The 72,089-nt window shown below is 37.6% G+C and overlaps 1 long non-coding RNA gene and 1 pseudogene across 2 annotated transcripts; one reads left to right on the top strand and one right to left on the bottom strand.

Moving 5' to 3' along the window:
* Positions 1-22,219: 22,219 nt before the first annotated feature.
* Positions 22,220-24,218, top strand: LOC149793933 (microfibril-associated glycoprotein 4 pseudogene; annotated as a pseudogene).
* A 21,305-nt stretch (positions 24,219-45,523) lies between these two features.
* LOC149793932 (uncharacterized) lies at positions 45,524-58,451 on the bottom strand. Of its 2 annotated transcripts, XR_016422907.1 has the most exons (5): positions 48,098-58,451; positions 47,048-47,244; positions 46,390-46,547; positions 46,087-46,193; positions 45,524-45,634 (listed from the first exon to the last, which is right to left on the bottom strand). It is a non-coding gene; the product is annotated as an uncharacterized LOC149793932 (long non-coding RNA). The 2 variants fall into 2 exon arrangements; XR_016422906.1 differs by having other exon boundaries at positions 47,048-58,451.
* Positions 58,452-72,089: the final 13,638 nt, after the last annotated feature.

The following is a 72,089-nucleotide window of genomic DNA, read 5'->3' as shown; positions in this document are numbered from 1 at the left end:
AAAAATACCGAGCTGAGTGTCTCCCACAATATAATATACTGTTGGTTACCTAGCCACATTGGTATTAAAGGTAACGAAAAAGCAGATCGCGCTGCTAAAATGGCCCTTTCTCAAGAACCATCTGATTTTAAAATACCATATACAGATTTTAAACCTTGTATCAGAAAGTTCTTACGTCAGAAGTGGCAGGCATCATGGAATGATGCTGTAAATAACAAACTTCATGCAATCAAACCAACTCTAGGAGAATGGACTCCTTCCTACAGAACCATTCGTAGGGAGGAGGTAGTCATTGCAAGAATCCGAATTGGTCATACTTTTATCACCCACACCCACATACTAAAAGGTGAAGACCCACCAGAGTGCGTTTCTTGCAATGAACCATTCACTGTCAAGCACTTTATGATAGAGTGCTTTGACCTACAACCTACGCGCGATCGTTATTACGTTGTGCATGATATGAAAGAACTTTTTGATAATATAAACATCACTCGTATTATCGAGTTCTTGAAAGCCGTAAATATTTACTCTAAACTCTGACTTTTATGCTATCACCTTGTGCAGTTTTATGCAATATACATTCCGTCCCATTTTAATACCTATTCATCTTTTTTACATCTCCCGTTGATCGGGAAGCTTTATTTTGCACCGTTACCATCTTACCGTTTTTAATTTCAACCATTTGTTCTTTTATATCGCTGGTCGATGTAGAACCTTTTATAAGTTTTAAAAGATTATACAAGTAACACTTTGTTTGGCGCTAAATAGCCTAAGAGTGCTGATGCGCCGTTAAAAAAAAAACAATCAATCAATCAATCAGGAGGAGTCTCTTTATTTTAAACAACAGAGCCCCTCATAGCATCATACCTTTAAACACAAATTTACAAGCCATTGCTGTAAGTGTCACTCTACATCGAGTGATTACATGTTGCTCTATTTACTTACCACCAAACACTAACCTAGTACCAAACGAATTAGACGACCTTGTTCAACAGCTTCCCGCGCCATTTGTTTTACTCGGGGATTTTAATGCCCATAACATTTTATGGGGATCGAATCATATAAGTGACAGAGGTCACAAAGTTGAAGACCTTATTTTGTGGAAACGATCTGTGTCTATATAATACCAAAACACCTATATATTTACACCCAGGCACGGGTACATACACAAGCATCGATTTGACAATTTGTTCTCCTTCGCTGCTTTTGGACTATGAATGGAAGGTCGCTGATGACCTTCACAGCAGCGATCACTTCCCAATCTCCCTTGTAAATCATAGCTCTACAATTGATGAAGTAATTCCACAATGGAATTTAAAGAAGGCCGACTGGGCCAAGTTCGAAAAACTTTGTAAAACTAGGCTGAATGAGGATACAGTTTTCAATGTTAACGATCCCATTCAGCATTTTACATCTATTTTAATAGAGATTGCAGAAGAATCTATCCCCAAGTCCTCAACAAACTGTAAAAGAACCCTAAAACCTTGGCTCACTAAGGAATGTAAGGAGGCCATACGGCAACGCCGAGAAGCATTAAAAAAATTTAATAATCACCCGACGCCCGAAAACTTAAATATATATCGCATTGTCCGGGCCAAAGCTCGCCGAACAATCAAAGAAAGTAAAAGAGCATCACGGAAGAAATATGTTTCTTATTTAAACTCTCGTTCCTCTGTTAAGAAAGTTTGGGACACTACACGCAAAATAAACGGAAAGAGAAAACAAAACCCTCTCCGACATCTGACACTGAACAATAACAACTTTAGTTCAAAACGTGACATTGCAAATATTCTTGCTGACAGTTTCTCAAAAAATTCCTCATCATCTAATTATTCAGAAGCCTTCCGAAAACTTAAAACTCAAAAAGAAAAGTCACGTTTAAAATTCGCATCCAACAACTCGGAAAGTTATAATCAATTGTTCTCACTATCGGAGCTTAGGGAGGCTCTAGATAAGGCCCATGATACATCCGCTGGGCCTGACGAAATACATTACCAATTTTTGAAACACCTTCCAGAATCATCATTAACATCTCTTTTGAAACTCTTCAATGATTTATGGATTACTGGTAATGTACCAGAAATCGGAAAGAAGCAACTTTAATACCAGTCCCCAAACCCGGTCAAAATAGCGAAGACCCCACCAGCTATCGACGAATTGCACTGACAAGCTGTGTGTGCAAAACAATGGAACGAATGATCAATTCTCGGCTTGTCTGGTATTTGGAAACTAACAATTTAATATCTCCTTTCCAAAGTGGCTTTCGATATGACCGGAGCACCAATGATCATCTGGTTAGACTGGAAACATTTATTCGCGATGCATTTATTAAGAAAGAACATTTAGGTAGCGGATTTCTTTGATTTAGAAAAGGCCTATGACACGACATGGAAGTACCGGATACTAAATGACCTGAACGATCTAGGTCTAACAGGCCGTCTGCCCTCTTTCATATCCAACTTTCTCTCCGACAGAGAATAAAAAGTACGAGTGGGCTCTACCCTCTCAGATCTGCACGAACAAGGGATGGGTGTGCCCCAGGGCAGTATTTTATCTGTGACGCTCTTTAACATCAAAATTAATAGCATCACCAAGTGTTTGACTCCTGGTGTGGATTGCTCGTTATACGTTGATGATTTTCTAATATGTTATCGGTCAAAGCACATGCATACAATTGAAAGACAACTGCAGCAAAATATAAACAAAATTCAAAATTGGGCCAATGCAAACGGTTTCAAATTCTCGAAATCAAAAACGGTATGCATGCATTTATGTAAGTTACGAAAACATCACGATGACCCTCGCCTCACGCTGGATGGAACACCTATTCCAGTTGTTGAGGAAAGAAAATTTTTAGGTATAATCTTTGACAGAAAACTGACCTTTATTCGACACCTAAAGAACTTAAAACCTAAATGCTTAAAAGCACTGAACCTACTTAAAGTAGTAGCGCACACTGACTGGGGTGTTGATAGAAAAGTCGTCCTAAATTTATACAGAACGCTTATTCGCTCCAAAGTGGACTATGGTTGCGTTGTGTATGGTGCAGCCAGAAAATCGTATCTTAAAATGCTTGATCCAATTCATCATCAGGGAATAAGACTGGCTCTGGGAGCATTTAAAACATCCCCGTGTGAAAGCCTGCTAGTTGAGGCGAATGAACCACCGTTATCGCATCGTAGAGAAATGCTTTCCGCACAGTATGCTCTCAAATTAAAATCAAACCCTCTCAAACCCAAATACAAAACCTTATATGAAAATAAACCAAATGCCATACCTTCCTTTGGCATTAGAATATCATCCAGCCTTGACAGTACAAAAATTGATCTTTCTAAAATTCAGGAAACGTCCATCTCCGAAACACCACCCTGGCTACTGAAACAACCAAAAGTTCTTTTTACGCTACACGGTGGAAAAAAATCGGAGACAAACCCTTCCGTGTTCCACAACTGTTATCAAGAACTTCTCACCGAATATAAAACCTACAAGAATTTATACCGACGGCTCACATGATGAGGAAAAGGCTGCTGCAGCCTTTGTTTGTGGAAATCACACAACGCAAGTACGCTTACCAAGTGGGACATCAATTTTTGCAGCCGAAATCAGAGCAATAGATTTTGCTCTGCATCATATAGCAAGCAAAAGTATTTTGAACAGTATCATCTTCTCCGACTCTATATCAGTACTCCAGTCACTACACAATAGAAAACTGGAGAATCCATTATTGAAAAACATACTCGTCAAAAATACCGAGATGAGTGTCTCCCACGATATAATATACTGTTGGCCACCTAGCCACATTGGTATTAAAGGTAACGAAAAAGCAGATAGCGCTGCTAAAATGGCCCTTACTCAAGAACATCTGATTTTAAAATACCATATACTGATTTTAAACCTAGTATCAGAAAGTTCTTTCCTCAGAAGTGGCATTCATCATGGAATGATGCTGTAAATAACAAAATTCATGCAATCAAGCCAACCCTAAGAGAATGGACTCCTTCCTACAGAACCATGCGTAGGGAGGAGGTAGTCATTACAAGAATCCGAATTGGTCATACTTATATCACCCACACCCACATACTAAAACGTGAAGACCCACCAGAGTGCGTTTCTTGCAAAGAACCATTCACTGTCAAGCACTTTATGATAGAGTGTTTTGACCTGCAACCTACGCGCGAACGTTATTACGTTGTGCATGATATGAAAGAACATTTTGATACTATAAACATCCCTCGTATTATAGAGTTCCTGTAAGCAGTTAATATTTACTCAAAACTCTGTCCCCCTGCGGGTCCGGGGTTGTAGAATTGGCCCGACGTGCCTCGCTACGTGTCGTAAAAGGCGACTAAGTAGAGGCAACCTGTTTGCCGTGGGTTGCGTCCCGTGTCGGGGGAGGAAAGGATCCTGGTAGTTGAGCAGTGGCTTTCCCTGCAATACACTACTTTGGCCTCTACTTCTCTTAGACGGGTGGTCGGGATGGGCCCGGTTCTGACAAATCGACTGGTCACGCCGAGCCCTAGGAGGTCTTTATTAACTTTCTCACCTTCTTTCTCTCTCTCCTTGTATCTCTCTTGATACCACCGTTGCCCCTATATTCTTTTCCTTTATATTTCCCTTTTCCAAGTCTTAGACGGCTTCCTAGAAGGCGGTGGCTTAACGGGTCAATCGGGGGGTAATTTTACCGACCTTAGAAATTGGCGACTTCAGGGTCATTCAAAGGTAATTTTATCAACTGAGTATGGCATCTGTGTATCCCTGACACTTGAAAAGTGTCCCCTTGTTGGGCTCCTTGGTGGGTGGGGAGCACGGGTGCTGAATTTTTAATCTAGCCATCATGGATAATTCCAAAAAAAATCAAAATAAAAGATTGAAACCCTTATCAGAGTCTGACGATGAACCATTTAGTGTGGAGTCATTTCCACGCTTCATGGTCATACAGTCAAAAGATGCCACGAAACCGCTTGCCGCACTATCTCCATTTGTCATCGAAAAGACTATCACAGGATCGATTGGCACACCTAAAAGTGTTAAAAAGTTGAAATCGGGTTGTCTTCTTATTGAGTGTGAGCGACGAGGTCAATCAGACAATATCAGGAAAATGAAAACGTTCTTTGATATCCCAGTAACCTCATTCGCTCACACCACACTGAATACGTCCAAAGGCGTGATTCGCTGCCGTGACTTGGCTGGAGTCACCGACGCTGACATCATCGAAGGAATGAAAGATGAAGGTGTCACTGCAGTCCGACGAATACGTATTAAACGTAATAACAATCTGCAGGACACCAACACCATTGTACTCACCTTCAACAGGCCAACTGTACCCAAAGTGGTGAAAGTTGGCTTTTTGCAAGTAAAGGTAGAGATTTACATTCCCAACCCCCTTCGGTGTTATAAGTGTCAAAAATACGGCCATCACGAAGACCGCTGCTCCAAGAGCCAAATATGTGGCCGATGCGGAGACAATGCTCATCAGGAATCTGATTGTAGAGCAACTCCGCATTGTGTCAACTGCGGAAAAGAGCACCACGCAAATTCCAAGGATTGCGATACCTGGAAACAGGAGAAGGAAATTCAGAGGGTAAAATACACAAATAATATTCCCTATCCAGAAGCCAGGAAAATTGTACAGGCAAAAACAGCTCATCCTGGCCCATCCTTCTCCACTGTAGTGAAGAGCAATCCTAAAACAACGAAGGACGCTCAAACACAAACAGAAGCACCCGATTCAACACCAAATTCAAACACCCCCCATTACCAAGCACAGAAAAACACGGCATCTACTCAGACTACATTTAATAATACCCAACAACCTAAATCACCAAAGAATAAAAAATCTCACGGAAACAGGCAACAAAAGGGGTCACATGACCCCATCAAACTTTATAACAGGTTTGGAGACATCGAGAGCATGGATGCAGAAGAATCTGCTCCATGCGCCCAAGGGAACTCCAGACCTACAAACAAAAAATTCACCCCCGTACTTCCTCCAGAGAAATAACAAAACAAATTCCCTCTGCGAAAGGTCTAACCTAGCTCCACAATCTTTAATTTAAATTTATAATGAAAAACACTATCATACAATGGAATTGTCGAGGACTTAAAGCAAATTACAATGATCTTCTCCTGCTTTTAAACGAACATGATCCTGCGGTACTATGCCTTCAAGAAACATTCTTGAAAGATACAGACAATATCACATTTAAAAACTACTCCCTGTTTAACACCTGCTCTCCAAATGTTGATAGGGCATCAGGAGGAGTTTCTGTTATTGTAAACAACAGAGCTCCTCATAGCTTCATTCATTTAAACACCAATTTACAAGCCATTGCTGTAAGCGTCACTCTACATCGAGTGATTACATTTTGCTCTATTTATTTACCACCAAACACTAACCTAGTACCACACGAACTCGACAATCTTGTTCAACAGCTTCCCGCACCCTTTGTTTTACTCGGGGATTTTAATGCCCATAACATTTTATGGGGATCAAATCATATAAGTGACAGAGGTCACAAAGTTGAAGACTTTATTTCTAGACACGATCTGTGTCTATATAATACCAAAACACCTACATATTTACACCCAGGCACGGGTACATACACATGCATCGATTTGACAATTTGTTCTCCTTCTCTGCTTTTGGACTATGAATGGAAGGTCGCTGATGACCTTCACAGCAGCGATCACTTCCCAATCTTTCTTGTAAATCTTAACTCTACAGGCGATGAAGTAATTCCACAATGGAATTTAAAGAAGGCCGACTGGGCCAAGTTTGAAACACTGTGTAAAACTAGGCTGAATGAGGATACAGTTTTCAATGTTGACACCATTCAGCATTTTACATCTATTTTAATAGAGATTGCAGAAGAATCCGTTCCCAAGTCCTCGCCATATTGTAAAAGAACCCAAAAACCTTGGGTCACTAAGGAATGTAAGGAAGCCATTAAACTACGCCGAGAAGCATTAAGGAAATTTAATAATCAACCGACGCCCGAAAACTTAAATATATATCGCATTGCCCGGGCCAAAGCTCGCCGCATAATGAAAGAAAGTAAAAGAGCATCATGGAAGAAATATGTTTCTTCTTTAAACTCTCGTTCCTCTGTTAAAAAAGTTTGGGACACTATACGCAAAATAAACGGAAAGAGAAAGCAAAACCATCTCCGACATCTGACACTGAACAATAACAACTTTAGTTCAAAACGTGACATTGCAAATATTCTTGCTGACAGTTTCTCGAAAAATTCCTCATCATCTAATTATTCAGAAGCCTTCCAAAAACTTAAAACTCAAAAAGAAAAGTCACGTTTAAAATTCACATCCAACAACTCGGAAAGTTATAATCAATTGTTCTCACTATCGGAGCTTAGGGAGGCTTTAGATAAGGCCCATGATACATCCGCTGGGCTGACGAGATACATTACCAGTTTCTGAAACACCTTCCAGAATCATCATTAACATCTCTTTTGAAACTCTTCAATGATTTATGGATTACTGGTAATGTGCCAAAAATCTGGAAAGAAGCAACTGTAATACCTGTCCCCAAACCCGGTAAAGATAGCGAAGACCCCAACAGCTATCGACCAATTGCACTCACAAGCTGTGTGTGCAAAACAATGAAACGAATGATCAATTCTCGGCTTGTCTGGTATTTGGAAACTAACAATTTAATATCTCCTTTCCAAAGTGGCTTTCGATATGGCCGGAGTACCAATGATCATCTGGTTAGACTAGAAACATTCATTCGCGATGCATTTATTAAGAAAGAACATTTAGTAGCGGTTTTCTTTGATTTAGAAAAGGCCTATGACACGACATGGAAGTACGGGATACTAAATGACCTGAACGATCTAGGTCTAACAGGCCGTCTGCCCTCTTTCATATCCAACTTTCTCTCCGACAGAGAATTCAAAGTACGAGTGGGCTCTACCCTCTCAGATCTGCACGAGCAAGAGATGGGTGTGCCCCAGGGCAGTATTTTATCTGTGACGCTCTTTAACATCAAAATTAATAGCATCAGCAAGTGTTTGACTCCTGGTGTGGATTGTTCGTTATACGTTGATGATTTTCTAATATGTTATCGGTCAAAGCACATGCATACAATTGAAAGACAACTACAGCAAAATATCAACAAGATTCAAAATTGGGCTATTACGAACGGTTTCAAATTCTCGAAATCAAAAACGGTATGTATGCATTTCTGTCAATTACGACGACACCACAATGAACCTAAACTCACGCTGGACGGAACACCTATTCCAGTTGTTGAGGAAACAAAATTTTTGGGTATTATCTTTGACAGAAAACTGACCTTTATTCCACACCTAAAAAACTTGAAAGCCAAATGCTTAAAAGCACTTGACCTACTTAAAGTAGTAGCACACACTGACTGGGGTGCTGATAGAAAAGTCATCCTGAATTTATATAGAACGTTTATTCGCTCCAAACTAGACTATGGTTGCGTTGTGTATGGTTCTGCCAGAAAATCGTATCTTAAAATGCTTGATCCAATTCATCATCAGGGAATAAGACTGGCTCTGGGAGCATTTAAAACATCCCCGTGTGAAAGCCTTCTAGCTGAGGCGAATGAACCACCGTTATCGCATCGTAGAGAAATGCTTTCCGCACAGTATGCTCTCAAATTAAAATCAAACCCTCTGAATCCTGCTTTTTCGGCTGTTTTTCAACCCAAATACAAAACTTTATACGAAAATAAACCAAACGCCATACCTTCCTTTGGCATTAGAATATCATCCAGCCTTGACACTGCAAATATAGATCTTTCAAAAATTCAGAAAACATCCATCTCCGAAACACCACCCTGGCTAATTAAACAACCAAAAGTACATTTTACGCTACACGATGGAAAAAAATCCGAAACAAACCCTTCTATCTTCCACAACTCTTACCATGAACTCCTCACCGAATTTAAAAACTACACCAGAATTTACACTGATGGATCAAAGGATGAGGAAAAGGCTGCTGCAGCCTTTGTTTGTGGAAATCACACAACGCAAGTTCGCTTACCAAATGGAGCATCAATTTTTACAGCCGAAATCAGAGCAATAGACCTTGCTCTGCAACATATAGAAAAGAATCGTATTTCAAACTGTATCATCTTCTCCGACTCGCTATCAGTACTTCAGTCACTACACAATAGAAAACTGGAGAACCCATTATTGAAAAACATACTCGTAAAAAATACCGAGCTGAGTGTCTCCCACAATATAATATACTGTTGGTTACCTAGCCACATTGGTATTAAAGGTAACGAAAAAGCAGATCGCGCTGCTAAAATGGCCCTTTCTCAAGAACCATCTGATTTTAAAATACCATATACTGATTTTAAACCTTGTATCAGAAAGTTCTTACGTCAGAAGTGGCAGGCATCATGGAATGATGCTGTAAATAACAAACTTCATGCAATCAAACCAACTCTAGGAGAATGGACTCCTTCCTACAGAACCATTCGTAGGGAGGAGGTAGTCATTGCAAGAATCCGAATTGGTCATACTTATATCACCCACACCCACATACTAAAAGGTGAAGACCCACCAGAGTGCGTTTCTTGCAATGAACCATTCACTGTCAAGCACTTTATGATAGAGTGCTTTGACCTACAACCTACGCGCGATCGTTGTTACGTTGTGCATGATATGAAAGAACTTTTTGATAATATAAACATCACTCGTATTATCGAGTTCTTGAAAGCCGTAAATATTTACTCTAAACTCTGATTTTTATGCTATCACCTTGTGCAGTTTTATGCAATATATATACCGTCCCATTTTAATACCTATTGATCAATTTTACATCTCCCGTTGAGCGGGAACCTTTATTTTGCACCGTTATCATCTTACCGTTTTTTAATTTCAACCATTTGTTCTTTTATATCGCTGGTCGATATAGGACCTTTTATAAGTTTTAAAAGATTATAGAAATAACACTTTGTTTGGCGCTAAATAGCCTAAAAGTGCTGATGCGCCGTTAAAAATAAATCAATCAATCAATCAATCAATCCTTTGGCATTAGATTATCATGCAGCCTTGACACTACAAATATAGATCTTTCAAAAATTCAGAAAACATCTATCTCCGAAACACCACCCTGGCTAATTAAACAACCAAAAGTACGTTTTACGCTACACGATGGAAAAAAATCCGAAACAAACCCTTCTATCTTCCACAACTCTTACCATGAACTCCTCACCGAATTTAAAAACTACACCAGAATTTACACTGATGGATCAAAGGATGAGGAAAAGGCTGCTGCAGCCTTTGTTTGTGGAAATCACACAACGCAAGCTCGCTTACCAAATGGAGCATCAATTTTTACAGCCGAAATCAGAGCAATAGACCTTGCTCTGCAACATATAGAAAAGAATCGTATTTCAAACTGTATCATCTTCTCCGACTCGCTATCAGTACTCCAGTCACTACACAATAGAAAACTGGAGAACCCATTATTGAAAAACATACTCGTCAAAAATACCGAGCTGAGTGTCTCCCACAATATAATATACTGTTGGTTACCTAGCCACATTGGTATTAAAGGTAACGAAAAAGCAGATCGCGCTGCTAAAATGGCCCTTTCTCAAGAACCATCTGATTTTAAAATACCATATATAGATTTTAAACCTTGTATCAGAAAGTTCTTACGTCAGAAGTGGCAGGCATCATGGAATGATGCTGTAAATAACAAACTTCATGCAATCAAACCAACTCTAGGAGAATGGACTCCTTCCTACAGAACCATTCGTAGGGAGGAGGTAGTCATTGCAAGAATCCGAATTGGTCATACTTATATCACCCACACCCACATACTAAAAGGTGAAGACCCACCAGAGTGCGTTTCTTGCAATGAACCATTCACTGTCAAGCACTTTATGATAGAGTGCTTTGACCTACAACCTACGCGCATGATATGAAAGAACTTTTTGATAATATAAACATCACTCGTATTATCGAGTTCTTGAAAGCCGTAAATATTTACTCTAAACTCTGACTTTTATGCTATCACCTTGTGCAGTTTTATGCAATATACATTCCGTCCCATTTTAATACCTATTCATCTTTTTTACATCTCCCGTTGATCGGGAAGCTTTATTTTGCACCGTTACCATCTTACCGTTTTTAATTTCAACCATTTGTTCTTTTATATCGCTGGTCGATGTAGAACCTTTTATAAGTTTTAAAAGATTATACAAGTAACACTTTGTTTGGCGCTAAATAGCCTAAGAGTGCTGATGCGCCGTTAAAAAAAAACAATCAATCAATCAATTAATCTTGCAATGAACCATTCACTGTCAAGCACTTTATGATAGAGTGCTTTGACCTACAACCTACGCGCGATCGTTATTACGTTGTGCATGACATGAAAGAACTTTTTGATAATATAAACATCACTCGTATTATCGAGTTCTTGAAAGCCGTAAATATTTACTCTAAACTCTGACTTTTATGCTATCACCTTGTGCAGTTTTATGCAATATATATACCGTCCCATTTTAATACCTATTCATCTTTTTTACATCTCCCGTTGATCGGGAAGCTTTATTTTGCACCATTACCATCTTACCGTTTTTAATTTCAACCATTTGTTCTTTTATATCGCTGGTCGATATAGAACCTTTTATAAGTTTTAAAAGATTATACAAGTAACACTTTGTTTGGCGCTAAATAGCCTAAAAGTGCTGATGCGCCGTTAAAAATCAATCAATCAATCAATCAATCAATCAACACTTTGTTTGGCGGTAAATAGCCTAACAGTGCTGATGCGCCGTGAAAAATCAATCAATCAATCAATTAATCTTTGTGTCATCTGTGGAAAAGAGCACCATGCCAGTTCCAAGGATTTCAATACCTGTAAAATGGCGAAGCAGATACACATGGTAAAATATACATCCAACATACCCTATCCAGAAGCCAGAAAAAATCGTTCAGGCCAAAATAGCCCATCCTGGCCCATCCTTCTCCACCGTAGTGAAGAACAGTCCTAACACAACGAAGGACGCTCAAACACAAACAGAAACACCCGATTCAACACCTAGCTCAAGCATCCCTCATTACCAAGCACAGAAAAACACGGCATCTACACAAACTACATTCAATACCCAACCATCGAAATCACCGAAAAGTCAAAAAAAGTCTCACGGAAACAGACAACAAAAGGGGTCAGATGATCCCATCAAAGTCTATAACAGGTTTGCAGACTTAGAGGACATGGATGCAGAAGAATCTGTTCCATGTCCTCAAGGTAGCTCCAGACATAACAACAAAAAATACATCCCCGTACTTCCTCCAGATAAATAACCAAACTGATTGCCTTCGCGAAAGGTCTAACATAGCTCCAAAATCTTCAATATAAAGTTGTAATGAAGAACACCATTTTCCAATGGAACTGTCGAGGACTTAAAGCCAACTACCATGATATTCTTCTGCTTTTAAATAAACATGATCCTGCAGTACTATGTCTTCAGGAAACATTTTTGAAACATACAGATAACATCACACTTAAAAACTTCTCCCTGTTTAACACCTACTCACAGAATGTTTACAGGGCCTCAGGAGGAGTCTATGTTATTGTGAATAACAGAGCCCCTCATAGCATCATACCTTTAAACACAAATTTACAAGCCATTGCTGTAAGCGTCACTCTACATCGAGTGATTACATGTTGCTCTATTTACTTACCACCAAACACTAACCTAGTACCAAACGAATTAGACGACCTTGTTCAACAGCTTCCCGCGCCATTTGTTTTACTCGGGGATTTTAATGCCCATAACATTTTATGGGGATCGAATCATATAAGTGACAGAGGTCACAAAGTTGAAGACCTTATTTGTAGACACGATCTGTGTCTATATAATACCAAAACACCTACATATTTACACCCAGGCACGGGTACATACACATGCATCGATTTGACAATTTGTTCTCCTTCGCTGCTTTTGGACTATGAATGGAAGGTCCCTGATGACCTTCACAGCAGCGATCACTTCCCAATCTCCCTTGTAAATCATAGCTCTACAATTGATGAAGTAATTCCACAATGGAATTTATAGAAAGCCGACTGGGCCAAGTTCGAAACACTCTGTAAACTAGGCTGAATGAGGATACAGTTTTCAATGTTAACGATCCCATTCAGCATTTTACATCTATTTTAATAGAGATTGCAGAAGAATCTATCCCCAAGTCCTCAACAAACTGTAAAAGAACCCTAAAACCTTGGCTCACTAAGGAATGTAAGGAAGCCATACGGCAACGCCGAGAAGCATTAAAAAAATGTAATAATCACCCGACGCCCGAAAACTTAAATATATATCGCATTGTCCGGGCCAAAGCTCGCCGCACAATCAAAGAAAGTAAAAGAGCATCACGGAAGAAATATGTTTCTTCTTTAAACTCTCGTACCTCTGTTAAGAAAGTTTGGGACACTACACGCAAAATAAATGGAAAGAGAAAACAAAACCCTCTCCGACATCTGACACTGAACAATAACAACTTTAGTTCAAAACGTGACATTGCAAATATTCTTGCTGACAGTTTCTCAAAAAATTCCTCATCATCTAATTATTCAGAAGCCTTCCGAAAACTTAAAACTCAGAAAGAAAAGTCACGTTTAAAATTCGCATCCAACAACTCGGAAAGTTATAATCAATTGTTCTCACTATCGGAGCTTAGGGAGGCTTTAGATAAGGCCCATGATACATCCGCTGGGCCTGACGAAATACATTACCAGTTTTTGAAACACCTTCCAGAATCATCTTTAACATCTCTTTTGAAACTCTTCAATGACTTATGGATTACTGGTAATGTACCAAAATTCTGGAAAGAAGCAACTGTAATACCAGTCCCCAAACCCGGTAAAGATAGCCAAGACCCCAACAGCTATCGACCAATTGCACTGACAAGCTGTGTGTGCAAAACAATGGAACAAATGATCAATTCTCGGCTTGTCTGGTATTTGGAAACTAACAATTTAATATCTCCTTTCCAAAGTGGCTTTCGATATGGCCGGAGCACCAATGATCATCTGGTTAGACTGGAAACATTTATTCGCGATGCATTTATTAAGAAAGAACATTTAATAGCGGTTTTCTTTCATTTACGGTGCAACAGCGAAAACAACGACAATGATACATAGACAGCAACATTCAAGAATGTTTTAATTTGTAGTGACTAGCGCAAACGTGAACAAATAAGTTATTATGACAACCTAAATATTTTAATAAATATTAATCAATGTAAATACCTTGCCTGCGCTTAAATCTTATCTCTAGTTTCAAGATGGTGAAATGTAGCATTTTCTCTTAAATTAACCATAGAAAACGTGTTTAGGCATGAAAAAGAAATTCATGTGCATATTTAATGCAGAAGAGGGTGCTTTATACATCGAATAATACAACGAGACACAGAGTTGTGATATTTACAAGATTGTTCCCCATAAAAAACGGCAGAAAATGGCCCTTATTGAATATAGTCCTTATATAACTTGATAAGGTTTTACTATATGTAACTCATGATACATTATCTTTTCATAACTATATGTAACCCATGATATATTATCTTTCCGTGTTTATGTAACCCATGAACTTCATTATTTTCCAGAATTATATGTAACCCATGACACATTATTATCTTTTCAGCACTATTACATAAACCATGACACAGTATTTATTTCTGAACGTATATGTTGATCTACACATAATGTATATTTTCTATATTAAAACAAAGTCTAATCTATTAACGTAGATTTGTATGAATTGTATGCCCTTGTAGGGATTTTATCATCAGATTATCCTTTGTTCGGTATAGGGATTTATATGTACAAAATGTTTTCTTCCTCTCTTTCTTCTTTGTCTTATTTTCCCTTTATTGAGTGGTGATTGTATTGGTACACTCTTGATATTTTCTTCTTGAGTTATCTGTCAGCAGATATATTAGCCACCAGTCCCCCTGCGGGTCCGGGGTTGTAGAATTGGGCCGACGTGCCTCGCTACGTGTCGTAAAAGGCGACTAAGTAGAGGCAACCTGTTTGCCGTGGGTTGCGTCCCGTGTCGGAGGAGGAAAGGATCCTGGTAGTTGAGCAGAGGCTTTCCCTGCAACACACTACTTTGGCCTCTACTTCTCTTAGACGGGTGGTCGGGATGGGCCCGGTTCCGACAAATCGGCTGGTCATGCCGAGCCCTAGGAGGTCTTTATTTACTCTCTCACCTTCTTTATCTGTCTCCTTGTATCTCTCTTGATACCACCGTTGCCCCTATATTCTATTCCTTTATCTTTCCCTTTTCCAAGTCTTAGAAGACTTCCTAGAAGGCGGTGGCTTAACAGGTCAATCGGGGGGTAATTTTACCGACCTTAGAAATTGGCGACTTCAGGGTCATTCAAAGGTAATTTTATCAACTGAGTATGGCATCTGTGTATCCCTGACACTTGAAAAGTGTCCCCTTGTTGGGCTCCTTGGTGGGTGGGGAGCACGGGTGCTGAATTTTTAATCTAGCCAAAATGGATATTTCCCAAAAAAATCAAAATAAACGTACCAAAACTTTATCTGACTCGGACGACGAACCATGTAGTGTGGACACATTTCCACGCTTCATGGTAATACAATCTAAAGATGCCGCAAAATCCCTTGCTTCACTCTCTCCGTTTGTGATTGAGAAAACAATTACAGGTTTGATTGGTACGCCAAAGAGCGTCAAAAAAATGAAATCGGGTTGCCTTCTTGTGGAATGTGAGCGACGAGGTCAGTCAGACAATATCGGGAAAATAAAAACTTTCTTCGATATTCCAGTGACCTCATTCGCTCACACCACACTGAATACGTCCAAAGGCGTGATTCGCTGTCGTGACTTGGCTGGAGTCACCGACGCAGATATCATCGAAGGAATGAAAAGTGAAGGTGTCACTGCAGTCCGTCGAATACGTATCAAACGTAATAATAACCTGCAGGACACCAACACCATTGTACTCACCTTCAACAAGCCAACTGTACCCAAAGTGGTCAAAGTTGGCTTCTTGCAAGTGAAGGTTGACATCTACATTCCAAACCCCCTTCGATGTTACAAATGTCAAAAATACGGCCATCACGAAGACCGCTGCTCTAAAACCCAAATATGTGGCCGATGCGGAGAAAATTCTCATCAGGAAGCTGACTGTAGAGCAACTCCGCATTGTGTCAACTGTGGAAAAGAGCACCACGCAAATTCCAAGGATTGCGATACCTGGAAACAGGAGAAGGAAATTCAGAGGGTAAAATACACAAATAATATTCCCTATCCAGAAGCCAGAAAACTTGTACAGGCGAAAACAGCCCATCCTGGCCCATCCTTCTCCACTGTAGTGAAGAGCATACCTAAAACAACGAAGGACGCTCAAACACAAACAGAAGCACCCGATTCAACACCAAGCTCAAACACCCCTCATTACCAATCACAGAGAAACACGGCATCTACACAAACTACATTCAGCAATACCCAACAAACTAAATCACCAAAAAACAAAAATAAATCTCATGGAAACAGGCAACAAAAGGGGTCAGATGACCCCATCAAACTTTATAACAGGTTTGGAGACATCGAGAGCATGGATGCAGAAGAATCTGCTCCATGCGCTCAAGGGAACTCCAGACCTACAAACAAAAAATTCACCCCCGTACTTCCTCCAGAGAAATAACAAAACAAATTCCCTCTGCGAAAGGTCTAACCTAGCTCCACAATCTTTAATTTAAATTTATAATGAAAAACACTATCATACAATGGAATTGTCGAGGACTTAAAGCAAATTACAATGATCTTCTCCTGCTTTTAAACGAACATGATCCTGCGGTACTATACCTTCAAGAAACCTTCTTGAAAGATACGGACATCATCACATTTAAAAACTACTCCCTGTTTAACACCTGCTCTCCAAATGTTGATAGGGCATCAGGAGGAGTTTCTGTTAATGTGAACAACAGAGCTCTTCATAGTTTCATTCCTTTAAACACCAATTTACAAGCCATTGCTGTAAGCGTCACTCTACATCGAGTGATTACATTTTGCTCTATTTATTTACCACCAAACACTAACCTAGTACCAAACGAACTCGATAATCTTGTTCAACAGCTTCCCGCACCCTTTGTTTTACTCGGGGATTTTAATGCCCATAACATTTTATGGGGATCGAATCATGTAAGTGACAGAGGTCACAAAGTTGAAGACTTTATTTCTAGACACGATCTGTGTCTATATAATACCAAAACACCTACATATTTACACCCAGGCACGGGTACATACACATGCATCGATTTGACAATTTGTTCTCCTTCGCTGCTTTTGGACTATGAATGGAAGGTCGCTGATGACCTTCACAGCAGCGATCATTTCCCAATCTCCCTTGTAAATCATAACTCTACAATTGATGAAGTAATTCCACAATGGAATTTAAAGAAGGCCGACTGGGCCAAATTCGAAACACTCTGTAAAACCAGGCTGAATGAGGATACAGTTTTCAATGTTAACGACCCCATTCAGCATTTTACATCTATTTTAACCGACATTGCAGAAGAATCTATCCCCAAGTCCTCAGCAAACTGTTAAAGAACCCTAAAACCTTGGCTCACTAAGGAATGTAAGGAAGCCATACGGCAACGCCGAGAAGCCTTGAAAAAATTTAACAATCATCCGACGCCCGAGAATTTAAGTAAATATCGTATTCTCCGGGCCAAAGCTCGCCGCACAATCAAAGAAAGTAAACGAGCATCATGGATGAAATATGTTTCCTCTTTAAACTCTCGTTCCTCAATTAAGAATGTTTGGGACACGATCCGAAAAATAAACGGAAAGATAAAACACAATTCTTTCCGACATCTAAAAGTGAACAATAACAATCTTAGCTCAAAACGTGACATAGCAAATGTTCTTGCTGATACATTCTCTAAAAATTCGTCATCATCTAATTATTCCGAAGCCTTCCAAAAATTGAAAACTCAAAAAGAAAAGTCACGTTTAAAATTCACATCCAACAACTCGGAAAGTTACAACCAGCTGTTTTCACTATCAGAACTTATGGAGGCTTTATACAAGGCCCATGATACTTCCGCTGGGCCTGACAAAATACATTACCAGTTTTTAAAACATCTTCCAGAATCATCTTTAACATCTCTTTTAAAACTCTTCAATGATTTATGGATTACTGGTAACCTACCTAAAATATGGAAAGAAGCAACAGTAATACCAGTTCCCAAACCCGGTAAAGATAGCGAAGATCCTACCAACTATCGACCTATTGCACTTACTAGCTGCATGTGCAAAACAATGGAACGAATGATCAATTCTCGGCTTGTATGGTACCTGGAAACTAACAATTTAATATCTCCTTTCCAAAGTGGCTTTCGATATGGCCGTAGCACCAATGATCATCTGGTTAGACTGGAAACATTTATTCGCGATGCATTTATTAAGGAAGAACATTTAGTAGCGGTTTCCTTTGATTTAGAAAAGGCCTATGACACGACATGGAAGTACGGGATACTAAATGACCTGAGCGATCTAGGTCTAAAAGGACGTCTGCCCTCTTTCATATCCAACTTTCTCTCCGACAGAGAATTCAAAGTACGAGTAGGCTCTACCCTCTCAGTTATGCACGAACAAGAGATGGGTGTGCCCCAAGGCAGTATTTTATCTGTGACGCTCTTTAACATCAAAATTAATAGCATCACCAAGTGTTTAACTCCTGGTGTGGATTGCTCGTTATACGTTGATGATTTTCTAATATGTTATCGGTCAAAGCACATGCATACAAGTGAAACACTACTGGAGCAAAATATAAACAAAATTCAAAATTGGGCCAACGCAAACGGTTTCAAATTCTCGAAATCAAAAACGGTATGCATGCATTCTGTCAGTCACGAAAACATCACGATGAACCGAACCTCACGCTGGATGGAACACCTATTCCAGTTGTTGAGGAAACCAAATTTTTAGGTATAATCTTTGACAGAAAACTGGCCTTTATTCCACACCTAAAGAACTTAAAATCTAAATGCTTAAAAGCACTTAACCTACTTAAAGTAGTAGCGCACACTGACTGGGGTGCTGAAAGAAAGGTCATCCTAAATTTATACAGAACGTTTATTCGCTCCAAAGTGGACTATGGTTGCGTTGTGTATGGTTCAGCCAGAAAATCGTATCTTAAAATGCTTGATCCAATTCATCATCAGGGAATAAGACTTTCTCTGGGAGCATTTAAAACATCCCCGTGTAAAAGCCTTCTAGCTGAGGCGAATGAACCACCGTTATCGCATCGTAGAGAAATGCTTTCCGCACAGTATGCTCTGAAATTAAAATCAAACCCTCTGAATCCTGCTTTTTCGGCTGTTTTTCAACCCAAATACAAAACTTTATACGAAAATAAACCAAACGCCATACCTTCCTTTGGCATTAGAATATCATCCAGCCTTGACACTACAAATATATATCTTTCTAAAATTCAGAAAACGTCCATCTCCGAAACACCACCCTGGCTAATTAAACAAACAAAAGTACGTTTAACGCTACACGATGGAAAAAAATGCGAAAGAAACCTTTCCGTCTTCCACAACTCTTACCATGAACTCCTCACCGAATTTAAAAACTATACCAGAATTTACACTGATGGATCAAAGGATAAGGAAAAGGCTGCTGCAGCCTTCGTTTGTGGAAATCACACAACGCAAGTTCGTTTACCAAATGGAGCATCAATTTTTACAGCCGAAATCAGAGCAATAGACCTTGCTCTGCAACATATAGAAAAGAAACATATTTTAAACAGTATTATCTTCTCCGACTCGCTATCAGTACTCCAGTGACTACACAATAGAGAACTGGAGAACCCATTATTGAAAAACATACTCTTCAAAAATACCGAGCTGAGTGTCTCCCACAATATAATATAGAACCATTCGTAGGAAGGAGAGAGTCATTGCAAGAATCCGAATTGGTCATACTTATATCACCCACTCCCACATACTAAAAGGTGAAGACCCACCAGAGTGCGTTTTTTGCAAAGAACCTTTCACTGTTAAGCACTTCATGATTGAGTGTTTTGAGCTGCAACACACACGCGATCAGTATTAAAATGTCAATGACATGACGGACGTTTGTGTTTCTATAAACATTACTCGTATTAGAGTTCCTTAAAGCAGTGAATATTTACTCTAAACTCTAACCTTTATGTTATCACCTTGTGCTATTTTATGCAATATATATTACCGTCCCTTTTTTAAACCTTTCCATCATTCTTCATTAACATACATCATTTAGATCCCCCGTTGATTCGGAAGATTTAATTTTCACTATTACCGTCTCATCGTTTTAATTTCAACTATTTGGTTTTGAAATCGCTGGTCGATATGAGACTTTGTATAATTTAAAAAAGGTTATACATATAAAATTTGTTTGGCACTAAATAGCCTAACAGTGCTGATGCGCCGTTAAAACTCAATCAAACAGTAAATCTCTCTCTCATGCACACACCTGTCTCCTCAGATGTTTACCTTCAGCATGATTACTTTAAGACCATATGGAGATCTAATATTACAGGTGACTAGGAGAATTACGCTTCATATTCTGCCCTGTTCGTGGTAGATTGTATTCACACAGGCATTCAAAATGCATATAGTTTTACAATGGATGCATGTATAAAGAGAATTCCGATAGACGCAAAATAATTATTAATGGAAAACGGGTCCTAGGGTTAAAATGCTCATTAATATAACTCTGTCAGTTATATTTTCACCTCGAATAGTATGAAAGAAGAAACCATTATAATGTCGGTGACTGCGAAAGGAGATAGTAAGTTCGCTTTAAATTAATATTAACCTTTTAAACTGGGATAGATTCAGGAAAGAAATGCATTAACAAAAATCGTTGATTGTGAAATCGAGCTCATAAATATGCAGAAGATTGTTATTAAATATATTAGAATTGTTATCTTTTACAATCTAAAATCTGGTTCATCTTTCTTTTGAAGAAATCTCATTGTGTGGCACATGTTAGAATTGTAATGTGTTGCCCACCAAGATTATCACTAAGACCCCAAGCTCCAAGTCATGGTCCCTCCTCCCTCTGATATGCTCACGCCAATGTTTATATTCATAATTAATGATTTGAGACCGGTGTAAATATATAGGTTTTCTTAACACAGGTCACTTGGATAATCAACCATCCTACTATACTAGTATTGTTCCAATTGTTATGAATGTTTGCTCACGTTGACATACGGTATATATAATGCTTTATAAAGTATACACGTATGACAAGATTTCTAGTTAATGGAAATGTGCAATAAAGACAGGTCTGACGGAAAAGGTCATAGGGTGGAAATGCAATTTAATAGCTGTGAGATAATCTATTCAACCATGAGAGAATTAAAAAAAAAAAACATGCATGAAAAATACTCGTGATTTATACGCATTTGTAAAAATTGGAAATTAAATATTTAATTTAAACAGCTTTTATAATCTGAAATAATTTTCATCTGTCTTAAGCAGAAAGGTGAGCTGAATGCGTCCCATTATATGTATGTTACAGAACTAAACTTCACTGATGTTTTGTAGCCTTGTAAGATGTAATTTAGAAGATAAAAGGAAACCTTTGCGTGAATTTGTTTATATAAAATGTATTTAACAGAATTGATCATTCATATTTGGGATTAAAACACTACTTTGGGATTACTTTTAATTCACTTAAAGACATTCTAGATTATATCATTGTGATTGTTTCAAGGCTATACATCAGCCTGTTCAAGACTACTGCTACATCAGCATATTCAGTATTGAAAATTAATCAGAGGACTTCATACTTTTGTGACTTGTTTATTTTAATAAACGTCTTGCCTTCGCTGATTTCTTTCACCTAGTTTAAGACCACATTCTTGCAAAGCTGAAAGCATAGCTGTTATAATTTCCATTAGATCAAAAGATTCAAGGCAGTAACACCACTTTACACGAAAGAAAATGTGTAAAAGGTTTATATCACAGAAACCTATAAGTCTATCCGGGAATATACTGCTTTATATCCCAATTATTGATGACGCTACTAAAAATGAATATCAGTGTTTAAGTGTATGCTGGCTTGAAAACTAACGACATTTCCAGCCAATAACCGTTGGTGTTAATTTCATAGTTCAGTTATTTTCACTTATGATCGTCAGTCTGTATTTTATGCAGGGTATATAAGCAAGATCATTGGAGAATAATTCTGCTCATTAAATTCACTCCGTCATGGCAGGTTATGCAGTCAGTTTCATATTCGTGGCTTCGCTTTTAGCCTGGACATCGGCTATTGAAAATACAAAATTGCATCACAAAGAAGACATTCTTGCCGAACTCTCAGACCTATTTCAGAACCATCCGGAACAAGTGGATCAGCGTGACCAGATTCAGCTTAGGCAAGAGGGTATGGGCAGTAGTAATCCGGGTTCTTGTCAATGCACGTGCAACTGTAATAGCCAGCCAACATGGGGTGATGGCGTACGACCTCCATGTCCCAACTACTATCTCAGCTGTGGAGGATCTCTATCTGGAAGACCACGAGACTGTCAGGAGTTGTACCAAAGAGGCTACGCTAGAACCGGAGTGTATGTCATTTATCCGGACGGGCTTCCTCAAGGAATCTATGTACTGTGTGACATGAATACGGCCGGTGGTGGTTGGACTGTCATTCAAAGAAGAGTCAGCGGGGACGTGGATTTTTATCGCGACTGGTCTGATTACAAGCAGGGTTTTGGTAACTTGAATGGAAACTTCTGGGTTGGAAATGATAATATTCACGCTCTCACAGCTCAAGGCAACTACCAATTACGTGTAGATTTATCTGTTTCGGACGCAAACAAGACCTACGCCACGTACAGTTCTTTCAAAGTAGGCGATGAAAATAGCGGATACATCCTCACGGCAGGAGGATATAGCGGAACTGCAGGGGATTCCTTTACTTATCAATCAGGGGCTAAGTTTACAACCAAGGATCGAGACAACGACTCCTACGGACCAAATTGCGCTCAAGAATTCAAAGGTGGTTGGTGGTACAAAGCATGTCATCAGTCAAATTTGAATGGTATATATGGATCCACCGCATATGGGCAAGGAGTAAATTGGCTTACATTTGCCGGATATTACACGTCCGTGGTGTATGCCGATATGAAAGTGAGGAAGCTGTAGATAATATAAACAAATGTTCATATGGTATGTGCCACACTGAAATGTTATATCGAAAAGAAGATGATGCATCACTTGTATCCACATTGTGAAGATTACTGAATTAATGACATGTTCAAATTAACGAGAAAGTTTCATATTCTGCAATGGTCAATATATTTAGAATGTTTTACAAATACATTTGCTTAGATGAGATTTCCCACATAAACATGTTTTATAAAAGTTAAACCTATCCATTTTTAGAATAGTTTCAGGACGAACTTTAAATGCATAGTTTTATATAGCACAAAATAAAATTTAAATTGTTTTGGCATACATTGCGTAGAAAACTGTATTCAAAGTTTCTTTTTATTTCCATATTATAATACTTAAATTTACTATATTCCCACATAACCTATTTTATCTAAGTTTGATAGGAGCTAAGTAAAGCGGAATGTTTCTCTCGCATATGCATTAATTTGAATTTTAAACCTGGTGTTGTGTTTTCAACGAATGCTTTCTTTAAGTGTCTAGAGATGCTTTCCATTTTAGAGCTGCTGTGTTTTGATTTCCTACAGAAGGCTATTGTACTTATAGTTCATCCAAGAGAAATGAAGGATGAATTGATATAAATTCACTGCTTCTATTTAACTGATTTTATATCCAAGTATCCTCATGCCAGTATTTCTCACAATATACGTCCTATAAATTAGTAGTCGTTTGGCATTGTCTAGCTAAACAAAGATACTCTTTCTTTACGTATCAATAATTGTTTATCTTTCAAATTAGAGAACTTAATAAGGTTTTACTATATGTAACCCATGACACATTATCTTTTCAGAACTATAATTGTCCCATGCTATATTATCTTCCAGAATTTTGTAATCCATGATACTTTATTATTTTCCAGAGCTAAATGTAACCCATGACACATTATTATCTTTTCAGCACTATATGTAACCCATGACACAATATTATTTTTTTCTGAACATATCTGTTGTTGTATTCATAATGCCTATTTTCCATATTAAAACAAATTGTAATCCATTAACGTAGATTGGTATTTATCGTATGTCTTTTTAGGGATTTTATCATCAGGTTATCACTTATTCATTTGAGGAATTTATATTTACATAATGTTTTCTACCTCTCTTTATTCTTTGTCTTCTTTTACCTTTATTGAGTGGTGATTGTATTAGTACACTCGTGATATTGTGTTCTTGAGCACTCATTCAGAAGATATATTAGCCACCGGCCACACTGATTATATCACTGTATATGCAGAAATGAGATCTCCTAGATTTACCTACTCCAATCTGGATATCAAGAGAACATGACTTTTCGTATGAAGCAGCGTTTGAATAAATCTATTTCACACAGCCCTTTTAAGACAAAATTATTGCATACTTGTTGCTTGTCAGCTAACGGGATTTGCATGCTGTCTCCTCTGCTATAGCTTTAATTAAATCTTTTAATGAATCTATTTCAAAAAGGCAAAAGTTACAAGATAATAATGTTCAGTATGCAATACTAAATAAGTTTCTTGACCTGACTAAACATTTGTAGCTTAACGTGTTCAGGCGGTATATAAGGTTAGACCAAGCTTCGTAGAGTACATTTTTTTTCCTATCGTATTGGAGGGTAGGTGGGTGGTGGAGTGAGAGAGAGAGAGAAGAGAGAGAGAGAGAGCATTTTATGCAAATAGACAGTACAATGCACGTATAGTATTTCATTGCTGTTTTTTTATGTTTAACGTTTATAGACTTATTATCTTGCGGCATTGATCCATTTCTAAAGAAATTTAAAAATCTCCGGCTATGATCTGCCGCGTGGCAGTGTTGCTTCAAGTTTTGAAATTATGTACATTCACTGAATGTAAACACACGAAGTGCAGAAATAGAACCCAATACATGCTACGGTGAGTTCGATTAAACAGTTGCAAATCCGTAACGAATTGTAGCGTGGAAGTAAGAATTATTTAGATAAACTTATTCTGATATTTTCCGAGGTGTGTTTAAAAAGAATTTTGTTTGTACGTCGTGCTTTAAGGATTTGTCTTTGATTTCATCTCGAAGTGGGAAACTATCTATCCACTCAATGTCTAATGTTTATATGACCTTTTCAAACACACAGTTTGACCTACCTGTGATGAAGCATGAGTCGTCGTACAGCTTTCCTACTTTAAATTTTCCCATAAAAAGTATGGCGCGAGATGAGAGCTCTCAGATTAGAAATATAGCAGCAGAGGAGGCGAACAGACCTTTTGCTGAAAAGCAACTTTGATAACTATAACCTCATACGAAAAAAATAAAACATATAAGGGCAATAACGCTAAACCAAAATCTCTAACTTGACCGAGAGTTTCTCTAATTGGGTTACAATATTCGTGTCGAAATTTGTATTTTGTTTTTTGTTTACCCACCGGACGTCTCACTGAGGTCGCGCCTCCAATGCTGCTATAATTAGATTATTATTATATCAATAATGACACCGGGTACGGAATCTTGTATAGCTAGATTAGCTAGAGAAAGATTAGAAGCGATCAAAATGTTTTTGCCTCTTCGTGATGCTTCTAGACAAAACCTTCAAGAACGTCAAGAATCACAAGTAGAATATGCAAAAGGTACATAAAATTTCTTTAAACCTATCAGAAAGATCACTGACAGAGTTGCAGAAGCTACAGAAACTCTTATTGCATGAGAAAAAAAAACTGCTGAGCAAATCCAAAAGATAGCAAACAAACAAAAAGGATTTTAGGAGATCGTGCAGCTAGAATAGCTGCTGCTCATCCTCTTCCTGCTGATAAAGGTGGTGATGAAGAAGAAATAGAAGCAACAAGGATAAAATAAAGAAAGGAAGGAAAGAAGTTGGTTTTAAGGAAAACATTACAAGCTGTACAAGTAATAAAAAAGACTAATATGCGTGATTTAGGTGCATTTGCTTATGCAAGTTTTTCTCAAATATACGATTTTTTAAATCCCAAATATGTTGAAGGTTTAAATCATGTATCATGGTATAATTGGTTGTATTGTAAAAACCGAAATCGTGGTAAAATATATATGTCTGTTCCAATATATATCGGTTACGTTGAACAAATAAATCGAAATTCCTGAAAGTGTTGAAGAACGAGGAGAAAAATTACCAAGAAAGACAAGTGGGTCAACGAAACGAAAGTTAGAATCTCATGAGCAAGAACCTCCCCAGCTCGAACCTTCTTTTCGACTTCCTCCACTGCAGCAATTAATATAACGACAATAAAAGCGACCACAGTCTCCTGGGTCACGAATTGCTCGGCCAGAACAAAAACCACAGTCTCCTATGAGACTTATCATAATTTTTAAAAGATTATACATATAACATTTTGTTTGGCGCTAAATAACCTTACAGTGCTGATGCGCCGTTAAAAATAAAATCAATCAATCAATCAATTACTCAAGGCACAACGTGGACCTGTAATGGCCAGGGTAGGGAACTCGCGATTACCAACTTACAAAGCAATTTACGGAGATAGACTTGTTGAAGTTGTTGAAGGTCTATTTAAAAGGATAGCCCCAAAAGAAATAACGAATGCAAAATAACTAGGAATGAAGGCTATTGAGGCTGTTCGTGATAAAGGTAATAATAGTGGTAATCTTGTAGGTAAAGCGTTCTCGACAATCAAGGATAGACTAGCTCGATTAGTACGAATAAAACCACAACCTGTAAAATTACCTAGCACGGAAGTTATGCCTGCAAATGTCAGTAAAATAATAAATACAGCCACAAATCAAAACTATTAGAGTTGGCTGTTGAAGCAGAAAGAAATATAACTGGAAATTTAATATCAGAAAGTGGTGTTCGTGTTAGACGATAACAATTATAATAAAAATGTCTAAACGTATATGATCGCGCATTCGACATGGACGCACCGATTCTCAAAGACGAATCGATACGTGATTATCAATTTTATTCTTATTAAGCAAGACAACCAAATCAGCGTGGAATCTACTTAAAAGTTCAGAATACATGTACAATTTTTCTTACCCGCTGAAGCATTTACTGAATTTATTGCAGTTAATTTGCAAACAGATGATTTGAATATGAAGCTAGACGAGCCGCTAATTTTGATATTATAGGAAGTGTTAATGCACATTTCAACTTAGGATTTGCAACACGTGTATCAATATTGTTAGGAGTACGTAGAAGATTTTCATGTGCGATTCCACTGTCACATATTTTTTGATTGTGTAGAAATGTTAGAAAGGTTTTTTGGGGGGCTAAGCATACAGTTGTACTTAAAGCAATGACAACGACGCAGTCTGGCATGGCGCTGATGTTGCTGATGATGGTAAAGTAAATATAGTAAAACTCTCATTTTGTATGCCGGTATTGGCTCCAACAGTCAGTAGCTGAAGAACAAAAACTACTTTCAAGGCGGTAAATAATTGTTATCATAGATAACGGTGACCACATATAGCGTTCAAAGCAACGTTCGAGGTGTATTTACATGGCATGTATCATCACAACAGGGTGTTTCTGCACCGCGTCATATTTGTATTGCTTTGCACAATAATAATCAATTAAACTCACAAGAACGTAGCCATATGATATGAGACCAACACAGGGTAACCGAGGTTTCTTTGAAAATAAATGGCCAACAAGAGCCAGCTCAGGATTGATTGTTATATTATGCCACTAATCATGTAGCACGTGCATATCATCGCTTCATGACATTTATGGGACGTGATCAAAATATAGATATTGCTTTACAATATCACAATTAGATTTTACAAAATTACATCCAATTTATTACTTTTCTCTGGATCATCTTGACTTAGCACGACAAACTGTTGTTGATATGCACTTCCGAGCTCGCGTAAACGACGTACCCGCTGATGGTTACAGAGCAATTGCAACTATTCTTTCAGATAAAGCAATGTTATTTGAATGTGCTGGTGGAAGTATGCGAGTTATTTACGCACCAGTAGAAAAATGTAATTAAATCACTTATCATATTATAAAAGTGTATAGTCATGTTAATTTCACTCAGACCTAGGGTAAGGTGAAACAATTTCAATCAAAACTTGCAGGTAAATGCGGAACAAAATATCACTAAAACTTATCAAATTTCTGGTGGTGGTCCAAACAAGTTATCATTAACCAAGACTCAACTTAAACATTTTAAGCTGGCATTGCAATAAAAATCCGGAGTTCAACTTCACCTTTTTCCGAGCGCTATTAAAGATATAGTTAAAGTTGGTGGTATGTTACCACTTCCTGGAACTATACCCAGTGTTAACAGCCGCTGAAGCCCCAGCTGTAGCAAAAGCAGCTGCACTCGTGCTGCTGGAACCGCCGCTGGAATGGTATTACAGAAAGCTCCAGGAAAAAGATATAAAAACGGAAGGGGTATGAGATTACCAGGAGACCATGGATGCAGAAGAAACTGCTCCATGCGTTCAAGGCAGCACCAGACCTAGAAAAACTAAAGTCTCCCCCGTATGTCCTCCCGTTGGACTCTGTGGCGGGTGGGTGAACATGGGTGATGATTATAAAACAAGACATTAAGGACAACAAAAATAAACATCAACTGAAACGTCGTAAACCTTTAACGGACTCAGATGAAGAACCATGTGGCGTGGAATCATTCTCACTCTTCATGGCTATTCTGTCAAAAGATCCTACAAAACCAATCTCTGGTTTATCACCATTTATAGTCGAAATACTATACTTGTCCTAGCCGGCACTCTTAAAAGTATGAAAAACTCAAGTCGGGTAGATTGCTCGTTGAATGTGAACGAAAGATGCAGACTGAGAACATCAGGAAAGTTGAGACTTTTTATGATGTTCCGGTGACCACTTTCGCTCATTCGACCCTCAACTCATCCAAAGGTGTCATTCGCTGACGAGACCTCGCAGGGGTAAGCAACACCAAAATCGTCGAGGGAATGAGGAATAAAGGTGTTACTGCAATTTGCAGAATTCGTGTCAAACGTGGTACACAATTGCAGGACACGAACACCATCATACTTACCGTTAATAAACCAACACTACCTAAGGTAGTAAAAGTTGGCTTTTTGTAGGTGAAAGTTGAAGTGTTTATTCCAAATCCTCTACGTTGTGTCAAGTGTCGATGTGGAGAAATCAGCCATCGAGAAGCAGACTACGACGCGACTCCCCATTGTGTAAATTGTGGCAAAGATCACCATGCTAATTCAAAAGACTGCGAGACCTGGAAATTAGAGGAGATCCAGAGGGTAAAATATACGTCAAACATTCCCTTCCCACAGGCCAGAAAGATGGTCGAATCTCGAACCCATCTACATGGCCCAACCTTCTTAGCGTTTGTAAAAACCAGTCCAAAGACAACCAAGGATGGACAAACTCAAACTGATCAACCAGATTCAACAGCAGCTACTAACATTCCACACTACAAGCCACAACAAATGCCAATCTCCACACAGACAACTTTCAACAACCACCCCCATACCTAAGTCTTCAAAAAGACAAAAATAAACGCAAAAAACAGGCAGCAAAAGAGGTCAGATGAACCTATAAAGCTGCAAAACAAAATTGGAGACTTTGATGATATAAAGGCAGATGAAACTGCTCATTATCCTCAAGGTACCTCTCAAGGTAGTTCCAGACCTACCAACTCAACATTCACTTATTTACTTCCTCCAGAGAAATAGCCCCACAGATGGACTCCGCAAAAGATCTAACCTAGCTCCACAATCTCCAACTTAAAAATATAATGAACACCGTTGTACAATGGAAATATGGAGGACTTAAAGCCAGCTACCATTGTATTATTCTGCTTTCAAACAAACATAGTCCTGCAGTACTATGACTTCAGGAAACTTCCTTGAAGAATACGGATCACATCACACTTAAAAACTACTCCCTGTTTAACATCTAATTTCAAAATGTTTACATTACATTTTGCTCTATTTACTTACCACCAAACACTAACCTAGTACCAAACGAATTAGACGACCTTGTTCAACAGCTTCCCGCGCCATTTGTTTTACTCGGGGACTTTAATGCCCATAACATTTTATGGGGATCGAATCATATAAGTGACAGAGGTCACAAAGTTGAAAACTTTATTTGTAGACACGATCTGTGTCTATATAACACCAAAACACCGACATATTTACACCCAGGAAGGGGTACATACACGTGCATCGATTTGACAATTTGTTCCCCATCGGTGCTTTTGGACTACGGATGGAAGGTCGCTGATGACCTTCACAGCAGTGACCACTTTCCAATATTCCTTGAAAATATTAATTCTACAACTGATGACGTATTTCCACAATGGAATATAAAGAAGGCTGACTGGACTAAATTTGAAACACTCTGTAAAACTAGGCTGAATGAGGATACAGTTTTCAATGTAAATGACCCTATTCAGCATTTTAAATCTATTTTAATAGAGATTGCAGAAGAATCCATTCCCAAGTCCTCGCCGTATTGTAAAAGAACCCAAAAGCCTTGGGTCACTAAGGAATGTAAGGAAGCCATTAGACTACGCCGAGAAGCATTAAACAAATTTAATAATCATCCGACGTCCGAAAACTGAAATATATATCGCATTGTCCGGGCCAAAGCTCGCCGCACAATCAAAGAAAGTAAAAGAGCATCATGGAAGAAACATGTTTCTTCTTTAAACTCTCGTTCTTCTGTTAAGAAAGTTTGGGACACTATACGCAAAATAAACGGAAGGAGAAAACAAAACCCTCTCCGACATCTGACACTGAACATTAACAATCTTAGTTCAAAACGTGACATTGCAAATACTTTGCTGACAGTTTCTCAAAAAAATTCCTCATCATCTAATTATTCAGAAGCCTTCCGAAAACTTAAAACTCAAAAAGAAAAGTCACGTTTAAAATTCACATCCAACAACTCGGAAAGTTATAATCAATTGTTCTCACTATCGGAGCTTAGAGAGGCTTTAGATAAGGCCCATGATACATCCGCTGGGCCTGACGAAATACATTACCAGTTTTTGAAACACCTTCCAGAATCATCATTAACATCTCTTTTGAAACTCTTCAATGATTTATGGATTACTGGTAATGTACCAGAAATCTGGAAAGAGGCAACAGTAATGCCAGTTCCCAAACCCGGTAAAGATAGCGAAGACCCCAACAGCTATCGACCTATTGCACTCACAAGCTGTGTGTGCAAAACAATGGAATGAATGATCAATTCTCGGCTTGTCTGGTACTTGGAAACTAACAATTTAATATCTCCTTTCCAAAGTGGCTTTCGATATGGCCGGAGACCCAGTGATAATCTGGTTAGACTGGAAACATTTATTCGCGATACATTTATAAAGAAAGAACATTTAGTAGCGGTTTTCTTTGATTTAGGAAAGGCCTATGACACGACATGGAAGTACGGGATACTAAATGACCTGAACGATCTAGGTCTAAAAGGCCGTCTGCCCTATTTCATATTAAACTTTCTCTCCGATAGAGAATTCAAAGTACGAGTGGGCTCTACCCTCTCAGATCTGCACGAGCAAGAGATGGGTATGCCCCAAGGCAGTATTTTATCTGTGACGCTCTTTAACATCAAAATCAATAACATCACCAAATGTTTGGCTCCTGGTGTGGATTGCTCGTTATACGTTGATGATTTTCTCATATGTTATGGATCAAAGCACATGCATACAATTGAAAGACAACTGCAACAAAATATCAACAAAATTCAAAATTGGGCCAATGCAAAGGGTTTCAAATTATCGAAATCGAAAACGGTATGCATGCGTTTCTCTCAGTTACGAAGACAGCACGATGAACCGAACCTCACGCTGGATGGAACACCTATTCCAGTTGTTGAGGAAACACAATTTTTAGGTATAATATTTGACAGTAAACTGACCTTTATTCCACACCTAAAGAACTTAAAATCTAAATGCTTAAAAGCACTTAACCTACTTAAAGGAGTAGCGCACACTGACTGGGGTGCTGAAAGAAAAGTTATCCGAAATTTATACAGAATGTTTATTCGCTCCAAACTGGACTATGGTTGCGTTGTGTATGGTTTAGCCAGAAAATTGTATCTTAAAATGCTTGATCCAATTCATCATCAGGGAATAAGTCTGGCTCTGGGAGCATTTAAAACATTCCCGTGTGAAATCCTGCTAGTTGAAGTGAACGAACCACCGTTATCGCATCGTAGAGATATGCTTTCCGCACAATATACACTCAAATTAAAATCAAACCCTCTGAATCCTGCTTTTTCGGCTGTTTTTCAACCCAAATACAAAACTTTATACGAAAATAAACCAAACGCCATACCTTCCTTTGGCATTAGAATATCATCCAGCCTTGACACTACAAATATAGATCTTTCTAAAATTCAGAAAACGTCCATCTCCGAAACACCACCCTGGCTAATTAAACAACCAAAAGTACGTTTTACGCTACACGATGGAAAACAATCCGAAACAAACACTTCTATCTTCCACAACTCTTACAATAAACTCCTCACCGAATTTAAAAACTAGACCAGAATTTACACTGATGGATCAAAGGATGAGGAAAAGGCTGCTGCAGCCCTTGTTTGTGGAAATCATACAACGCAAGTTCGCTTACCAAATGGTGCATCAATTTTTACAGCCGAAATCAGAGCAATAGACCTTGCTCTGCAACATATAGAAAAGAAACATATTTTAAACAGTATCATCTTCTCCGACTCGCTCTCAGTACTCCAGTCTCTACATAATAGAAAACTGGAGAACCCATTATTAAAAAACATGCTCTTAAAAATATAGAGCTGAGTGTCTCCCACAATATAATATACTGTTGCTTACCTAGCCACATTGGTATTAAAGGTAATGAAAAAGCAGATCGCGCTGCTAAAATGGCCCTTACTCAAGAACCATCTGACTTTAAAATACCGTATACTGATTTTAAACCTTGTATCAGAAAGTTCTTTCGTCAGAAGTGGCAGGCATCATGGAATGATGCCGTGAATAACAAACTTCATGCAATGAAGCCAACTCTAGGAGAATGGACTCCTTCCTACAGAACCATGCGTAGGGAGGAGGTAGTCATTGCAAGAATCCGAATTGGTCATACTTACATCACCCACTCCCACATACTAAAAGGTGAAGACCTACCAGAGTGCTTTTCTTGCAATGAACCATTCACTGTCAAGCACTTTATGATAGAGTGCTTTGACCTGCAACCTACGCGCGATCGTTATTACATTGCGCATGACATGAAAGAACTTTTTGATATTATAAACATCACTCGTATTATAGAGTTCCTGAAAGCCGTAAATATTTACTCTAAACTCTGACTTGTATGCTATCACCTTGTGGAGTTTTATGTAATATATATACCGTCCCATTTTAATACCTTTCCATCCTTTTTCATTAACATAGAACATTTTCATCTCCCGTTGATCGGGAAGCTTTAATTTGCACCGTTACCATCTTATCGTTTATAATTTCAACCATTTCTTCTTTTATATCGCTGATCGACATAGGACCTTTTATAATATTTTAAAAATATACAAATAACATTTTGTTTGGCGCTAAAAAGCCTAACAGTGCTGATGCGCCGTGAAAAAATCAATCAATCAATCAACCAACTCTAGGAGAATGGACTCCTTCCTACAGAACCATTTGTAGGGAGGAGATAGTCATTGCAAGAATCCGAATTGGTCATACTTATATCACCCACACCCACACGCTAAAAGGTGAAGACCCACCAGAGTGCGTTTCTTGCAATGAACCATTCACTGTCAAGCACTTTATGCTAGAGTGCTTTAACCTACAACCTACGCGCGATCGTTATTACATTGTGCATAACATGAAAGAACTTTTTGATACTATAAACATCACTCGTATTATCGAGTTCTTGAAAGCCGTAAATATTTACTCTAAACTCTGACTTTTATGCTATCACCTTGTGCAGTTTTATGCAATATATATACCGTCCCATTTTAATATCTTTTCATCTTTTTCCATTAACATACAACATTTACATCTCCCGTTGATAGGGAAGCTTTATTTTGCACCGTTACCATCTTACTGTTTTTATTTTCATCCATTTGTTCTTTTATATTGCTGGTCGATATAGGACCTTTTATAAGTTTTAAAAGATTATACAAATAACACTTTGTCTGGCGCTAAATAGCCTAACAGTGCTGATGCGCCGTTAAAAATCAATCAATCAATCAATCAGTCATTCGCCGGAATCAAACTGGCAGCTAGAACAGTGAATCAAACAAATTGATCACATGCGTTCAATAAGATCTGCAGAATCCGATGAACTTATCGTTTGGCCGAAATAACGCTCGACACTGGACCACATTTAAATCTTGAGTAAAAAGTTCCTCTTGGAGTAGGGTTTACAAGAAATGAGTTTGATGACGCTTGTGATATTATGAGAGATGCCAAGAGTTTATTTCTGAAAGGGGTGTATACGTGTATTCGACGTGGCAGGATGAACGTAAAGATGTTCATAAACGTCCGCACCAAAGTATAACACCATACAATAGCTTACCGATGGAAACATCGTGTATGATGCCCAGATTAAGGACATACTTGCACGTGAGATTACCCATCATCTGCATGATGCTAAATATCTTAGAACATTTCAGTTTATGAGAAAGCACCGTGATACTGGTAACTGGACTATGCAAGACAAAATGATGTGTTACCACACTCGTAATAACTATCTGTATTTGCTGGTATCTATAAACTTTGCTACGAACCTGTCGTGTTTGGTATTTGTGTCATGAATGAGCACTTTAGAAGGGCGTTAGCGCCAATGCGTACCGGTGCTTTAAATCCTGTAGCCGAACGCGTTATTGAGCATTTATTAATGCTCGTAGATGACACTGATTATACGTGATACAATACCTCATTGAGGCACAATTGGCGTTGGCGTACAAACGCTAGAACTCAAAATCAAATGTGTCCGATGGTTATCGAAACGATACATGTGGAATGGTTGCATGTATCTTGCAGATACAAACATGGTAGTGTAATGTAGCATAACGCACACACGTGTCTGCCTAAATTGCAATTTCTTGGCAGGCGTGCAGTCAAATTATTCTGTGGTGACATTTTTCTCGCCAGAGCAGGTAATCTTAAACACGACAATGGATCGGTTTAGCTATCCATCAGCTATGAACATTCGGACGCGTTTGACCAGTTTTTGCAACCGCGGAGTACTGTTGTCAGATCAAATACTTTCATGAACATCTGCGCGATATCGCGTGTTAAGTACACCGATGAAATCGACGGTATGGTTGATAATTTGTCAACGACAGTCTTTTGTCGTGTCACATTTCCCACATATAACAATGGCCTCCTTCTCGAAAGAGTTTTAATCGATCATGACTTGCGATCATGTGTAGTATATGATCATGCATGGAGGTCTCTAAAAGATCTTGTAAAACGTAAACGAGATAATTTCCATCAACATGGTTACATGTTACCCTACTAGTCATCTTGGCAAGGTGAATGCATGCCGCACTTCGAGAGATTTGGTAATCCCACACTCAAATTAACTCGCGTGTCGATTAATTGATCGTTACCAGCGTTTTACCTGACCAGTTTGGACGATATTCATACGGTGTAGAGTTCTACAAAGGTACATCCTGTCATCCAGGTAAAGTTTGATCGTTATTTCAATGCTCCCAGCTAAGGTGACGGTGAAGCTCTTGAATTCACGCATTTGAGGTCCACATTATTTGTATAGGTAAGCGTCATTCTGTTGTCAGTAATTAACAAGGTTTCCCACCGCTTCATTTAGAGTTGCCACGGATTCGTTTTACACATAAAATTGTTCTGATCGCATTTTGACATCCTTACTGCGTTAAAGTTGGTAGGGACATGCGGTCTTCATAGAACTATGCGTATTATCATGGACGGAAAGAATATCTTCGCAACAATATTCTTGCAAATATTAATGGTCTGATAACAAGAATCAAGCCCGTGTATTTGAAAGGCGGTTGAGGTTCTTCCAAGGCCATGCGGGCTACCAACCTGTTTTAAAAACTACGTCAATATCGTTGTGCTAACACTGACGCACATACTGGTGAAAGACAGGTGCACCAAAGTGTTAACAAATACCACGTTCCTTTATTGAAATAGTGTCCGGGTTCCAGTTACTTCACTGATCAAAATGAAGATAGATCTTACAAAGGACAGTTAACAATGTGTGAGTTGAATTTTGGGTTATTGTGTATCATCCAGGGAAACTTGAGTTGCATCAATAAGTTCGCGTTTCATTTTTCAGATAGTTTTGTTAAAGGAAACACCTCGTAACTTTCCCCATGTTCAGATGAATTCTGGGAGAACACAGATTCGTATTAAGCTTAGTTATTATTAATGACAAACCTACCATTATTTTTTAAAACATGTCAGTTTTCAGGAAGCTGGTAGACAGTACTTCATGTCAATGATCACGGTGTAGGAAACATTAGTTTCTGTTTTGGAACATTCTTTAATCATTGTTTTTTATTGCCAGATGTACATTTTCTAATGGCTGTTGACAATAATCATTGTTACGACTCAATGGTCTTAAACTAAATAACAAAATGGAGTTAAGACCAAATGTTTGTTGCAAAATTCTACGAATAAATTCTTTCCCTAGAATACAAAGTGAAACTTGAGAAAGTTCTAACATTATTGCGAATTAAATCCTAACAGTTCTATAACAAGTCATAAAGCATTGAGTATTCCGAATGAATTGTAGAGGCGTTCCAAATGATTTGAATGTGCTGATGTGCCAATAAATTGGGATGTGGCGATATGATAATAGGTTTGATGTATCAGAATGGTATACTTGAAAGTGTCTACAACTCAGACTTGGTATATGTCTACCCTGCATGATATTGAACATGTATGTCCTACTCCTACCATATATTTTAGAGAACGATCAATCTATATATATATATATATATATATATATATATATATATATATATATATATTATATATATATATATATATAAAACCTTGGCATCCGTCCGTCTACGGGAGACGATGGCATAGCTCCAAAGTACGCTTTTGCTTATCCTTCTTTTTAGCTCTCTTTTCAGCTTGCTTTATTCTTCTCTTTTCCTCTGCGTTTTGAACTCCCTGACTGACAGCTAGACGCCAGCTGGAACGGTTGTTTGCACAGCTCTCCCAGTCGTTGACATTGATGTTTGCTGTCTTCATATCCTTCTTGCAAACATCTTTGTAGCGCAGATGTGGTCTTCCAGTTGGTCGTGCACCTTCTGCTAACTCCCCATATAACAGGTCCTTGGGAATGCGACCTGGGTCCATGCTCTTGACATGGCCGAGCCAGCGAAGGCGCCTCTCGCCGAGTATGGAGAACATGCTGTTCATGTTGGCGCGTTCTAGAACCTCTGTGTTGGGTACTTTGTCCTGCCACTGGATGTGCAGAATGCGCCGAAGACATCTCAGGTGGAAGCTGTTGAGTTTCCTCTCGTGTCTTGCATAGGTGGTCCATGTTTCGCTGCTGCTATATCACATATATATATGTGATATATATATATATATATATATATATATATATATATATATATATATATATATATATATATATATATATATACACGTTTTAGGTGCGTTGTGGGCAGTCATCCCGAAAGTGGGTTTACGGGAAGGACATGATATAGATGATATAGTTTACATTTCAAATCAAAATACATATACATAGGTTGTATTTCTTACATAGTAATTATGTATATGTTGAAAATAAGTATATACACTTATGTTATAGTCCTATTCATGTTTTCGGTTCGTGGGCAGATATATAAATTTCATGGGCAGTTTTGACCTTTAGGTTGAAGATGACAAAGTAACTGCCCAAAAATACGTTCACGAAGAACAAACATATAGCATTCTGCCCGTGAATACGGCCACGGGAACAATATATAGCGTACTGCCCACGAATACGTTCACAAGTAACAAATATATAGCATGACTTTCCGTTGTGCGCGCGCAAAATGGTTGTCAAGACACGACGATAAACATTAATCTATTAAAGCATCCTTTGCAATGGCCAGCGTACATATAGCGGACGTGAGGTTCGTTTTTCACAGCTTGTTTGAAATAAATGGATGATTATATATCCAGTGTAACAACTTGTCTTGACAGCTTATGGATGCTAATGTTTGACATTTATTGTGAAGATGATTGTTCACTGCTTGTTGATGAATTCGTAGCTTCTGTTAATCGATGCTATAGCTCAATTTAACTGTCATACACTGATATGTTTAAGTCTGCTTGCACAGTTAACTATGCAGAGTTATGGAAATATAACAAATTGGTTTTAATAACTTTCAGAGTTTTTTTTACTATTACTCAATATTTGTTTCAAGTACTATAAAGGCTGTGATAGGTTGGGTGGCTTAGATTACAAATCAGGCCCTTCTCACTTGGGGGGGGGGGGGGTGGGGGGGTACTACCCATTATGAATATTACTGGTCCTAGATGTCCAACTGATATTTATGACATATAGGTTCAACATCTTACTGCCAGCAGAAATGGTGTTCTGTAGTATTTTTCCCAGTCAATAGTTTATGGATATATTATGTCATGTACTATGCTTGTTTAATTCTCTCATCTCAGTTCTGACGTTACCATTGAATGCTATAATGTTCCCAGACATCCGGTATTCTTGGTTATTAAAATTATATATATACACAGATAACTGAAGGTGAGTTCTCATTATTCCCTAACAATTGTAATTAGTGGGGCTGTAGCAATTGATGGTCTGAGAATTCAAGTTAACTGGTTCAAAACTTGGGTAAACAACAAACTGTTTTCTTCCTTTGACAGGCATCATAAAGTTTTGCATCTTTGTCTCTCTGATGACTGTGGTACACAAGTTACAGACTTTGCCTTAGAATGAGCCTGATTTTTGATACTTGTTACTGAACGGGGTGGGGTAGGGAAGTAACAAAATTATTAAAGGTGGAATGTATGCAAACCATGCTGGAAATAGATATGTGCCAGCAACTGCAACATGTAAGCTTCAATCAATTTGGAAACTATAAGCTTTATCCTGTAAATATTAACAGTTCACACCCTGTATAAAAGATGATTTTGTATTTGATTAACTGGAACTGTTAATTTATTATGTTAAGGAATTTATTGTTTTAACCCTAGTAAATGTAATATAATTAGGTCAAAAGTTCCAGTTTGTTTATTGTTTCCAGAGTTGATTATTGTAACTGGAAGAACCTGTTTCTAAGTGTTAAATGAAACGAAAGAGATATTGTTTACTCAAGTGATATAAAATAAAAGTTTAAAATGAACTGAAAGAAATATTGTTTATTCAAGTGATACAAAATAAATGCAAAAGTGTATATTCATTAAGAAGTGTATTGTCAATTGCAAATAAATGAAGATTTATCTTATTTTGTTCTTTACTTGTGTACAAAATTATACCTGGATTGGGCAATAATTACTTGGACTCCATTTGGAAAAGAAAAATCTATATGTCCTAAATACCTAATGTTCATATCATAATGCTCTTTTAATGGATGATTATGCTTTTCAGCTGACGTTACCATATTGCCAAGTGAACTAATAGTATGGCCTTCGGTGTGGCCCACTAATCACATTTGTAAATGAATTATGCATACAATAGTGAAATAGCTCTTAAAATATATCATGAGTTGAACAATGTGTGTACACAAATAAACATGAAGCAAATCTTTGAACTTGTATGCCACACATGCAAGTGAATTGGTGGTTTTCATATGTAACTTGTGTACTCTTATGGCTTTTGTCTATATTACTTTTAGCCATTTCTATTCACACACCAGAACACAACCTTTTTTGTCTGATTCAGGTACTAATGCAAAACTTATTTCAGCTGTAACTGAAGTATACAGAATTTTTCCTGACGTTGAGGCCTACTGTGTAGACGGTATAGCTGTAAGTCATCAAATCAAATGGAAGACAACAGTGTGCAGTTGAAGAAAATGATATATACCCAGTACCATTTAGAGTTATCTTAAAGAAAAGTCACAATGCACACTGATACAAGTAGTTTTAGAAAATGCATTTGTTCCACATACATTTTAACTTAACCCAAAAGTTCAGTCTCTTGCCTAAAATTCAATCAGATGTATGCATTTATTCCATAAAACACAAAGATATAATGAACCAAATCATTTTCATTATTGAGTTAGGTAGTAGGCTATGTTAAAGAGTGCAATCACTTTATCGATTTTTTTTCCATTACATTTTTATTTATTATAAAATGACATTTCTTAGTGGAGTGCTAGCAACTGTAACTTGAGGAATATTTTGTACATGCTGGCCTAAGTGTCATGAATATACTGTGCTACATTTTGCTTTATTAGGTATAATACTATCATGAGACTTGCTTGATTAAATCCTGAATTTGTCAGTTACACTTACAAGTCCACTGGTAGAATTTAAAATCTGTGACAGTTTGGGAACTTTTTTTGCAGTAACTGCAAATCACTTTGCCTTCACAGTCAATGAATTCAAGCCATTGATAATTGTCAAACCATTGTGACTGAAAATGTGATTGTCTCTTAGTTGTGTCCTATTTGATAATTTTGCTGCCACAGAGTCTGGATTGTGTCTCTGAAGAAATAGTTCATCTAGACTCTGTTGCAGTATTACATTTTATATGTTCAATTTAATGAATTTTCTTTCTTTGAATCATTCTTATGTCATAACTTGCGAAAATAGTTTAGTTAACAATATTTATTCAAACAGAAAAGATAACCTCACTTGACAAATCATCCTACTAAAGTGATCATGGCATACACTTTTATCCTTGAAATTCAAATATTGCCCACTCGTTAATTAACATAACTAATATTGCACATTGAAGGTGATCATATGTATCATCAGTTTTAAAAAAAATAAAGACATAATACTATCATTTAATCACTGCATACAGGAAACAGACACTTGTGTCTGTAAAATGCCTTTCATTGGATTACTTTGGTTTATTAAAACCAAACAGCGATCCACTCAGGATTTTCTAGGGTAGATACAGAGAATATATTATGGTCATTCAGAACGCTATCAATACATCAGACCAGATTGTTTTTATTATTATTTAGGCAAAATAACTTAGTAAGTCAGATGGCAAACATGAGGATGGTGACAGGTTATGTGGAATTTGCATTGAATCATCTGATCCCAGAAGATTTGATACAATGTCACTGGCTGTGGTAATCATCAAGTGCAGTTGGACGGCACCATAAGACTTATCAAGATACCATAAGCTAGAAAGATGAAGAAAAAGAAAAACGATGACCCAAAGACAAATCCTGCAAACTGTGTGCAAAAACGATTCCACAGATTATAGATGAAAACTTTACTATATTTAGCTTCAAGATATTAATAAATTCGGATTACTTCCTCCAGTCTGCTACAGTAATTCATGCCCATTGCACTCATAAATTGATTATAGTCCTTGCAGTATTTTGTGTGGGCCACAATATTTTAATTGATGCAGCTGATGCTCCATTCTTCAGTTCAGTGTCGATTCAAACATAGCAATGTCCCTTTGGGATGTGTGCATAAATAAAGAATGCCTGTCCCTTCATTACCACACTTGTTGAATTTATCGTGTCTCTCTGAAAACTGTACCATGTGAGAAAGAATTTTATAAACAAACTGGACATAAGTATTGCTAGACATATACTCAGACCTGAGACTTCATAAAAGACTGCTTACTTGTGAGGCATTATTAGTGCTAGGGCTTGAGGTAATAACTTGCTATATGTTTGGTAAGGCAAAATAAGGGGCCTTATGACTTAAATTGAAACTGTGAAAAAACAAAAGGTTCAAATGCAATAAACTTTTGTTTTTCCTCATTTGTTATATTACAGTGCCATGAAAGGTCATTTCTTTTATCTTTTTAATCCCTTGCCAATTTTAAGTCATCATCACTAACCAAGTCTCTAAATCAATTCTTGGCATATTTAGCTAAAATGGTGTCTACTGTTCCATTATATCATTGATTGTTTAGCTTGCTTGTATGGAGCTTAACACCATTTTTCAGGACATCATAGACTTTACATGGCAGCCAACATATTTATTGGAAGAAATCAACACACATAACGCTACTGGCAAGCTTTCTCATATACACACATTGGTTGGACTAGAGAGAGTTGATTAGTGATGTGTATGCCTAGACCATTCTATAATCCAGGGCCCCATGATTGAATACAGCTTAAAGAAATTAACCCTAATTCAATTTCCTTGTTGCATTTAAATCATAACACCCACCATGCAAAGTGACACATGTCTCAAGATTTTCAAATTTGTATATGTTTTGCAACTTTTAATTCTGAGTTGATGCATGTGGATGTGGAAATTCAGTTACTAAATACTTAGCTACTTATATAAGGAGCTCTCACACTGGTAAAAGCATGCAATTGGGATTGTATTTGCAAGAGGGCAATTAATTGTTCAAAATACTGTTTTAGCTAACTACATATGCGAAGGGTTGATGTATAAAAAAGAGGTTCAAGAAATCCTAGCTGGTAAAGATAATTGTATCCAACTTGATAGAAAGTGAGAAGGCCTTTTAATTTTGTACAGCAGTTTCATTAAGGAACCAACTATAATACCATTAGAAGTTTATGAGCAGCAAAAACCACATTTAGGACCAACTAGACATCAAAACCATATGCATAGTTCCATTTACGGCCAACCAGACATCAAATAGGTCATCTAGTGAAAGCACAATGTCAAAATGACCAGCCATCTAGGAGAAGTAGCAAGGAAGGGGTTTTCCAGATGCCCATTAAAACAGCCATATTGGAGGTTAGATTGGCACTATTTTCATTTACGTCCAACTAGACATAAGAAGTCTTTCACTGATATGACGATTCATTCAGGAGAAGTAGTTATACCAAGATTTTCAGGATGGCCACATTGGTGGCCTTATAGGATGTCTGTACAGCACCATAATTCTCATTCAGGACCTGCTAGACATCAACATAAGTATTTTGTACACATGTTGACACGCTGACACAATTATCCATTCAGAAGTAGCGATAAAAAGTTTCTTAATATGGCTACTGTGGCAACCACATTGTATGTGTGAGTGGCACCATCTTGTTTTTTCTTCTAGATATTTTCACACAAATATCATATTTAAAGATAACATGAATTCATACAAGATCTTGTCGGTTTATTTCATAACAGATTTTTCCCTCATATTAATATAATCTTTTGAAAATATTTATACATTATAGTTCTAGAAATTTTTCATGCTCTCAGAAACTATTAAAATCACAGCAGAAAGTGTTATGTTATATCTTTATTCAGCACTGAAAAATATTTATGAACTCTTAAAGTTTTTTCCCCTATATTAACTTAATTTAATGAAGATTTTCAGACTATAACCTTTCCATTGGATTTATTTTTTCAAACATGGCGTAAAAAGTATGTTATAGTAACCATTTTTTACATTGCCTTCACCATTGCAGAAATCTCTATAATCAATTTCCTAGTAAAGAAAAGCCAAGAAAATAAATGGACAGTTAATATTCACTTCAGGATCACAGACTTGAGGCAAATATGTCATTGTTAAATCAAACATTTTTATTGTGTTTCCTTAGACCTAAATATATATATATATATATACTTGCTGTTACTCTAAACGAAGGCTGGTGATCCAGTTGATAACTTTTTGGGGGTTTTAAGGATGTCTTTAAAATTAAGGCCTTAAAAATGTTGAGATCTTATATTAGAAATGACAATTTGAGCCTTGCAGATTCATGTCCACAGGTGCCCAAATAAAAAAAGGGGGGGGGTGCAAGGGGCAAGCTTGTTGGTGTGTTATAAAATAACTGACTTATCATCGGTGTGCTGACAGGTGATGTGTAATTAAATCACTGTTGTAATATTAATAATGAGTGAGTCTGCACAAAGGAATTTCATACAGCTAAACTAGCTCAACAACTAGAGGCAATTAAGAAATATATCCACATTCGCGATTCTGTCAAATGGCAGATACAACAGCATCAGGAAGCTCAAGTGGCATTTACAGAAGGTAAAGAGCCACTATACTTGTTATCTTTTTAGGGATGTGCTTGGATTTTGCCCTCAAGCTGGAGCAGTCATAGGATATATAATAAATCGCCACGGTCGGAATTTATCCCCAAGCTGGGGTAATCGATGGGTAAAGTCTTATCCACAGTCGGGGTTTTATTCAAGCTTCAGGTGCAAGTTTTTGTGCATCTCCATGCCCTTGCATAAAACACAGTTACACGTTTTTTTATATAGATATTTTTCAGTTGTAGACAGGAATAATAAGTATTTGCGAGTGCTTGAAATGAATGGGTTCATTATGAATTGAGTGGCACTACATTTCAAAAGCAAAATTGGATTGAAATGCAAGAACTGTAGTACGGAATTAGTGTTGGTTCTGGATCGTAGAATGGAATTGTGTGTGTGTGATTGGATTTTTAACGTAGCTTGAATAATTTTTCAGTCATATTGCTACAATGTCAGCAGTGTGGCCGTTTATAGTGATGTATAGCACTGGGGCATCATGCTGCAAACATGTGGCATGATGTTGCACCCAGTCACATTATCCTGACACCAGGCCAATCAGTCCTAACATTAACCTCTTAATGCTGAGCGTCTAGCGAGGTAGCTGTTAATACCATTTTTGTAAGTCTTTGGCATGACTTGGCTGGGGTTTGAACCCATGACCTCCCGCTTCTGAGGCGGACGCTCTAACCACTAGGACACCGGAGTGGTCAGAATGGAATTGTAACAATTACAATGGAAGCAATTTGTATTATGCTTGTTGGGGCATTCCTCACTGATGGCTGTCAGTGACATCATCATGGGAATGTGTAACAGCCACATTTTGTAAGAACAAGGTGTAGTTGGTGAACAATACAGACACTTTTCTGCCATTTCCACTGGCATCATCTCATATGATGTTATTTAAAAAAACTTCCTACAACATACTCACAACATATAAAACCTATATGCAAATCTGATGAAAGCTGCTTGTGTTTCTGAAACACATATTCCATACTGGTGGCAAGAATGTCCAAATCTACATTACAAAAATGAAAACATTACCATCCATCTAGGAGTTGCAAATGTATGAAATCCTCTTGTTGGGTAGTTTTACTAACAGGCTTTACAGCAGGGCCTTCCATTAGATTTAAATGTGGCAGGTAAGTTGACAAAGTAGGGTGGGGGGTTGGGGGGACCTACCCCAATGGGGATAATTCATTTTTTTTTAAAGTAGCATGGTGTAAAGTAAAAGTAGATGGGCTGATAAGGAATCCACTGAATTTACAGACTAAAGGTTCAGACATTTGTTTTTAAGAGAAAAATGAAAGAAGGAAACAATACAACAGATATTTTAATATGAGTTTAATGTTTATTTTCTAGATTTAATTAAGATTATGAATCAGAATCAGTCTCCAACTCCACTGTAAAGTTTATCTATTACTTCTTCTGCTCAGGCACCTGCAAATTAAAACAAAATTGTAATGCTTAAATAAAGTCATATCATCTCAGCACTAGTTACATATGCAGAAGTCATGTTAATCAGCATTATAAAAATGTATGAAATTTTCTTCACTGCACTTGTGCTTCCCTTACTATCGTTAAGCCATGATACAAGATAACTTTGCACTTACTTGTCATTTCTGGCAAGTGGATGGTGCAATCAATTTGCACAAAGATGAATTTATTTCATCCAAATATTTCATGTGAATAAAAATTCCAAATGGAGGCACTTGTCCGATCAGACAAGATATATGCATATTGTAGTTAGCTGGACTCTAGCTCTGATAGTCCTGGGCAATAGGATAAGCTGATTTTGTTATCAGTTTAGAAATGCATCCGCTTTGCAAATACTATGCTTTAAAAGACGAAACTGAATCCAATATTGATGAAATAAGAGTCATTTGGATTACCTTGTTTTTTATCATTCTGCGTTGGTTGGGTGCATATTTGAGGGTCTCTGATATGGTCTCTTCCATTCCATTTGCCTTTGCTTTGCCATTAGTTTTCAAGCAGGCTTCTGCAAGAGTAATACAATGTTTTAAAATAAGTTTCACAACAAAGGATGCATTGCATTTTTCTAAATGCCAGCAATAATCAATGGAATATTTTTAAAACATGTACTTTGAAATGTGGTCTCAAGTTACTTTATCAATTCATTTAAAAATCTCTGGCAAGTCACATGAAAAACACAATTTAAATCAAGCCATACTTACTTATCAAAACCTGACATATCACAAGCTCTTGAAATGCTTTTTTCCCTTTACGTCCCTTTGGACTATACTCTGGCCAGTCTTTTTGTTTTAAGCTTTTTCATCATCCTGCAGACACTATCCCCAACTGTAAACCTGCCAAGGGAGCTCAAGTAGCATATCTGAAAATAATAATAATAATAATATTACTATTTTTTGATTTTGATATTATTATTAGTAGTAGTATTTCATGATCGATGTGACAAAATATGCTTGTATATAGTTATTTTTTGCCATGGTTTTGCAAGCAAATTTAATTTCTCTAACTTGAAAAAAATTTGATAACATTAACTATGCAACACAATGTACTAATAGCAATTATAAACCAAATTAACCACCGTGAATCTATTAACTTCATAAATGACATTCACTCAAGGATTGAATTAAAGTAGCCACATAATATGTAATAGTGTATATGTAGTAAAATACCTGTTACATGTTCATCTCTAAACATGTTTTGGCCTACATCCGTAAGACAAAACAGCCGACCACTACATGTTCACCCCACCCCCAAAAATAATTATACAGGCACTGCAGAACTTGCATAATGCATATTGAGGTTCACAACAGCAAATAAAGGTTATAACAGTTTTTTTAAATAGAAAATAAAGCCCCAATTTACCATCTTCTTGGAGAGTTTGGGATTCTCCTCCAACCTCTGGCAAAGGCCCTCTAGTTCCTCCACTGAATCACATGGCATTGCAAGAATTTCTTCTCTATATTCTGTGTCTGGGCCTTGTGTATGAACTTGGAGGGCCAGCTGCTCCAACAAATTCTCAATATTTGTGTCCAGTTTCATAAGTACATTGAACTGGAAATCTGTAACAGATTTGTGATGAAATTAGTTTTGAAAGATCAAGATCATTATTATAAACTCCTTAAAAAGATCTGTACAGTGAACATGGGTTTAACAATGAAATATATTTATGGAATGAAATACATGGTTTTTGTACAGTTTATATGAAAACTTTTCCCTATAATCCTTTATTTTTTTATTCCCTGGATATGTTGTTTCACTGCTGGTGTCTGTAAAGTCTGCATTCAATGTAGATGGTTTAGGCGTCTGACTTACACAAGACAATGGTATACATCAGAAAGAAAAATAAAAAAAATCAATGGAATGATGAACAGTCGACACATCAATGAAAAACAATTCATTGTTTATTTGCACAAATAAGTCTTGAACAGTATGTTTTATGACCTATAATTTAATTAATTAACATCTCACAATGTTCTGAAATAACAGTATCTAAGCTACAAGAGCTTGTGCTTTCATGTCATAATCTTCCATTTTGCAAACAAATTTTGATGTTGAATCAATGTATATGACCTTAGCATTGAACACTAACATTCAAAATGTCTACAAGATGACAAGACTATTATCAACTGAAGTGACAACAAACCAATGAGTTTTACGTGCATTGAACATAAGCATTTTTAAATGCTACAAAATGTGTTTTTAGTTTATGGCCACAAATTACCCAACATTATGTCAAACATAAAACAGTTCTACTACCTTAGATGAGAATTAAATTCATAAATACAGTGTATAATTGACCTACTCGTATTTAGAAAGCTGTAAATGAAATAAGAGATTATATAAAAGTCAACACCTGTAGTATTTGTTTCATTATTCTATAATGTACATTTTTTTTCCATCCTCAATACTTACTACTTGCAGAGGAACTGGCAGAGAGAAATCTTTATATTCTCCACTCCAGAGTGGATGGGGATGGTGATGGTGTTGTCCTTCTGGATGCAGCTAAGAGTATAAAGATTATCACTACTCCTTAATTGCAGTAAAAAAGAAACAAAGAAATCAGACTGGATTTTTTGGCATGTAAACAAAATGCATACTGGTTGCAATGACCACTGTATATAAAGCAGTGATACAATATATCACAAAATGCATTCTTTTTTAACAAAACATCTAATCTCATATATACAGCATCATGAGTAAGTAAGTACTCTTAAACACATCTTATTAAACAGACAGAAAAATGATGAAATTTATACATACTTTTGATAAAGAATTTCCAATTGTGGCATGGTATAAAAGCAATTGATAAAAAATAAAAAGAGACCAGATAAACTAAATAGAACATACCAGCAGGATAAGAGGAAATCTTAGAGTCTGCAAAATACTCTCCATTTCAGGAGGTTTTGGATGAGATGGCTGACCAGAAAGGTTTCCACTTGAGATTTTCATCTTTAAATAATCATCCTAGAGTGCACCAAAGTCATGTGAACTTGATCCAATTCCAACATTACTGCTGCTTGAGTGCTTAGATCCAGTATTGCCTTCACTAACTGATGTTATTAATACCTCTCTCTCATCAGCATAATTTCCATCATTTTTCAAAACTCCCATTGTAAAACCTCTGCTGAAGAAACTAACACTACACCATAAGGATTTAAAGAACTACTGCCCGGTTTCTAATCTCCAATTCATATAAAAAATCTTACAAAAGGTTGTTCAATCCCAGCTTGCATCTTGTCTGAATTCAAACAGTCTTTTTAGCAATGTACAATCTGCATATCGCCCTTGCCACAGGACACAAATTGTGTCTGCAAATAGATTACACTCCAGCCCAGTTGATCTATGTTGTGGTGTTGCACAGGGGTCTGTTCTTGGACCTGTTCTCTACACTCTATACACTCAGCTGCTCTCAAGTGTCATAGATCATCATCCAGTGTCTCACCAATTGTACACTGATGACACCCAAATATACAAATCTAGCCACCCAACTGAAGTTGATGCTACCATCCAAGGTGTAGAGATGTGCATTTCTGATGTGAAATCATGGATGACTTGTAACAAGCTGCAGATTAATGATGATAAAACTGAGGCCATTCTGATTACAACACAAAGACTTTCTCATTCACATCCTTTACCTCACACAATAAATATCAGCAACACCAACATTAAATTCACACAATCAGTACAAAACCTAGGTGTTACTCTGGACAGTACTCTCACATTGCACCAACATGTCATGAACATATGCAAGGCTGCATATCTTGAGCTGAGACGCATCAGCTCCATTCTCAGATATCTTTCAGTTGATGCCACTAAAACACTTGTGTGTTCATTACTACTTTCAAGACTGGACTATGGTAACTCAATTCTGTCTGGTTCATCTTAATATCTACTGCAGAGACTTCAAAAAGTTCAAAACACAGCTGCTTGGATCATACTTAGAGTACCACAATCAGAGCACACCTCCCCGCTGCTCTGTACCCAACACTGGCTATCCATTCGATCCAGAATCAAACACAACATTAGTTCTCTGTGCTACGTTTCACTGACAGACTCTAGTCCAACATACCTATCCGACCTCAGCTATGTGTACACACAAGCAAGATACTTACACTCCTCTTCCGACAATCATATACTCATTATTCTCACTATGAAAACAAAGTCACATGGATAGCATTCTTTTGCATACCAGGGCCCAGCAACATGGAATGAATTGCCCACTGAACTTAGACACAAAGATGCAGTGATCCCATTCAAGAGTGCTCTCAAAACTACTTATTCTGACTACAAAAACAAACTTAATGACTTAATAATGTTAACTACCTTAAATATTCTCAGCATGTTTTTTATGTTTTCTAATTTCATGGTGTTTGTTTTTGTAATCATATCATTGTGTATGTTTTTATGTTGTCTAATGTTGCAAAGCACTTAGAGCTTCTAAAGATTAGGCGCTATACAAAGCCCTCATTATTATTATTATTATATTTAGCTTGGATGAATATTTTTTAAATCAGTGGCCATAACTAAAAAATGGGATTTTGTTTTATGATCATAAAAGTATGTTGGACACCATCCATGATGTACAATGCTGTCTGACATTTCTATGCACCTAAGGTTTCTATCTCAAATATTAAAGCAAAATGCATACCGAATTTGACAGATTGACGAAAATAAAAAAAGCAATGCTTACCATTTGAAAAGAGGCAAATGTCACTAGAATATTCTATTCAAAATGATATCAATTTTGGACACAGGGGATACCACCCCCATGTTTTCCTGACTCGTGATATGTCGGCCTATTCTGTGCACAGCTTTAAAAGATGTAATGTTTATCCATCGAGCTATAGAAATGAAATACATTTACTGTAGACTGTTTCTGTCAGCAGTTAAGTTGAGTAATTAGGTCAGGTTTATAGCTAGTTTACAAAATTCAATGTAGAATGCCAATAAATGACAAGATATATTTTTGCAAACTAAAGTGATCTTGAAAAAAGATTAGTAAAGTTTAACATTTTATAAAAAATAAGCTATTATGTGGAAAAGAAACAACAATGAAATAGGATGCAATGTGTTTACGTCTAGTTTTGGAAGGTACCGTCTCTAAGGTACCGTCATAATTGTACCGTAGTTTAATGGATGGAAAGGCCATTGAAAGGTAAGGGCAGTGCGGAGACCATCGAGTATGTTCCAGAAGAGCTGAATCTTTGTAGATACATAGATCCATTCGTAACTTCAGTCCGCAAGCGAAACACTGTACTTCGTATCCAAATCCTGACTCAGGTCCGAAGTAGACAAATCCTGTTCTAGCTAAAACATACGAAGAAGGTAATCCTTCCCTATCCGTAGGTCATTTTTGAAACGTGTCCAATCGACGGGCACAATCACAATAGTCAGGTAAGAAGACTGGAAAATGGTAGGGTTTGAACTTGGAGTTCTCACTGGATTTCTCACTCGATTCTTGCTGTGGCGAAGTCATCCTTCTGGTGGGTGGCTATCCTCTTACAACCAATGTTTTATACCGACATGTCCATACGGCAAAGTAAAGTGGGTGGGAAGCCGCACTCGCTTCTGCTACACGATTTGATAGACTTTTTCCAAGGGTCGACTGACAATGTGGTGTGTGGGTAAACGTACAATCTTGTTGGGTTGATAGGTGGTCACTTTCTCTAGACTGCAAGGCTTCTTTTAATACGCCAAAGTTGACCACTCGACTGGTACGATAATTCAGAGTAAGTCCTTTCACTTTACACTTCGTGTGCACTTCTCCTTGTTTGTCCCAGTATTCGTAGCCGTAATTTTTGGGGCCGCCACTGACGAAACTTAGAATCTTGTCATCGGGGTGCTCGTCTGTCCAGGCTCCTAAACCGTCTCCTTCGATGTCAGGGTGATGTTGACTCGGGTGATCGATATAAATGCAACTGTCCATGTCAAAGTACAAGACACGTTCCCCTAACAGTTCTAAAGCTTCGTACAATTTTAAGCGAGCATGAGCTGTCATGTAAGCTGCAATGATGACATTTCCAAAGGGGTCATCTTCTACAAAGTTCAGATCTTCTTCGTAATTCACCAAGATCAAATCCTCACGAATGACGTCCATGTGTTTCATGAATTTGGCTTTGTCGTGAATCATCTGAAAGTAGCGGGAAGGTTCGGTCAAATACTCCGTCTTGGGTAAACACGGTCATTGTGCCATTTTACCCCACAAGCAATTTAACATCACTTTGGCAAACGATCGCCTGCCTTCGTTTTTCTCAATGTGATCTAAAGTAATGCCTTCTTGTGCCCAGAATTTCTCTCTGAATGTCTTTTGGTCTTCGGGAGTGTGACACCAGGACAGATAGCCACTGGCTTCTTGCTCAGTTTCAAAAAGGCATCCACGTAGTCTGCGAAAATGCCTTTCTGCGTGGGGTCACCCTTGTGGAATTATTGTGTCTTGGGAAAGTGGCAAATTTCGTACACTTCTAACAGTTGGTATCCCATGTTCAGAGCTTTGAACAATTCTACGCTGACCCATGTCCCCGTCAAGGCCCGTTCTTCCTGGGTGTGATGACAAGGTTGATCTTGGTTGCACGTTTCAGCACAAGTACGGCACAAAGGAAACATAAGTTTGCCTTGGCAATGGCGAGGTAAGACGGGATGGTATAGGTTCGTGGGAGGCAAAACTTTGCACTTGATCAAGCCTTCGTATTGTCGAATGTTTTTTAGGTCGATGTGTTCGGTGAACAATTGTGGGTGCCCTGCAGGAAAGCAACAATATTTGCACACGTAGGGATACAGTGAACACACGTCCAATTATTTGATTTCTTCTCCTTTCTCTTCGTCAGCTTGGTACAGCAAACAGGTGGCATTGGTCCTTCCTCCGTACAAACTATCACTTGGGTTCAGGGGGTCCATGAACTGGTAACTTTCCATGAGGCGTTTAAACTCGGGATCGGTGTTCAAACGGTGATTGTATTTGTGTTCCCACATTTCCACCACTTGGTATCCTTCCTGTTCTAACTTTAGGCGTCGCTGACAAATGGCCTGGTACAAGTCTTCCATGGTTCGTTGTAAGAACTGATTTTTAGTGCCGCGGTCAGGGTAACAGACGGGACATACGTGAAATAAGCAACCGTTAAACTCGTACATGATCTTGGGGTTTTCTAAGTCCCAGCCATCGACCGAATGCATTCCGATGATCTTTTCGCCCTGTCTGTTGCGGGCATGCTGAATCCATTTGTCTTCCTTGTCGCACAAGTAATGCAACCAGCATGGGGCTTTGACCGAGTATTGACGTTTGACATAGTTGGTCGTTTGAGGACTGATGACAGCCACAGTGTTTTCAAGCATGAATCGTTGTCGGTAAACTAAGGAACACGCTTTGGCAATGGTGCAAGCCTCTTTTAAATGATCAACCCCTCCGTGTTCCATGAACAGTTCTCGAAATTTTCCACAGCATCGCCGTAAAATGTCCACGTCGGAACGACGATACTTTAGCATTTCTTCCTGAAAGTCGAAAGGGTCGGAGGCGTGAACCTGGTACCAAGCGTAGAAAGTTTCTCGTTCGGTACGCATGTTGTCAGGGTCGTAATAGTGAGCCTGAGGCAAATGGGGTAGAACGGCGTGTTGATTGGCTTCTGTACTGAAAAAGTGTGGAAAGTACCCTTTAGCCATTTCTGTCATTCCAAACATTTTAGGCATTCGACTCAAAGGCATGGCTAAGTAGCTCATCGAATCTTTAAACTGCACTTGTCCCACTTGCATGAAAATGATTTTGGCTCCGTTCAAAGTGATTTTAGGACGCTCGATGCCACGTTCCGTATAGCATCTCAAAAGAAACTGTCCATCGTATCCAGAGAAATTGTGAGCCATCACCGTGGCATGGTGATGACATTCTCCATAATAATGTTCGATGTCCTCTTGGCTCCACGTCTTGTCGATGGGGTCTAAGACCCATTGTGTGAAATCGGCTAGTGTGTTCGGTCCTTGAAAGATTTTTTCACGCCCTCCAGGAATCTTACTGCAGTGAGGGCAATAATTCAAGATAGGTTCTTGAATCACTTCTCGCACGCTCGCTGAGCCACGCAGAAATTAGGAATGTGAATACCGGTCTCTTGCATGCATTCGAAATCGAAAAAGATGAAGTTGCCTTTCTTCTTCTTGTGACCATCCTCTTTCTCTGGTTGGGATTGGTATTTTTGCATGTAGCATTGGTGTTCCAAGTCCACGATGCAGTGACAAATGTGACATTTTTTCTTTCCTGAACATACGTGTGCCTTGGTACTGTTGATACATAGACCTTGTCCACACATTGGGCACAATCTCAGGAGTTGACAAGCACATTTCTTCTGTGAACCTTGCATCTTCAGATGTTGTTGGTAACAGGCAGGGCTGACAAATGTGCGCAGACAAGCAGGACAATGCATTGGTTCTTGCCCTTCGCTCAGACAGGGTTGAGAGGCCAAACATCCTGAGCATTTCGATCCACAATGTTTGTGTTGCTCTCGATTATTATAACCATCATAAGTCACATTTCTCACAGTAATATTTGTATCCCAGGAATCCAGTGATAGTGGTAATGGTATCGAAATGGTCATCGTGATGATAGAGGTGAATGTATTTTCCATCCTTAAAGTCTTTCCCTCGAAACAACAGAGACCCGCGCACTTCTTGAGGGTGCACTTTCAAGGTGCATCGTGGAGCTAGGGCATCTTGCAATTTTTGCATCTCAGGAATGCCATAGGATGTGTCTTTGGACAGGCATGCTTGTTGTAACAGAAGTTCTGCTTCATTTCGTTGTTTGGCTCGGTTCGATTTTCGAATGTTCTCCCAGGCTCTTTTCCATTCTACCGTGTCGTTCTTGTCGGCATAGGTTCATCCCACCACGATGGCTCGGGCTAAACACATGTGGTCTTGAAAATTGTTAATTTGGACAAGACTTGTTTTGGTAATGCGAAGGTTGCTGACCAATAAGGTCTTTCTGCATTGTCCGGTCCCTTGAGGAGGAGAGACGTGGGTCATGTCCAGTGTGGCTTTTCCATCGGTGATGTCAAACTGGTCATTAGATTGTTGCACGTGTTGAATCTTGTCCATGACTTTGGAAGTGGTCAATTCTGCAGGGCTGCTAAACTCGATCGAAACAGGGGATTTCAAGCCGTCATGTTGTATGGAAAGTCTCAAGCGATCATCTTCTTTGGGTTGACATTGTCGCTTGAGTGTGGTGAGCAAAGAATCCCACATGTCGGTGATGAACCCTTCTGCTTTCTCTAACAGTACTTCAGACTTGAAATCTTTAAACTTCACTGTGTATTTGTAAGCCGTAGTTCTAAATTTTCTAGAGGGACGCTTTTCCGTCTCTCGAATGTCATAGTACTTTTAGGGTTGACTAAGGGTGGTAAACTTTGTTTAGAGGGTTTGGATTCTGGTTCACTCATGTCCTCTTCAAAATCACTGGCATGAATTTGTGCCAAGACTTCAGCCCTGGTACGAGGCGATAGATCACGTTTCTGCCTCTTACTTTCTTCTTCTTTCTTCTCAAATGAATTGGATCATTTCATCTCGATAGCAGAAAGTCAAATGACTAAAGTTTAAACACCATGGACTAATTTATAGTCATAGCAGACCAGCGTATATAAAGGGTATGTGTCTTGTCCTTTCACTATTCATTTCACTCTCAAACTGAGCACAACGATGGAAGAGACTACCAAGATCGAACGTTTCATCAGAACTTTGCGAGGGGTCATTAGAAAATTCTCTTCAGACCAGCCGAGGGACTACTCTCCTTCCTTTCAAGATAAAAGTCAAGATACTTGCTATATCTGTCAGAAGAAAGGGCATTGGTCTTCAGAGTGTCCAGACCGTCAAAAAAGAAGAAAAAGGGGTTAGAAGAGACAAAAGTCAAGATACCTGTTATTATTGTCAAGAAAAAGGACATTGGTCACCAGACTGCCCAAAAAAGAAACAAGAGGAGTCAGAAGAAGAGAGGGATTCTTCAGAGGAAGAGGAAGACAAAGAGGAAGAAAACAGACAGGTGAAGAAAAAGAAACAGGAGAAGAAAAGAAGGGAAGAAAGTGAGGAGGAAGAGGAGGAAAAGACTATGACGGTGAAGAAATTAAAAAAACAGAGAGTGAACAATGAGACAGAATAAGTCTATGAACTTTTTAAAGTGCTCTGTTGTGAATTGTGAATTGTAAATATTTATAAAAGAATAAATTAATTATAAAAGGTAAGTGTCTTTGGGTTTTGATTTTAAAATAAGAACCTACACTCACGCACACTCATACACAGACAGGTACTATTGGGTAAAATGGTTTTTTTTAGTTATTGGCAATTGAAAGTCTATCTCTTTTCGAGAGACGTGGATGACCCTGAAAAGGGCCTTTTTTGGTGTAAGGGGTGAGTTTAAACAATCAACTTTAACTGTCTTAAGCCTTTGCCATGGCCAAGGCCTACTTCTGGACTGCGTACTATTGATGATGATTTCGTTGAAATCACTAAGGGTGGTGCAGTAGGCGTAGTCACAGGGTTGGAGTGTTTAGCTTGGGAAGGTCGTATTCTCTTCGGCCGTAATAAAGAAGTCTGATACATTTGTTTCAGACTTCTTAACTCCGCTAAAATGTCTAACAGTACCGTGACCGTTTGATTTTGACACCCTTGTTTCTTTGCTGCTGCTTCTTCTTCTTCTTGTTTCTTTCTTACCTCTTCTTCTTGCTGCTGTTGCTGTAGGAGAAAAGCTTGTTCCGCTTCCTTTTGCTGTTGTATAAATTTCTCCAATTCTTCTTTCTGTCTCTGTCTAAAATTTTCCATGTGCGGTAATGAAGGAGAAGGTGACGAAGGTTCAGGAACAAATTCTTGCAAGGTAAAAAAATCCACAAAATCCCAATTCACCTCTTCTGAAAGTAAGTCTGGGTTCCCTTGGGTAGTCTCCACCATCAGTGCACCCCAACTGATCGTTTTCTGAGTTTCCGTCATGTTGAAAAACTGTCGCTTAGATTGACTGCGCGCAGGCGCTAGCGAATCTATATAGACTATGTGAGGTCACAGACTGCTCTCTTCGGATTGGACGTGGGCTGACTGAATTTTGTAACGCGTGTTTGGATTGGTCAACAAACTCAATCCGTTTCAATCCTTCCTCCCCCTATAAATAAGTACAGTTCACTGCATTCCTTCACCTGTTACTCAGCACCCCAACATGTGGACCGACGTACAATCTTCAACGCTTGTGTCTTCGATGATGTTCCGGATGGACATATCAATGTATGTCCGATCCAACTGGACAGTTATCCACAGGACAGACACCAGCCTGTGGATGCGAAGAATCTTATGTGGAGCATCAAGGATGCCTCAAAAGAGTCTTAATCTATGGTCCTGCAGTCAGACGCAGCCTAAGGTCAAGAAGAAGATGTCACAGATGCCCTTTATGTTAAGGGTATATTAACATAAAACCAAAGGCCCTTTTCAGGGCCATTCCTATCTCTCGAAAAGATCTTGACTTTCAAATGCCTACCCCTTTTTTTATTTTTTTGTTTAAAAAAATAATAAAAAAATAGAGACCCCTCCCTGTTTCAATTTTCGCCTGTTCCATTTTCATAGACCCATCAGGTCGGGACCTTATTAAAATAGGGTCCCGACCCTGTTCCATTTCCCCTAGTCCCAAGACAGTCCCACGATTTATTCCCCATGTTCAATTTCCCTTGTCCCTAGAGTGAATAGTTTTTTTTCTTTCTCCCATGTTAAATTCCCCTTGTCCCTAGAATGGATATTTTTTTTTCTCCCATGTTAAATTACATAGTCCCCAGAGTGGATATACCCTTTTTAACATGGAAGTTCCCTAGTCCCTAGACCGTCCCTATTCACTACTACCATTGTCATTACCAGCCTGAAACCCAATTTAATGCCATTTGTATAAATTCATTTCAAATAAATATTATGATATAGTTGAAGTGTAAAGTCAAGCAAGTATTCTGTTTGCAGATTTTACATTTTAGATATTATAGTAAAGTCATATTTTCTCTTGTTTAGTAAACTTTATTGCAACTGGTTCCAAAATAGTAAATCTTATTTAATGTTCATTCACCAGAATAGGTATTAATACAATCCCGAATTAACTGTATGGTACTAAAATATACCCTGATCTTGTGTGAGATTGTAATATACAGAACTATACCTCAAGACAACAATAATATATTGAACTTATATTGTATCAAGACTGTCATGGTTATGAACTCCAACTTTATTCAGGTTTTTTCATAATAAATGATCATCTTGTGCTATGGTTGAAAAGAAATCAAAGTTCAGTTTAACTCCATTCTCTCCACATTTGTCAGTTGTTAAGAGGCATACTCATCCTCAGTGTTATAGTAAAATGTAATCTTATTTGGATCAATCTTGGTGGTGTAATATATGAATGGAGAAAGAATATTATCATCCAGATTAAAATATGTTTTATTCAGACTCTACTAAAATTTTTAGTTGGATATGGGTTACGGAGCCTGATGTGTACGAACAAAGCAATGTGTACCATGACCTTTTTAATTTAACATTTTAAACTCCTGCAGAAGAAAGAGATTTTTTAGATCCATTAAACTGTATTAACAAAAACATTTCTTCAGTATGATTTTCATTTACTTAGTATTGACAAAACTCATATTTTAAAGTTGTTGTTTTTTGTGTTTGGTTTGGCCTTTTATGGTAAACCAACACAAGTAAGTTATTTAGTGCCAAGGCACTTTAAGTATAGTGCCTTGCCCAAGGACACACCATGGTAGCTAACCCAGGTTGGTCTGATGGTAGAATTTGAACCTACCTTATTTCACAGGTCCAGAAAGCTAACCACTGAGCCACTACAGCTCCCCATCTTATAGTGGAATGCTGGTATACTTTATGATCAAGAAGGATGGGTTGGGGTATGCATGTTGCATCTGAAAAAAGTGATGGAATTTTTGTTTACATAATATTTTAGTCATACAATATGAATCATTTTCTATAGATTTAAGATGTATCAGATCAAGTTAAGAAAAATCATATATTCTGTTTCCTGGGAATGTACTAAAATTCACTGTTATTGTTTGATTTTTTGGTAGTAAGCTTACTTGGTATTTTTTTCTTTTTAACTTGAATACCTAATTTGTTAACATCCTATTCTAAATCTTCATAGTTCTGTCTATTAAGTGACAACTGTTGATACATGTAGGGAAGTTTTTGTTTATATCTTTTGATTTTTGTGATTCTGGAAGTTGCAGTATTTGTTGTTGTATTATTAACCATTTCAGTAATTTAATGAATGCAGAGTATACTGCTCTATAAATGAAATTTAAGGGAAAATAATGTAAAAGTATGTTTCACTGCAAATATAAATTGTTTAAAATAATATATCATTTATCATATGACTATTCAATTGTGGTAACTAGTATTCCATCCAATATCTATATATTAAAATATGTCTTTTCATACAGCTGGTGATCATTTAGATACAAGTCCAATTGAACATAATCAAATTATCAATGCAGGTGTTTTTATTAGTAGTAGTATTGCAAGTATAAGTGTTAGTATTAAGATTTCATATACAGGTATGATAAGTGTATCATAATGTTTAAATGATGCTCCTTGTTACAACATAAAATATGTTCATTGAAACAAATGGTTCACTGGTAAATTGGCAGCAAAGGTCTTCACTGAATTATGTTGCATAAACTATTTTACAATAAAACATATATGATGCATCTCAATTATGATGAATGTGAGGAGGAGGATTAATAATAATGCAATTTAAGTTATCTTCATAACATAAGTTCTAGCAGATGTGTAATTTTTATGTGGTTCATCATCAGTTTGAAACTGGTCTATGATTTCTGGATCTGGACATATCTGGTCCCCTGCTGTTGTGCTGCTATGGTCTTTACAGTTCATTAGGATATCAGTTACACTTGGTTTACATTTAGAACCCCATGGGATGGAATGCCCAGTTTGAAACTGAGAGAATGGTTAATTATCCATAATATAACTCCTGCAGTTATTATTAGGTTTGATATCAAGGTCTTTCTTTAAAAGCTTTTCAACTCAGGTTCTGTTCTACCATACAGATAAATAAAGTCAAATTCAAGGCTTTCAGATTTGTCCAGTTTGTTTCATGTGTTGCGGCAGACAGACTGTATATTGCCACTGTACCATATAAATATCAGTGCTTAGTCTGCTCTCAGTTGCTGTGGTTTGATTAGTTACAAGTGTCATCACATGTGACTAATTATTGACCAATGTAATGAAACTTGTATAATTAGAAGGCTGTATTTAAAAACTCTAAAGATCTTAAATGTGTGCTAGAGGGTAGGGTTAGCAGTTATACTCCCAATTATGTTTGTGATGAGCAAAAGCAGCTGCACAAATTTGAGCTTTTAGTTTGGTTCTGGTAGGGTCAAAGGATGCAGGTACATTTTACATTCATTTTTTACTAGAAATAGCTATTTTCAATATTTTTCTGTGACAAGGCAACTAAAAGAGTCAGTATGTGCCTTATGCATGAATAAAGTTCACTAGTACTATAACAAATTAGCATCCTTTTCATCACCCCTCTACCATCAAGATTTTTTTATATTTACCTCTGTAGCAGACACAAATAAAAGTCGGCAGCTCATTTGCAGACTAAGTTACGCATATGATCTCCAATGCTCATCTAACTGTGACAGGCAGTCACCAACAAGCCAACCTATTTCCATGCCTAACTCAAAGTAAATCTGAACCACATTATAGATTTAGCTTATGTGTCAATTTATAAATGCTAGGCTTGTGATAATTAGGTTCATGCCTTCTACCTTAAAAATTAGAGGGATGTCAAAATACGAAACTATCCAGTGAGACCTATGATGTTAATTTTAATCCCTATGGGATTTATGACATAAAAAACCCAAATGCTTTATGTATTAAAAGGTAACTAATGGGGGCAGGATCTGCAGTGAATCAATGGTTAGTATGCTAGACTCCTGATAAAAATGTTTGTGTTAAAATCCTGTTATCAAGTCAACCAGGTTACCTACTGCAATGTACCCTTGCCTTACTCCAATTCCCTCAGTACTCAGTAAACAACTAGTGTTGCTGTACATAACAAAACCAGTCCATATTGATTTTACATATTTTACTAAATCCTGACAAAAATAATTCTCTAAATAAAGAATGATTAATATGTGATGGTCTCGCATGTAATCAAACTCTTCCAAGCTTTTAATGATATGAACCGATTTATCAATGTTTATCAAATTTGCATGAAAAACTATTTCTTATTTGTCATCAAATATGTTCAATGTTTTGATCATATAAGCATTTCTGCTACATTAGATCAAAATAATCTTTTTGTCAGAAATAGAGCCCTTATAGTATTTGCAAGGTCAACCAATCAGATGCAGAATTTGAGTTTAATATGAATGAATATTTTTTTACAAAATTGCTCTTTTGCTATATCTTGATGAGATAAATCTATTCACCAAGTCTGATAAAATTAATGAGAAATAGTTTTAAGAGCAGTAGCAAGAATGGCTAGTGAGATGTAGAACCACCACATTATATGCATAGATTTTGCTTATAGCCTCAGACATACAAGCAAATAATTAAACAAGTCAGATCTGAATTGGATCATAAACACTGTTGTGCAAATCATAAGAAACTCTGCCAATCAGATGCAAGGTCACTTCACTACCATACCTTTATCACACTCATAATAAGCATCATTGTGAAACTTGACTATATAAGCCCAATGGCCAAGCATGATCAAACTTGAATCAGCAGTAGTGGTTATAACCTCATGTATTTGTATGCATCTTCACTTCTTCAATCTAGATCTCATTTATATAAGCATGTATTCTAAGTTTAGTAAAAACTGCACTACATGTATAAATATTGCATGCGGTGGTAACATACTCAGATGAAAGATCACCTTATTATTATTAATGGTTAACACTCATCAAACTTCAAGGACAACTTAATGATTTTAGCCTATATTGTGGAAGTATGGCTTTTAGGCTGGTTAAAAAACTCAACTAATCTTATACATGATCACATGTATATACTTGGATTTTGCTCATTATTAGATTTATCCAAGATGTTGATTTAAGCCCAAAACCAAGTTTTATATAAACAAATTGATCAGAACTATGGACTCCAAAGTAGCTAATTTCTTACTGTTGAAAGACAGAAGGGGATGTGAAATAAATAACACACTCTGGACCATTACATAAACCCACTTAGCCTTTTGACCAGTTGAGATAAAATATCAACAATAATGTTAAATAAGATTGATAAATTATGTTTTCTCACATTACCTCTAGCCCTTTTCAACATGGATGGTATTTTTCTTCCACATATGTCAGCTCTTAATTAGTGGCCCTTTCCCATCATGAATGTTGTAGGTGAAACTCTCAGAATTAGGCTTTTTAATTTATATCTGTAGAAGAAAAAAAACTATTGGTCTGCATATATCAATGTCACCATTTCTGTATTAGATTAAAATACCATGTGTGTGTGTGTGTGTGTGTGTGTGTGTGTTAATTTTAGAATTTAAGCAAACTTGTCACCATGTGTTTATTTTAAAACTGATGATGATAACACATAACAGGTTCAATGGATAAAATGTTATTTCTTACTTCTTACAACTGCTCATTATATCTGAATTTACATTCAATGTTTGTTTTAATTAACATATTTGGGATAATGGGCAAATTATTTATTTTGTAGTTTATCATTATATCATTTACCAGTCTTTTATCATTCAAATATGTAAAATATAGTACCATTATACTGACTTCATATTCTATATGATATCCCAGCAATACATATTAAGCAGATAAGTGCAAATAAAAATGTTCAGAATGTAAAATTTACTCCAAGCTCAAAGAAGATCAGCAAAAGATAATATCCAACAAATTACCAAACAAAAAGCGAAGTTAACGCAGTTACCTTTATTATGATGTCTCCAACACCAACGGTACTGTACAGCTACGTCTTCTGAGTTTTACCGTCATCTTGTCTTTCAAACCAGAATTAATTTCTTGAGCTCTTACAAAATGAAGAAACTTTTAAATACTATAATTTAAGCAGCTTCTTTACATGCCATCAGATAAATTATGGCACAGTGTTATGTCTGTCAGCAAAACGCAACTTCACATTTGGACGGCGCGCTGTGTGGGCATCGCCGACACAGCAACTGACATGAATTCTCTATTAGCAGACAATGATTCGGAATAAATCCTTCGCAAATCTAACATTCTCGATTTTTCATAGTTCCACTTTTCATTGTTGCATCTGTTTGATTGTACAATTGCTAATGATGTTCAATGAATCAACTTCAATTCATCTGCTGTCTGAAATCCCGGTTCAGTTGGTATTTTCTTCCGCGCATGATGCCGTGTAAATAAAAGATACGGTCGACATTCAAAGTGGTTTAGGTTAATTTATTATTTTTCTTTATTAAGGTCATTTGCAGAAAGTGTTTCGCTAGGGTGAGAAAAAAAAATATAACAAAAAGAAAACTTTCTTTTCCAACGCTAATACTGTATATATTTCAATTTGTGATTGATGCTATAAATAAAAAAAAATAATAATAAAGCATTTTAGCCCGTGGCTTCGGCACGGCACTCGTTTTTGTGGGTTTTTTAAAATGTTGTTAGTGTTGTTTTGGGGTTGTTTTTTGTGTGTGTACCACACTAAAAAACATACCAGGTATTAGGCCTAACGTAGGAAAAGAAATTATCCTCTATTTATTACTATTCTTACTGTCAAATGACGCAAAAGTGATCAAATTGCTATTAAGATTTTGTTTTGTATAACACTTACCGCTCGTTTTCCTCGAGATAAAGCAGCCACTTCAAAATGATTATAAAATCTGTGACAGATGAAAAACGTGGTTTAAATAATTCGTAATCGCCTGCCTTAAAATACTGTAGGAATTTGCTAATGTATTTCATGGCCCTCGTTTGAATAGATACCAACGATCATGTATATCAACCAAAATTTGTATATTCCTGCCCACAATCATGTATTTTGTATTAAACCGTATATTACACGAGCGCTCTGTGGCAAACTCGGGGGGGGGGGGGTCTCTATTATACCCAGAGGCGTAGCCATGATATTTTGCGCCCGGGGACGAACTATAAAATTGGCGCCCCAGCCCCCTCCCCGTTTAATCATATTTTTGAATATTACCCTTGTTTACTTATTATAATGTAACGTTGTAAGCCTCATTTTGGCGCCCCTGTACCTTGGCGCCCGGGGACATATGTACTCCCCTTCCCCCCCCCCCCCCCCCCAGCTACGCCTCTGATTATACCTGCTGTATCAGTTGAGAAATATACTGAACAGATCAGGCCCCAATACTCTCGCTCTGAAAAACATTAAAATAATTATATGCAGAATATCGGTAGGTCTCCCTCTTGCCGAAAATGTCAGCACCATATATATTTTGCAAGTAATGTAATGGGTATAATAACACACACACACACACACACACTTTTTTGGGAGTGGGGTGGGGGCACCGGACAGATGCCCCCATTTCCCAAAAAAAATAAAAAGTATTTTATATTTGTGTATTTCCCACTCAGATGTGTTCTACGTTTTATTAAAACAAAATTTTATATAAAAAATTTAGTTTTTAGAATTTTTGATGGGGTATTTATGTTTCCATAGTGTTATCTAAAGGGTTGTTCGTCCGAGTCTGGTTTCCCTCACCTTGCTCGAAGTTCCTTCCCTTGAAATGTTTTGTAACCTTTGCTATATGTCGCCTAGGTCTCAGTGTTTGCTATATGTAATGGTGTTATATTGTGTGTGTGCTATATTTTCTTTATGTTTGAGACAGCAAGTATAGATCAAATATCTTTCCCAGTTGTATTTCTTCCTTTATGATGTTATATTGTATCTTTTAATTTGTTTTATGGTTTTCTAATTTTGACGATGGAATGGTGTACTATTTAGATTTTGTTTAAAAAAAATAATTTCCTATTTTATTATTCGAGTGATAATATGTGTCGTTCCTCATAATAGTCTTTAAAGATGTTGATAGGTAGGTTACGCTCGATCCAAGGTTCACGCTTCTTTATTCTCTATGTGTTTTTCCTGGGTCGCGTTAGGCCTCCTTTATTTAGTTTATCTGATTATGCTTTATTGAAAGATCCAAACGTATTTATGAGACCACATTATTCTATAGTGGTCAACCATGCAGTGCGGGAGAAGTTAGTAGGGTTTTAAACTAAGTGTTATACAGTATGTATTTGTGTCTTTATTTTGTCTGTTTATGTTCTACATTGGGTGTTTTCAAAGACTCATGATGGGCATGTGCACTTCACTAAGCCCTGTGACTTAGCCCCATGATGTCATCGCCATTTACTTCCCCCTTATATTTTCCCTGTATCCCTTCCTATATATGTCTTTAGAATTTTCTTTCAGAGAAAGAAGAAAAAAAATTAAATTACAAAATTCTTTTATTTTTTTCTTTCTTCCTTTCTTCCCTTTTCTCTTTTAAAAAAAAAAAAAACTTATATGGGTTTCTTTGAAATATTTGAAATAGAATTTGAAATTTTCTTTGAAATATGGCTGTTGTGGGGTGCGAGGAGGGGGTATGGGTATGGCATCAGCTCGCAATTGCGCTACGCGACCCTTCGGTCTGTAATACCTATTCCTCCCTCCCCCTCTCTCCCCCAATTCCAACATCAATTGCGTTATATCAACCTGACGGTAAATATCTATTCGTCGTAAGACGTATTGAGTTCTTGTTGTGGTTAATATTCTTATTTTTACCACGTATCTTATTTAAAAATCTTTATCACCTGTCCACAGGATATCATCGTAGTTACTATATAGTCTATACATTTTAGAACGATTTTGTTTTCGTAGTCTAAATCTATGAATAAAATGTTATTTTTGTTATACTTATATTTTTTGCAAATTTTCATTATTAACTTTATCCTATTATGTTTAGTTTTATCACATTGGACAATCGTATGTAGTTTGGTGAAGTTCGCTGTTTTACATAAAGGGCATTTCGGCATTATCCTCAGCATACGATGTTTGATTGTTTCTTCGCCTGCTAGCCAGGTGTTGTGCAGGTATTTAAAAATTATACTTTGTGTTTTGACAGATCTTATTTTCCCCAATTTTTCGTCCAATTTACCCCCTCAGTTGTCCTGCTCTACTCTACATTTTATATTTTTGGTTACCTCCTCCCTAACCCAAGCGTGACTTTTACTTATTAGATTTTGCATAAATCTGTTTTGTCTCTATATTTTAAAATTAGTTCTCATATGTTTGCGTGGCACTTCGATTTTTTTATATTAATTTGTTATTTTTGTATATCTCTGGTCGGTTTCTCAAGGTGAAGCCGAACCAGTAGATGTACTGTGCTTCTCACGCTGTAGCCGGGTCTGAGTGCATTTTTTTTTTAATCTATTGATTATGTTAGTTAATTATAGTAGTAGAGGGCTCGGCAACCCCACGCCCCTCTACTTTTGGCCCTATATAATGTCTCTTTTTTTACATGATGCATTTTATGATTCCATATATAATCTATTATTTCGTTGTCTGTTTTGTTTAAAATTGTATTATCCATATCTATGGATTTAATTATGTAGTTAATATTTGAGTATAAATAAGTCTTGGCCACTTGGGCCCGCTCCATGATAGGTAATGGCGCCATGGCCAGATTTTCACATTTTCTCTTATTTTATTGATAATATCTTCATAATTTTCTACAGCTTCTTTTTTTTATTACCAAAGTAAACCCCTGAGCCTTTACAGTGTCTCTCAGTAAGTGTGTGTGTGTGTGGGGGGGGGGGGGCGATAATCCAGGGTGGTTGCCCCTCCAGTTAACTATTTTTAAGATTTCGTGCTTGTTGTGGTTTATTTTGGAACCCGACGCTTATAGCATTTCCCCTCTCTTATAAAGATGTTGCAATCATATGTATGTTAGAGCATTTTTTAATTCTTTTTTAGGTTTGGTATTTGTATGCCTTGTATAATCAGGGGCGGATTAAGGCTCACTGGTGCCCTAAGCACTGACAAATCTTGGTGCCCCCCTCTTTTCCACGTACACCTGAGAAGATAACCCTAGGGTGTACCATGATCAAGAAACAGAACATCATGATCAATTTGCACTAGTTGTATCAGTTTTTTTTACAAATCTTCATTCTTTTTTCTTTCTTTCTTTTCACCCTTTTCTCAACTTTGTGGTGCCCCCTTTGGCCCTGGTGTCCTATGCACGTGCTTAGTCTGCTTAATGGTTAATACGCCCCTGCTTGTATATCTGGGTTGTTTCTTATCGTGTGACGTAGGATTTATATTGCCATTACGTATTCTAGCATTGATAGTGGACATCCTTGTATCACTGATCGTTGTATTTCAAATTCTTTCGTGCATTTCCCGTTTAATTATCCCAGTGTGTAGGATTTTGGTCCATTTTGGAAATTGGGTCCGAAACCAAATTTTTTAAAAACATTCTTTATACAGTTTTGTTCAAATCAGTCGAAAGCTTTCTCCTGGTCGAAGAGTACCATAGCACTCATCATACCAGTTTCATTTATGTAGTTAATTATAGTTTTAATGTTTAAAATATTGTTTTGTATATCCCTCCCCCACAAGTTTGATTTACATTAATTATCTTGTTTATCCTACCCTTTACTGTATTTGTTAAAATCCTACTTAAAATCTTATAGTCCGTGTTTAAAAGTGATATAGGCCTCCAGTTTTTAATCTCGTCTCTATTCCCTTTCCCTTTGTATATAATTGTGATAACTCCCTCATAGATTTAGTCATTTTATTTTTACTTAAAACTATATTATTATACAAAGCGTTTAAGATCGGCGTCAGTTCACCGTGGAACTTTTGGTAGAATTCCACGATGAGTCCATCTTTCCCTGGTGACTTTTGTGAGTGTTGATATACTTTTTGTGATTTCTTCATCTGAGATGACATCATCATATTGGTCTCTATGTACTGCTGATGTCATCTCAGTCGACATTTTTTAAGTAGCTGTCGATTGTGCTGAAGTATATGTTCTGTGTGGTGTGTGGTGTATAGTTCTTTATAATATTTGGAAATATTATTTAGGATATCTTCTTTTACAGTATGGGTTACATTGTTTATTTTGATATTGTTTAAAATTGTATCAGCCCCTTTTCTAAATTCTTCTCGCTTACATACGTTTTTTGCCTCGTTGTAGATCTCTGTAAATGTTCCCGCCCTTATTATTCTCCCCTGATTTTCGTCTTCTTCAACGATTTTAATTTTGTCTGTCAATCGTTTTTTTTTTCTCTCTCCATCGTCGTTTGTTGTTTTGCTTAGTTCTAATTTGAGTTCGTGTTTGTCTTTTTTTTCTGGGGCTTTTCCGCCCTCTATTTGAGTACTGAATATTTATTCCTTTTATTTTGTTTTTTAAAACATCCCAATCAATTATTATATTAATATTTTCTTCATTTTTGACGGTTTCAATTTCTTTTTTTAATTATTATTTCGACATATTCTTTGTCATTTAAAATCTTATTATTTAGATTCCATAGTCCTGGCCCACATTTTTCTATTTTTTTCATTTTTAGGTCAATAGTGAGTATGAAATGGTCTGATAGCTTTTGGTTGGTTATTGCAGTATTAATATATATTAATGGATCATAAAAATTTCTGTAAAATTTATCAATCCTGCTAGACTGGTTTAATTTATAGTTACCCAGTTGAAATCTCCCCCTATGATTAGTTTTTCCATCGAATATTGTTGTAGGTAGGTATATAAGTTTTCTTTAAAATTAGTTTCTTATTTCTATTAGCTGGCATGTACACATTTATAATATGCCAATTAAACATTTTAACACGTAGCAACCGTCCCTTAAAAAATTCCCTCCTCCTCAAACCTTTCCCAGCTTTTTAAAAATATTATTGTTGCAACCAACTCTAATATCATTATTTGCAAAATTGTTGCATATCTTTATTGCGTTAAGTTTGTTGTAACAAGATAACCGGGTGGGATATTTCGGATTAACAACAGAACACGTAATGACGACACATATATATGATTTAATGTGGCGATTTATATGAATAGTGGATTATGAAGATGTGTGCGTATTTATAATCCAAATATTGGATCTATTTAACATAAAAAACGCACAGTTTCAAAGATGGAAAAAATATACAAATAAATTTAGTTCAGTAACCCTAAAATACAGGATAAATGATTTCACAAATGATTCAATAATGAAAAGATGAATATAGTTCACTCAAATAGTAAACAATGTAAGTGTTTACACATAGTAAAAAATGTATTCGCTCAGGTAGCGCAAATATATCACTAAACAAGAACGGATATACAATCTATCCTTCCAGTCCTGAATAATACACTGGGTCTTACTAACCCAAAATTAGCATACAGCTAAAAATACACGTGTGGAGATGCACTCCGTCACCCGTGCACCATATCCTCTCCACAGCTCCTCCGAATCAATTTCACAACCAATATAGACTCCGGACCCTCGGAATACTATGATCACTTGAAATATTAGACCCTCCGGATACTTGAAATACTAGACCCTCCGGACCCCCTGGTCCTTTGACGGCTCTACAGCTGGGTCACCTTAGTCCCTCTGGACACTCCGGACGCTAGACAGTAGACGCTCCGGCACCTTAAACGCTCCGGACACACGGACGTTTCTACCCCCTGACAACACCGGACACCCCGGATATTCCTACCATCAAAAACTCACTCACTCAGCTGAAAATATACCCGATACAGTGTACTACACTTGTTACAGACATAACGTAAGGACGTTATACATGGTAAGTTAAAAAGATTATATTATAATGGCAATTACAAAACAGGTTCAATAGTAAACCTAACCCTGCTTGATAAGACAATAGTAAACAATTCTTTTAAAAAAATTTAGCTTTACATTACCAATATAAATCTACATCGCAACAAGAATAAAAAATGCACGCATTATGGTATGTAAAGAAAACTATAACAAACATGCAAAGGCAAATATGGTAATACACTAGTTATCGCTTAAAACCCCAAACATTACCTACCCCTACAGCTGGAGTTGTGCGATTCCTTTTAGCAGGCCGCTTGCTGACAAAACCATTAGTATTGTAAAGGTCCTTTACATGTAGTAACGTATTTATACCTTTAGAATTTTTGTTATTCTTTATCAAAGGCACCTTGCACGTGTGGCACAGGACGAATCGTACTCACGATTTCGAAATACATAGACCATATTATAATCACCCTCGGGTATCGTTGTACAGAGAAAAAGAAACGAAACTCGAGTACATGTATTTAATTAACAACATTTACACCATTCCGTGACAATACCTCCCCCCTAAAAAAAAGTGGTATCACTTTTAGAACAATCACGGAATGTGAACAATGAATCATTATTAAAACTTCCAATTTTCAGACTGAACGAAATGATTTGCTAATTACACCCTACTTAAAAAATCAGCTCCCACATTTTCTGACCCTCGAATTGCCTCGATTCGAAAACTGTATGGTTGCAAAGACAACGCCCAATGCATCAATCTTGCATTGGTGACCTTTGCTTTATTCAAATATAAAAGCGGCTGATGGTCCGTTTGCAAGGTAAACTCCCTCCCAAAAAGATATGTATGGAATTTTCCTATTCCCCATACTAAACCTAGGCACTCCTTTTCAATCACGGAGTACTTTTCCTCTCTAGGGAGCAATTTCCTACTTGCATAAGCAATGGGCAATTTCATCCCCCCTTGCTCCTGTAGCAAAACAGCCCCAAGACCCGTATCGGACGCATCAGTCCTCAGTACAAAAGGTTTATCTATTTCCGGCAACTTTAAAATTGGTGCACTTACCAGTTTGTGTTTTAGAGTGTTAAACGCTTTTTCCTGGCATACACCCCATGAAACTTTATTCGGTTGCCCCTTCCTAGTCAAATCCGTTAATGGGCTGGCAATAGCCGAAAAGTTGGGGACGAATTTCCTGTAGAACCCGATTAGACCTAGGAAAGACCTTACTTGTTTTTTTGTCTCTGGTCTAGGGGCATCCCTGATTGCTCCTATTTTATCTGGATGAGGTTGCAACTGGCCTAGTCCACTTACCAGATGTCCCAAACATTCCAAACTGGAATACCCTATGCTACACTTAGTAGGCCTAACTGAAAGATTTGCAATGTGAAGTCTATCTAACAGATCCCGTAATACCTTAACATGTTCATCCCATGTATGCGTGTAAACAAAGATGTCGTCTACGAAGCTGTCGACGTTTTCCGTTCCGTTTAATAATTTGCGCATGAGACGAACGCACGACGCACCGGCGTTGACTAAACCGAAAGGCATAACTTTAAATTGAAACAGTCCTTTGGGAGTCGCGAATGCCGTTAACTCGCGGGCATTATCGGCGATGGGTATCTGCCAATATCCCCTGCTTAGATCTAATTTGGAAATGTATTTATGACCTGCCAATTTTGAAAATACACTTTCCATATCTGGCATTGGTTCTGCATCAAATACGGTGATCCTGTTTAATTGCCGAAAGTCGATGCAAAACCGGTTGGTCCCGTCTTTCTTTCTGACTAACACCACGGGGGACGAGTATGGGGAGTTTGAAGGTTCGATCACTCCCTGGTCTAACATTTTCATCACTTCTTCGCTGATTGTCTCCCGTGCATTAAAGGGTATCGGATATCCTTTAATCCTGATAGGCTCAGTGGTATTCAATTTGATCTCGTGTCGAATTAGACCCGTACAGCCTGGTCTGTCCGTGAACACATCTGGATATTTGGACAAAACCTCCATAATCTGTGTACGTTGACCCTCCGATAACTCAGGGCATACATTTATCTGGTCAATACTTTCTTTACCAACGTCCATGGGGTATTCAAGGGGTATTTCTGTGCTGGAGACGAATTCCGCTTCGTCACCAGACCTATCCTCTATCACCGCAACGCATACTACATTCAAAATCCCTTTATCAATCGTTTGTCCAGGTCTCGCTACGTAGAGTTTAAGCATATTGGCATGAAATGTCTTGGACTTCCCCTCCATATCAATGATATAATCCATTTCGCCTTTCACCTGTCTGACTTCATATGGCCCTTTCCATTGGACTAGCAGCTTGTTGTTATTCGTTGGGAGAAGCACCAACACTTGATCGCCTACGTCAAATTTTTTACTCCGAGTTCCTCGGTTGTAGTACTTGGCGTACCTACGACTAGATTTCGCGAGTTCGTCTTGCGCCATTTGACAAGTAGTTTCTAATCTTTCGCGCAAATCAACTACGTAATGGTATGTGGTCTTAACTTCTTCGTCCGCGACCTCGTCTGTCCACAGTTCACGAAGTATGCGCATAGGACCACGAACTGTCCTACCGTACAATAGTTCAAACGGGGAGAAACCCAAGCTTTCCTGAGGAACCTCACGATATGCGAACAAAAGGGCGTTC

This window comes from Sinohyriopsis cumingii, chromosome 8 (assembly GCF_028554795.1).
Source record: "Sinohyriopsis cumingii isolate HCF-2022 chromosome 8, ASM2855479v2, whole genome shotgun sequence".
NCBI lineage: Eukaryota > Metazoa > Mollusca > Bivalvia > Unionida > Unionidae > Sinohyriopsis > Sinohyriopsis cumingii.
Note: the sequence above shows the minus strand (reverse complement) of the source record. Positions and strands in the feature narration are given on the sequence as shown.